General features: G+C 36.4%; 5 protein-coding genes and 2 long non-coding RNA genes across 7 annotated transcripts in view; 3 read left to right on the top strand and 4 right to left on the bottom strand.

The window, feature by feature from the left end:
- LOC142612168 (uncharacterized) overlaps positions 1–188 on the bottom strand; it is a 2,460-nt gene extending 2,272 nt beyond the window's left edge. Inside the window, exon 1 of the mRNA XM_075784284.1 lies at positions 1–188. This exon is cut by the window's left edge and continues 742 nt beyond it. Coding sequence (XP_075640399.1) covers positions 1–188 — 188 coding nt within the window.
- A 967-nt stretch (positions 189–1,155) lies between these two features.
- LOC142614167 (uncharacterized) lies at positions 1,156–2,615 on the top strand. Its single transcript, XR_012840368.1, has 2 exons — positions 1,156–1,326; positions 2,315–2,615. It is a non-coding gene; the product is annotated as an uncharacterized LOC142614167 (long non-coding RNA).
- Positions 2,616–21,924: 19,309 nt separating this feature from the next.
- Positions 21,925–22,803, top strand: LOC142612167 (uncharacterized). The gene has a single exon (XM_075784283.1). It carries the CDS (start codon positions 21,925–21,927, stop codon positions 22,801–22,803), a length of 879 nt encoding a protein of 292 aa, XP_075640398.1.
- A 217-nt stretch (positions 22,804–23,020) lies between these two features.
- LOC142613991 (uncharacterized) lies at positions 23,021–24,344 on the bottom strand. Its single transcript, XR_012840338.1, has 2 exons — positions 24,072–24,344; positions 23,021–23,171 (listed from the first exon to the last, which is right to left on the bottom strand). It is a non-coding gene; the product is annotated as an uncharacterized LOC142613991 (long non-coding RNA).
- A 2,084-nt stretch (positions 24,345–26,428) lies between these two features.
- Positions 26,429–27,347, top strand: LOC142614171 (CST complex subunit STN1). The gene has a single exon (XM_075786715.1). The coding sequence runs from the start codon at positions 26,780–26,782 to the stop codon at positions 27,275–27,277; it is 498 nt and encodes a 165-aa protein (XP_075642830.1). The 5' UTR covers positions 26,429–26,779; the 3' UTR covers positions 27,278–27,347.
- A 17,648-nt stretch (positions 27,348–44,995) lies between these two features.
- Positions 44,996–49,706, bottom strand: LOC142611805 (homocysteine S-methyltransferase 2-like). The gene is made up of 7 exons (XM_075783951.1): positions 49,429–49,706; positions 47,984–48,040; positions 47,672–47,901; positions 47,272–47,401; positions 46,746–46,949; positions 45,961–46,032; positions 44,996–45,444 (listed from the first exon to the last, which is right to left on the bottom strand). Exons 1-7 carry the CDS (start codon positions 49,621–49,623, stop codon positions 45,283–45,285), a joined length of 1,050 nt encoding a protein of 349 aa, XP_075640066.1. The 5' UTR covers positions 49,624–49,706; the 3' UTR covers positions 44,996–45,282.
- Positions 49,707–58,024: 8,318 nt separating this feature from the next.
- LOC142613549 (serine/threonine-protein kinase 52-like) lies at positions 58,025–63,672 on the bottom strand. Its single transcript, XM_075785930.1, has 6 exons — positions 62,597–63,672; positions 60,358–60,479; positions 59,899–60,107; positions 59,625–59,799; positions 59,263–59,397; positions 58,025–58,481 (listed from the first exon to the last, which is right to left on the bottom strand). The coding sequence occupies exons 1-6, from the start codon at positions 62,958–62,960 to the stop codon at positions 58,275–58,277; spliced, it is 1,212 nt and encodes a 403-aa protein (XP_075642045.1). The 5' UTR covers positions 62,961–63,672; the 3' UTR covers positions 58,025–58,274.
- Positions 63,673–72,089: the final 8,417 nt, after the last annotated feature.

The following is a 72,089-nucleotide window of genomic DNA, read 5'->3' as shown; positions in this document are numbered from 1 at the left end:
GTGATGGTCCTTCGTCGATCAGTTCTCCCATGGCTATCTCCTTCGTCTTCTTGGACTGCTCTCGATCGGTTCTCTTCCTGCTGAAGCCTTTGCCTTATCTCTTCGTTCTGTCTGGTGAGCTCTTCCACAGTGGCCACAAGGGTTTGAATTTGCTGAGCCAAAGTTGCTGGATCTTGGTTGGACTCCATCTGGATGTTGAAGTTGGTAGGAACTGCGCTTTCGGATCGTAGTGCGAGAACGTCGTTCCCACAGACGGCGCCAAACTGTTGAAGCAGAATATCGTCAGTTGATGAAGGTTCGTCCAGATGAATGCCAGCTGGTGGGAGTCCGTCCAGACGATCACTGTGTCACTCCTGCAATAAGACAGGTTTCTTTACTCGGCCACCGGTGTGGTGCCTGCCACAACACCTCCGATGCCAAAGTTAGCCAAAAAGAAAATAGAGTTTTTCTAAGGAATTAATTTGTTCTTCATGCAATTATCCCCCCTATGTGGATGGTGCTTCTCCTTTATATACCTTTTTTTTGGTGTCTAGCCGTTGCTGCATTAATTCCTGGTTTAATTGTGCTCCTGGCCGAGTAATGGTTCTTTAATATGTTTCCAACGGTCTACCAAGCTGGTGTCGTAACCGCTCGAGGTATTACTGCTGGCATTGAACCATTTTGGTGTCTTCGTCAGTGACGTGGGAATGTTCCTTTCGTCATGGAGTACAGGTCGTCTGTAGCATTATACCCGTCTGTGAGCCATTCTCGTCATTCCCATCATACCCAATGGGTCAATACATTCTTAGCCTGTTAATCTATGCAAACTTAAGTCAATTCTAATGCAAAATCACAATAACGTACAAGCAACATATGGGATTGTTAGAATCATTTTCTTGTTTTGGTAAACTAAACTACCTGAAATAGCTTCAAGACCTGCTTCAATTGTTGCAAGTTGATAATACTCAAACATGAAGCATGGAGGTATCCATCCCTCAAAAGAAATTGGGGAAATTCTTAGCTAGTCCAGGAGGACTGGGACTATAAGGTCAGCAAGCTGACCTTGTAGTCCCAGCCAATAGAGTTAAGACCACCCACCTTAAAGTCTGTTAACCCCGTCAAAATCAAATCTCAAACCTGAAAAGCAAATTCAAAATTTAGAAGTGAAATTGAGCGGGTTAGTGAAATTTTTCAGTCTCGAAACTCAAAACTCAGAGCTTTCAAATTTCATTTTCATTGTGCATCAAACTCCAAGAACCTGCTCTCTGTCTCCACTCTCCAGTCCACCTCTCATTCTTCAGCTCTTAGATAGCTCACTTCAGGCCCAAGCTTGATGAGATCTACGAGGTCAGCAAGCTAAGAATTTCCCCTCTCTCTCACTCGTGCAGCAAGAGAGTCTATGCTTAGTTGAGATTCGATCTAGCGTGTCTCATCTTCTTATTCTCTTTGGATTTGTTCTTATGCTTGTTTGGTCACTTGGGTCATTATTAATCTGTAATTTTTTTCTTTTTTCTTCTTTTTTCAATGATCAATCATTTAACTGAATGCTTTTAATGGTAGTATATTCTCATATTCACACAGAATAACAAATAAGTACAAAGATGGCTTATGGGTATGCTTTGAAATGGTCTAAGGGTGTGTGATTCTACATCTATTGCTTACTTAAAGCTTCAATTTTTGGTCCATAAGTTGTTTATATTGTGCCTTTTGATGCCTTGGTTTGTTTTAATATTGATTTTAGTCATGCAGTTCATATAGGTTTTATTGATATGATATGATATGATATGCGTGCAATTGATTGAAATGCGCTTCACTGGTTGTTAAGCCCTTCTTGATTTAATGTTTGGGAAGAAGTACAAAGAGCTTGTTGTTAAAGTATTTGTTTTAGTGGTAATGACATTAGTACATCACATTAGGCTGATAGATTTATTTAGATAAATGTGAGGCTTTAATGAACTTTGTCTGAATTTGGTGTGTAAAGGAGCTTGAGCTTGAAAATGGGTGTCAAGTCTTGATGTTAAAATTTGTAGTAAGATTAAGAATGCGAATACAAAGGCTCAGAACCAGGTTAAGTAAATCTTCAGCAAATTAGTTTCTAGTCTTTGTGCTTGCATTCTTTATGTTACTCACCACCAATACTATAGTTGAGTCTTACTCATGATTGGTTTACCTCATTCAAGATTGGGTTGAATAGATTTAGTGATTTAGACAAAGCTAAATTTGATTCATGGCACATTCGTTAAACATTTGTTAAAGGTCAATGACCATTTGTTAAAGGTCCACTGGTTTTATCTCCTCTGAATTTTGCCTCAGTTTGTTCTTTGCAATTTTACAGCAACAAAGGACTTTCATTTAGATGAGGACCATTCTCAAAGCTGGGGATGACTTGGGGGAAAAAAAGGTGGTGTGCATACAAGCTTTAAAGGGGAAGAAATGTGCAAGATTGTCAGAGACAATAGTTGCATTAGTCAAGGAAGCCCATCCAAATGAAAAAGTCAAGAAATGAAAGGTTGTATGTGGTGTAATTGTGCATGCTACCATGAGAAATTAAGCAAAGAGTTACTTATGCAACTTTTTTACAAGTGATAAGAGTTTCTTATGTAATTAGTAAATAAGATTTTGTTTTTTTTAATAAATAGCAAACAAGATTCTTGGTAGTAAACACCTCTATGATTTCCAATTTTCCATTCAAGACTTGCACAAAGAGGAAGATTTATCTTTTTATGTCATCTTTTGCTTTAGGACCATATTTTGTGACTAACTTGAGAAAAGTGGAGAAGAGATTGATAAGGCCTAATTAAAGTTTCAATTATTTGGAACTCTTGGAACAACTTTGCTGCTTTTCTTTCTTGATTTCTCCTGTAAACATGGAACATCGTATAGCATGTAGTGCTTGGTTTCTCTACGCATCATTATTTGACGAGACAAAGCTTACATGAAAAATTTTGTTTATTCAACAAATGGCCTAAAACTTGAGTCCAGTTACCTCAACAACAAAAAAAATAATAATAAAAGGGGTTAGTGAAGAAATGTTTTCACAAGCTCAACAATGAATTATTACAATCTCTATAAGAAACATAGCTTAAAAAATACCAAAAATATGTACATGACATGTCACTTGTTTCAAACGAAAAAGAACTTAATATATATCAAATCTAAAATTTCAGTGAAACTAAAAAATTAGTCTTGGTAACTTCAAGACACATGTTTTCAATCCATCATGAATGCTTCAAATCCTTTTTTGGAAATGTAGCTTAGCTGGAGCTCTATCATCAACTTTGAAAAAGAAATTTCAATTAGTACAGTAACATCCTAGAAGCCAACCCTCTATTTACTTGCAAAAATTCTATATGTTCATTTGGTTTCAAGTGAAATAGACCAACAATTTCTACCATAATTTAACAATTCATCTATTATTTACTGCAATTATAGTAGAAGTAGAAAGGTGAAAAAGTGATAAGCAATCAGTAGAGCAATAAGTATAAAATGCACAATCCTTGAAAATAGTTGCAAAGCATACACACTGCCTATGCTTGTAAATTTGCCAAAAACTAAAATTGGTAAAGTGTTCTCATACACTCTAATGTCTTTAAGCCTAAGTATTTGTAAACATGTGAAAAAAAATAATAGGGATTCTCAAGCCAATCCCTTAGAAAAAGCCAGTAGAGAATTTAAGCCAATACTAAAAGAAAAAAGGAGGGCATGGGAATTTACATCTTCATAATAAATTGATGTTATGTATCTTGTTAGTAAAAATGATAGAACTATTAACAATTAATGGGTGCCACTGATAGGAAAACTTAGAAGACAAATTGCTCAAAGAAGAACCAAGAACCCTTTTTTTTTTTGTTGGAGCTCAAGTTCATTTGACAAAATACTCAAATTATAGTGTTTTGAATAAATAAGAGCTAAAAACACCATGTTTTTCTGATCTTCTTTGGAAGAAACTATGAGAGCAACAGTTGGAAAATAAAAACTAAATTGGTACTACTTGGCTCAGTGACATCAACTATGGAAACAAGCATTTTCACAAACACCTTAAAGGAAATCTTTCAGCTCGTATGGACTAAGCCCTATAAATTTAAACTTTGATTTACAAATTTACACAAATTCAATGAATTATAAACATCAAATATGGGACCCAATTTGTACAAACCAGTTATCACACACCCTTAGACCATTTCAAAGCATACCCATAAGCCATCTTTGTACTTATTTTTTATTCCGTGTGAATATGAGAATATATTACTATCAAAAGTATTCAATTAAATAATTGATCATGGAAAAAAGAAGAAAAAAGAAAAAAAATGACAGATTTATAATGCCAAGTGACCAAACAACCATAATAACAAATCCAAAGAAAATAAGAAGGTGGGATACGATAGATCGAATCTCAACCAAGCATAGACCCTTTTGCTGCACATGAGTGAGAGAGGGGGGAAATTCTTAGCTTGCTGACCTCGTAGATCTCATCACGCTTGGGCCTGAAGCGAGCGATCTAAGAGCTGAAGGAGGAGAGGTGGACTAAAGAGTGGAGACAGAGAGCAAGTTCTTAGAGTTTGATGCACAATGAAAAATGAAATTTGAAAGCTCTGAGTGAAAATTTGCACTAACCCGCCCAATTCACTTCTAAATTTTGAATTTCCTCTTCAGGTTTGAGATTTGATTTTGATGGGGTTAACAGACCTTAAGGTGGGTGGTTTTTTTTAGTTGATGTGGCACAAAAGTCTATGTAAGCAAATTTTAGTGAGGTGTCTTAACTCTATTGGCTGGGACTACAAGGTCAGCTCTAGTTAAGAATTTCCTAAGAAATTGATGTATGACTTGTAAAGTTCACAATTGAGCTTCTAGTCATGCTTCAATTGTTCTCTATAACTTTCACCAGAAAAATTTTATCTATCAATGAAAAAAAATTAAGTGATAAGGATGCAGTATTGGGTTCTACCCCACTTTTCCCTAAGCCAGCCTTTGTGCTAGCCTCACCAACCCCATTTCCCGACCCATCTTCACTTATTAAACCATTCTCTAAGTTAGCCCCAGTCCCACTTCCTAAACCATTCTTTTAGCTAGCCCCACCAATCTTACTCATCTTTACTTCCTAAACCATCCTCTGAGCCAACCCCAGCCCTAGCCTCATTTCCTGAGTCACTCGAATCCAGCTTCTTTTGCTCCATCTCACGGAGGAAGTGTTTGATCATTTTCATCAAACTTTCGAGCCTTTTTAAGCTAATGATGGAGAAGAAACCACCTATAAAGACTATAAGGGCATAGTTCAACCACAGGGTTTTTTTTTTTTTTTTTTTTTCAAGGGGTAAAAAACCACAACCTTGATAAGCTCTATTTTCTATATATAAAGTCACTCGTTAAGAATTTAGAGAACAATATTACATATATATATATATATATATATACTATTATTTAAGGGGCTTCCCCTTATTGGATTCTTAATTTTTTAGTTAAAAAATGCCCTTACACTCTTATGTTTAAGTAAAAACAAAATTAAAGGACAATCCGATAAAAATACAACTCTAATTCTCACTAATACATTGCCCAAAATACCCTCATCATACCCACCTACAAGTTTTCAACTAATGGGGATAAATATGTAAATTAAAAATCTTACACTTTAAGACCCAAAAACTCACGTACACTGTCAGTTTCTATCTCACTTTCTATCTCTCATTCTTCTTCAGATTGAAGGCATTTAATTTAGCTCTACATCCTCCTCTATTTTTCTTTAGATTGAAGACATTTACTATCAGAGGCTCCAACAACTTTTTAGGTTTTATCTTTTCATGGTAGCTTATTATCGTGGTTGACTTCGAGATTTTAAATAGGAGGGTTTGTGTTTGAACTGGCTGCTTGAAAAAGAATATTGGTAAACTCCTTTTTTGAGTTTTTTTTTTTTTTTGAATTTACGGTATTTTATTAAGGGAATTAAGCTACTTGGATGAGAAGTAAGACTAATTGGTTTTGCATTTATGTGTGTAGGTATTGGATAAGATTCGATTCAACAAGACTCTCTCTATTTATACGTGTAGGTACTTATATATTATTCTTCTCTATCTTGGTCCAATAACTTAATATTTAATGTAATTTTAAATTGGTTACACTTTTTCTGGTTTTTGGGTTATAGATTTGGTGAACAATTTGGGTACAATTGTGAGGTCTAGGACCAAGGAATTTATGGAGGTATTGCAGGCGGAGCGAATTTGTGCATGATTGGTCAATTTGGTGTTGGGTTTTAAGGGAATTAAGCTGCTTGAAGTGGTAATTTATGCTACTTTTCTCTAATGTAATTTACGCTACTTTTTTTTAGAGGGTATTATGTAAACAAGATTTTCCATGTAATTTAAGCTATTTTTTTAAAATGTAATTTACGCCACTTTTTTTTAGAGGGTATTATTATATATTTGATGTATCATGTTAAGAGTTACCCAATCTAAACCTCACATGAAGTGGTTGTTATCTAAGAAATTGTTGTAAACAAATTTCTTTTGTAACATAAATTATATTTATCATTTGTATATTTCTATCTGAAATTGAATTTACATTTTTTTTAATTATTAATTTATTACTCCATAAAAAATGTTACATACATTTTCTTAGTTTTAAGGGTAATTGATATCTTTGAAATTAAAACTCCCATTAAATTTTGTTATGGACGAGTAGTAAGTAGCTAACCATTATTGATCATTTTACCGTAAGATAAATATATTTGAAATTTAAACTCTTTTTCACTTTTGTTATGGATGTGTAGTAAGTGGCTAACTTTTAGGATTAAAACAGCACATGTAGTTTTTAAACTTTGAATTTGAAAAAGAAAAAAAGAAAAAGAAAAAAAAAGAGTAGTCAGGTAGTTTTTAAACGAGGGATAGAAAGTGGGACTTTTTAAAATAGTACATGGATAGAACATGAGATTTTTTTAAACGTGTAGTTTTTCTTTTTTTTAATAAACTTTTAAATAAGGATAGGGCCACACCAATTCCCCACCTTAATCTTTTAAATTTCCCTAAAATTTACCCTTATATTTTCTTTCAAAATCAGATATGTTAGTGCCTAAATATAAGGATATGGATGGAGAATTTATAGTAGTGGTTTTATAGTAGGAGTTTTTTTTCCCCCAAAATATGGAAGAGATTTAAAAGAAAAAAGCAGGAAAAAAAAGAGGAAAACGTGAGATTTTTTTTTTTACAAAAGAAAATAGTTTTTAAACATGGGATAGACATTGGGATTTTTTCAAAATAGTACATGGATAGAACATGAGATTTTTTTTAATGTGTAGTTTTTCTTTTTTTGATAAACTTTCAAATAAGGATAGGGTTACACTAATTCCCCACCTTAATCTTTTAAATTTCCCTAAAATTTAGCCTTTTATTGTCTTTCAAAATTGGATTTGTTAGTGCCTAAATATAAGGATATGGATGGAGAAGTGGAAATATATATACTTTTGGATAATCAGTGAAAGGAAATAGGAAACATAGGTATTAATTATTAAAATAAATCTATATAACGTTTATCCAAAAGTATAAAAGTGTATTAGTGCCTATAAATTGATAAATGTTATTATTTTTTTAAAAAGAACAACAACACCAAAAATAACATGTATCCCTTGCCATAAAATTTTAAATTTAAGTTTTATTTACTTATGTTATGGATGTGTAGTAAATTGCTAAATTTTAGGATTAAAAAACTACATTTTAGGATTAGACAAAAAATGACAACTACCATACATAAAATTTGAAGAAAAGAACAACATCAACAACACCTAAAAGGGGGAAAAAAAACATGGATGGGTAGTTACTAAATTTTAGGATCTTTCCGGAGCATTTCCTTTAACAAAAATCTTATTAATTTAATACTCCATAAAAAATGTTTCGTACCTTATAAAATAAAATACAATATAAGTATTGATAATGATAGTCTGTCAACTTTAGACTCATTGGATACTCACTATTGTGAAAATTAGTAGAAGCATCCAAATCCCAATCCAAAAATGCAAGCCATATATCAGTATGTCCTACATAATTAAGCGTACTTTTTTTATGGATAATTTAAAACATTTACTATAATTTGGGATTACTACATTTTTCAATCACAAAAAAAAAAACCTAGGAATGTGATGAGTATTATGTGCGGCAAAATAATTTTTCATCACACCCCTAGATTTTTCTTTTTTGTGATTGGAAAATGTAGTAATCCCAAATTATAATAAATGCTCTAAATTAACCTTTACTCAAAAAATAGATCTTCTAAGCACGCACTCAGAGGCTAGTAAGTCATAATCAATGTTACAAGGTTGGGTAGTCAGTATTTTGTGCAATCAGCTAGTCCACACCATTTAAAAGTAAAAAATAAACCAAAAATACCCCAGTAAGCTTTGTGTAAAAATATCTCGATAAACAATTATTTTATAAAAGAATATGATTTTTTTTTTTTCAAAAAATTTAAACACTTACACAACCTCCGTCAAAATTAGATAATATTAAGTTAAAAGAAAAGTTTGGATTCCAAACAGGAAGTTCTAGCACTAATTAACAAAATATAAATATAAACGGTGACACCATATACTTTACCTTTTCATCAAGGTTTTACCCCACTCTTCCTTGAGCTAACTTTTGAGCTAGCCCTACTTCTTGAGCCAGCCTTTGAGCCAACCCCAACCCCACTTCCCGACCCATCTTCACTTCCTGAACCATCCCTTGAGCCAACCCCAGCCCCACTTCCTGAATCATTCTTTAAGCTATTCCCACCAGCCCCACTTCTTGAATAATTCTTTAAGCTATTCCCACCAGCCCCACTTCCTGAGCCAACCTTTGAACTAACCCTATTTTCCGACCCATCTTTACTTCCTGAGCTAACCCCAGCCTCTGAGCTATTCCCAATAGCCCTAAACCCACTTCCAAAGCCACTTGAAGAGTCTTCACTCCCTAAATTCAGCTTATTATGCTCTTTCTCACGAAGGATGTTTTTTTATTATTTTCAACAAACCTTCAAGCCTATTCTAGCTAAGGGTAGCAAAGAAGCCACCTATTCTACTGTTTCAAAAATGAAATACGTGTGTATTTTACATATACTTAATTAACACGGTTGCAAGGAGAAGGTGTTGGTACTAACACAATAATAATAAAAATAACACAATCTTCACTTCCTAAACCATTCTCTGAGCCAGCCTTAGCCCCACCTATACTACTGATTCTAACATAAAACATGTATATATATATATATATATATATACTTAATATGGTTGCAAGGGAAAGATATTGGTGCTATCATAATAATAATAAATAACACAATCTTCACTTCCTGAATTATTTTCTAAGCCAACCTCAGCCCCACCTATACTACTATTTCAAACATAAAACATGTGTATATTTTATATATAGTTAACATGTACGTCCTTAATCAGTACGTAACGCACGTAATGCTACAACCACAGGAGTCTATGCCTACTACCTAGCTAGAGCTAAGCTTTTTGTAGGTTTGCTTGTAGACGCAGATCATAGTAGCTGTTGGATGAAGTGAATGGTTGAGATTCGAGAAATTGATGAAATGAATAGTTGAGACTCTTTTAAGATCAGATCAGCCAAAAGGTAGCAAAGTCTATAAAAAAAATAAAAAAGCCAGTCAAACGCAAACATCAAATATTCCCACCCTCCTTCATTTTTTTAGCCTTGCACATTTTGAATTTGGCTTCCTCCTTCCCTCTCCTCAGCCTCAGGTAGCCTACTACCAAGTCTTCTTCTCTATTTACCCTATTTGCAAATGCAACCATCTCCAACCCATGTTTTTTTTTTCCATCTCCTCCTCCACTCATCTCCAAGGCAAGCTTTTCTTTCATCTCCTCCTCCACTCATCTCCGAGCCACATTTTCTTTCATCTCCTCCTCCTCCTCCATTCATGCTCAAGCCATGCTTTTTTTCATCTACTCCATTCCTTCCCACTATAACCTTCTGCTTCCTCCCTCTGCACCCCATTACTATAGGACATTACAAAGCCTCACCCTCACCTCATTCCTCCCTCAACTACCTTCTCCACTCTATACCTAACAAAAAATACTTCACCTAGGTTAAAAAAGCTTCACACAGCCTCCAAACCTTGCTTTATAGGCCGTGGGTTATCTTTACCATTGCCAAAATTCTTCAGAGCCTCAGCCCTACCTATACTACTATTTCAAATTATTCTTTGAGCTAACCCCAGCTTCGCCTATACTCTTCACTCCCAAAAAAAGGTTCTATAGCCGCGTTTTTAAATCGTGGCTATAGCTCAGAAAAATGTGGCTATATGATGATTTAGTCTATAGTCACGTTTGTTTAGGCCACATTTTCAACCGTGACCTAAAATACATGACTATAGGCTTGAGGGGTCTATGACTACATTTTTTCAAACGCAACTATAGGCCAAGACCAATGGCCGCGTTTCAATAATCGTGGCTATAGGACATATTGTAGCCACATTTTTAAAACGCGAATTTAGCTCACAACTATGGCTGCGTTTATAAAACGCGGCTTCAGCCCATCACTATGGCTGCGTCTTTAAAACGCGGCTTTAGCCCATAACTATAGCCGCGTTGCTATAACCCCTGAATATTTTTTTGAATTTGTCTATAGCCGCGTTTTTAGACTTTTTTTTTATATTTTCTAGGCCAGATGGCAAATGCTACTATAAGTTTTACAAACGCTACTATAAAAAACCTATCACACACACAATTCCAGCTTGTTATTCCTACAAAATTCCAATTTGTTGCATGCAACAAAATAACAAGTTGGAATTTCAAAGGAATATGAAGCTGAAATTTTCTCAAACCTATCACAATTTCAATCAAGCTTTAAGGACTACGGAAAATTATCAACCTTCAAGAAATATGCAGTTCAATACAGCAACAAAATGGAGGAAAGTTTAGGATCCATTTGACACAAAAAAGTTGCAGCAAGCATCAACATATGATTTTGAGACACCTCAACTGCAAACATTACGCAAGCATTATGCACATGCTTCTAGGGGTGCCTTCCCATCTCCAAGCTCTTGTCTACAAGTGGGCCATCGGTTTTGTACCCTTGTTTTACAAGTAGAACACAATTTATGTCCATAATGGCACTACAAAAATATAATGGCAGCAGTTAGCTATTTCGAACCAATCAGAGATCTAAGAAGAACATAAGTTACTTCATATAAAGAAAACCTTGACTTCTCCAAAATTGAATGCTATGAAATACAGTAGCTAGAGACACTCTTAAAAATAAGATTAGTGAAGTTAGACATCTTTTCAGCACTACCAAATGCGATCTTATACAGATTCTATACTTTCAATTGTAACTAACTTAGCAAACTATTTTCTTTTCTATTTTATCATTCTAATCACCTAAGAACACTAGGAAACGAACTCATCAAAAGCACCACAACCTTGTATCATTTTTTAAACTATTATTGTTTAGGTTGAGGATTTACATGAGTTGGCTGGACTAGGCTATCTTTATTCTCTACAGTATCCGTCTCTTAATCCCTCTCTCGACTTCTCTATTTTTTTTTTTTATGAATTCAGTTTGTATATAATGTGGGTTAATGAATGTTGCTGTTGCAGTTGTTCTACCTATAGACTATTTTTTATTTAAAAGGCCACGTGCCTTGTCTACTTGATTGACAAATGGATGATAATTAAAGCAGAGCTAGTTAACATAAAATGTTTTCCTTGTTCTACTTGTTTCAACTTTCAACTTGCTACTCTTCCTTATGGTCTTTGATCTATATATGTATTAAGCATTCCTAGCTACTAATTTTATGGTGGTCTTTCATCTATCAATTCATTCTTTTTATTTGTTTCTACCCTCTCTCTCTCTCTCTCTCTCTCTCTCTCTCTCTCTCTCTCTCTCTCTCTCTCTCTCTCTCTCTCTCTCTCTCTCTCTCTCTCTCTCTCTCTCTCAGTTTCAAAAATAATAATAGGCCTTTAAGCAAATAAGTTATCAAAAATTTAAGCCTATCCAAAGTAACACATGTCCAATAGATAAGACAGTTTGATTATGTATCAAGATTTGAGGAACTTTTTGTTTGTGATGTAATCTCATTTATGCAAACTGCCAACACTAGACCAAACTTTCATCCCTCAATGCAACATGAAAAAAAAAATGTTCACTATGCATTAGGTGTTCCTTATATATTATAATTATATATAGGGAACACAATAACCATTATAACCACAAGGCAACGACTCAAACATAGAACATTAACTACACATTAGCTTAGATGACAACTATCGTCGAGGTCGTTGTGACATAGAAATATACTGAAAAATCATGGCATTATAGGCACTTTCTAATACCAACTAATCAAGTAATTTAACTAAATTCACTGTGATACATCTATGGGTTTGGACACTCTGATAGCATGAATAAGATAAATTATGAAGGCATAGTTACATTGAACTTAATTATCTTTAGAAAAAATAACATTATTTTCTTCTTGAACTTAATTATCTAGACCTAAATCTCCCTGCTTCAAAATTTTGAAAAGGGTCCTATAGGTTGTCTGGGCAGGGCTAGCTAATGGGGACCAAGGTTTTGGGAGAGAGGGGCCCAACTATTAAAAACATAAAATATTCCTAGTAAAAAAAAATTGGGCTAGGGGGGGCCCAGGCCCCCTACTAGGTCCGTTCCTGACAGAAAATCATGTACTGTAACAACAAAAGACAACTAAATATCCAGAGAAAATTCAGATCTCCTAAACAAAACAAAAACCATTCCATCAGCATGCATTTAGTGACATGAAGTTGCTAAAAATTTCTCTTTGTACGGGAAATAAGCATAAATTATTCTTCAGCTTCAACCTACTAGCGAGTGTCAGTTTTTGATGCTCGGTCTGGATGAAATTTGAACATGGCTTGTTTGTAAGCTATTTGCACCTGAAATTAAGAAATAATTAATATTAAAGAACAAGAAAAGTTTTATGTAATAAGTTGTAGTTGTGGCATATATAATGAGAATTAAACCAAACTCAAACCCATACAATTTACTATAATAAAATAGAGAATGCAATGCTTAAGTTTATGGGACCACACACCTTTCAACCCTCTAATGCAAATTATAAAAGGAGGAAATGGTTTACAAAGCCAAAAAGTGTTGCTAATAGCTACAAAGTCAAATGTTTGGTTTAACCTCAGGAAATTTTTATTTATTTTAAGAACTACACCATTTTAAGGTATTCTGACTATGTTACTATGGTAATAAAATTTAAATATAAATAATAATTACAACATATTTAAAACATTGGGGAAAAGTGGAGGTTAAAGAAGTAAAACACACATAACAAAAACTGGAAGCTAAGTCTAAAAGTCGAAAATAGGATTTAGATTGCTAAACCAAGAATGAAAATCAACAAGTCAGGCTTAATCATTTACAACATCAGAGTATTCTAAACACAGCAATATTAAAATAAACATGTCAATGGGTAGGGTTTTTTTTTCCCAATTTTATAATAATAACAATGACAGCAACAAAGGCCTTGTAGCTTCTCATCTTGACTCCCTAGCCACATGATGGTTTTACTCAAATCATGGACGCCCACCTTTTCACTTTAGAAGGGGAAAAGCACTCTTTGGCGGTATTAGAAGCTCGACACTACTTAATACACAGCAACACTTGGGTTAATATAAAAATATATGCAAAAGTGAACAGAAGCAGTATAAACCATGTATTAATGATAGGCAAAAGCAACAACAATTTACTCAAGTGAGTAGTGAATAAGAACTAACCTCTGAGATAGCGGGGGCAGTTGACTTTGAGTGTGATCCACTTTCAACCTGCTTCTCGGATTTTCCAGGTGGTGCAACTATTTTATCTGCAAAAAAAGCTATATAAATTCAGACCATAAACTAACTATGTAGACTAAAGAATGAAAAAACTAAAGACCAAAAGATCTCCTAAAACCACATGCTACGTATGAATACCTCACAAGCTTCAACAGTTCAAAAAATTCGAACACTTGGCATGCAAATATAGAGATCAGGCCAAAAACCCCTTAGGCAAAATATTAATTCCTATTAATAATTCTTTGGCTAATAATAATGCAAAAGGCAACATCATTACAAATGTCAACTGTGGTGTGGTAATTGGCAATGTGTGTTAACAATAGGTTTGGCTACTACTGTATAAAATAAGGTTGCATTGTGGGCCTTTCCTTTTTAAAATTTGAGTTGTATTTAGCCCTTTCTAGAGGCCCATTGCCCATGAAGTTGGACGGATATCTGAAAAGAAATAAAATAAATAAATAATAAAAACTGGAATGTCATATTGGAGTATTGAATTGGATCCATCATCTATCTATTACTAGGATCAAGAATGGGGCTGTCTTTAAGAATGGGGGCCATAAGAAAACTCAGCTTTAGACGTGTTCTATGGCTGCATGTTTAAAACATGGCTTTTGTTATTTTCTTTAAGCTGCGTTTTTTAAAAACGCGACTTTAGTCCGTCTGTGGCCGTGTTTGAGCTTTAGACGCGTTCTATGGCCGCATGTTTAAAACGTGGCTTTTGTTATTTTCTTTAAGCCACATTTTTTAAAAATGCGACTTTAGTCCGTCTGTGGCCGCGTTTTTATAAACGCGGCCTAAGACCCATGTGTTTTGTAGTGACTGTTTCAAACATAAAACATGTGTGTATTTTACATATAGTTAATATGGTTTCTCTAAGCCAGCCCCAATCCTACCTATACTATTGTTTCAAACATAAAACATGTGTGTATTTTATATATAGTTAGCATGGTTTCTCTTAGCCAGCCCCAGCCCTACCAATACTACTTTTTCAAGTCATTCTCTAAGTTAGCCCTAGCTATACCTATACTATTATTTCAAACCATTCTCTAAGTTGGCCCCAACCCCAAGTATACTATTGTTTCAAATATAAAACATGTATGTATTTTATATATGCTTAACATGGTTGCAAGAGAAATGTTTATTTTATTTTGAAAATGGCTTATTCCTCCATCCTTCTCCTTAGGAGATTTGCTACCAACACCAAGTCTTCTTCTCTATTTCCCAACCCACGCTTTTTATCATCTTATCTTCCACTCATCTCCAAGCCAAATCCTCCACTCATCTCTAACCCAAGCTCTCCTCCACTCATCTCCAACCTAAACTTTTTTTCACCTACTCCACTCCTGCCAACCTACTGCTCCCTCCCTCTGCACTCCATTACAATAGGGCATTACAGAGCCTCCTCGCCCTCACCTTATTCCTCCTCCCTCAACTACCCTCTCCACCACCCTGTCCCTAACAAAAAGTATCACACCTAGGTTAATGGCCTCCAAACCTTGCTTAATAGGTTGTAGGTTTTTATAGCTACTGAAATGTTTTGTGGCATGCATGGTACTTTGGGTGTCAAACTAGCCGTTTTGGTACTTATAGCGCTATGCAAGCTGCTAGAGATGCTTCTTACCTTCTCTAAGGCCCCGTTTGAGAGGAGGGAATGGAATGGAATATTGGAAAGAAATGAAAAGAATAATTTTAGAATATTATTCTCTTCCCTTGTTTGAGAGTTTTAATGGAGGGAATGGAAAGTCCATTCCCTTGTTTGGGAGTTTAAGTTGGAGGGAATAGAATAGGTAGGAGGAACACTCATTCCTCTCTATTCCTTTAAAACCTCAAATTTTCATTCCTCCCAAAATTGGGAGGAATAGGAGGGAATAAAATTAGATTTAATGATTTTTTTTACTAAAACTCCCAAAATACCCATATATATTCAACCCTTTATTTTATGATAGAGGTCTAATAGTAATATTGTCATAAAATAATTCAATTCCATTCCATTCCCTCCATGTTGCTCCCAAACAAGATTACTTACATTCCATTCATTTTCATTTCTTTATTTTAAAACATCCAATCAAGGTTACTTAATTCCATTGTTTTCAATTCCTTTCCCTTACTTAAATACATTCAATTCTTTTCCATTCTCTTATGATCATTCTATTCCTGTTAAGATTAGTGCCCTTAAATCCTATTGTATGATGTTATGTATGATATATGTTTGACATTATGTATGACATGATGTATGACTTAATATTGTGTTTAATAAATTTGTTTTATTATTATCTAAAAATAATAGTAACATGAATATTGGGACATTATCATATAGTCCATGAGATGCATTGTATGTGATTTATGTGATTTAGTCACAGAAGATGTAAATCACAAGTTCCTTGTAAACTCAAAATGTAGTTCGTAGTCGGTGATGAAAATTGGACATTTCATCTGCGAAAACTATAACATATCAACTAAGATAATTTGTCTTGATCATGAAAATAGAGATTTCTAGTTGGTATGTTGATATGTTGATATGTTTTAAGAGTTAAAACATATTGAACTGGACCGTGTGAGATTTATTATTCTCTTAACGACTGTCAAATGAATAATAAACTCACGACTTATATTTGCATGAACTCTTAATCCTGAGAGAATAATGGACTTGATCATGAGGTGTAGGTTGCTTTGATATATTAAGAGTGAGATCTAGAGTAACGGTCAAAACCTCAGTATGTTGGGCAACCACATTTAGTACTGATGGAACATGTATTCTCAAGATGGAATTCATAGTCTCTTAACGGAGATACAAAATCTTCCCTTGAGATAAGTTTAATGGGATTGTTATTCAAAGAATTAAGCCTAACCACTTTAGTAAGAAGTTACTAAAGTATATATATTTAAAAAAGTATATATATTTATGGAATTGGATTTCATAAATATATAATGAATAACTTTAAAGGATTAAACCGGGTACTCAAGAAATTAAGATGTAGTAATCTACAAAATGACAGTCTTCTTTCATGACTTTGTATTACTACGAATATTTTATGAAGGGGTTGCATGTATAATAAAGTCTTGGGATATAATTTATAGATAAGGCCTAGAGTGCAACTATATTTATATAGTGGTATTAAATATAGTTAATGGTAACTTTGGACTTGTCAACAGTTGACAGAAAAGCCCAAGGCCCATTGAAGCTAGTGTCTTATTGGTCCCTTTTAGTCCCACTCCAAGCCACACACTTAAGCCCAATTGAAAAAGCCCAAAAGGTCAGCCTAATTAGATAATCGGTTAGACACAAAGGGAGAAATATACAGAATTTTTTATAGAGAATTTTGTAAGAACATTATTGCGAAGTGGTGCATGTTAGTGTTAGAAACTTTGACAATTCTCCCTTTGGAACTGATTGAGAGACCACACATCTTGGGTGTTAGTGGAATTGGAGTGAAGATTGATAGTGTTTCCAAGCGATTTTGAAATTCACCGCTTCAAGGTACATTCTCTTGTTCTCAAATTCTGAAACTTGTATAGTACATGTTAACTTTTATGAATGAAGTAGATCCGTTATTTTTCCGCTACACACATGCATATTTCCATCAATTCCATTCCCTTATGAATTCCCAAATGGAGCCTAAGGAATGGCTTAGAAATATTAGAGCTAAAGGGGAAGCTGCTGCCATCGCCGCTGTCAAGGTTGTGACTACTACTAAGAAGGAGAAGGAGAAGAAGGGGTGAGGAAGAAGAATGGATTGCCACCAAGAAGATGAGGAAGAAGAGGAAAAAAAAAGGCTTTTTTATTTATTTATATATTTAATAGTTGTTTTTGTATTTCTGTTTGACGTTTGAGTTTATATATATTGTTTTATTTTGCTAAACGAGTTTATGTGTGCATTTGGCTCCAGATCATAAAGCCAGTTTATTAAACTATATAGTTTGTTTTTACTACTATTTATAGGTCCCACTACACTTTTTGGTACTATTCATGAATCCTATTGTACTATTTAGCTAACTTTTATCTTTATCTACAGTACCTTTAAAAAAAAAATTCAGTTTCAGCAAAATAAATAGATCCCAAACAGACCTTTTTTTTATATATAATGTTGTTTGTGTTGCTCAGATTTTGCTATTAACCTCTCTATTTTAATTTGGGCATGACATATTAATGTTCGGATTAATGCCCTTAAATCCTATTGTATGATGCTACTATGTATGTTATTATGTATGACATTATGTATGACTTAATGTTGTGGTTAATAAAGTAGTTTTATTTTATCTAAAAATAATGGTAATATGAATATTGGGACATTATCATATAGTCCATGGATGCATTGTATGTGATTTATATGATTTAGTCACAGAAGATATAAATCACAAGTTTTTTGTAAACTCAGAATTATAGTTCGTAGTCGATGATGAAATTGAGCATTTCATTTGCGAAAACTATAACATATCAACTAAGATGATTTGTCTTGATCATGGAAATGGAAATTTTTAGTTGGTATGTTGATATGTTTTAAGAGTTAAGACATATTGAACTGGACCGTTGTGAGTTTTATTATTCTCCTAACAACTGTCAATTGAATAATAAACTCACGACTTATATTTACATGAACTCTTAATCTTGAGAGGTTAATGGACCTAATCATGAAGTGTAGGTTGCTTTGATATATTAGGAGTGAGATCTAGAGTAACGGTCAAAACCTCAGTATGTTGGGCAACCACATTTAGTGTTGATGGAACATATATTCTCAAGATAGCATTCATAATCTCTTAACGAAGATACAAAATATTCACTTGAGATAAGTTTAATGGGTTTATTATTCAGAGAGTTAGGCCTAACCACTTTAGTAAGGAGTTACTAAAGTATATATATTTATGGAATTGGATTTCATAAATATATAATGAATAACTTAAAGGATTAAACCGAGTACTCAAGAATAAGATGTAATTTACAAAGTAGCAGTCTACATTCATGACTTTGTATTACTACGAATATTTTATGAAGGAGTTGCATGTACAATAAAGTCTTAGGATATAATTTATAAATAAGGCCTAGAGTGCAACTATATTTATATAGTGATATTAAATATAATTAATAGTAATTTTGGACTTGTCAAGAGTTGACAGAAAAGCCCAAGGCCCATTGGAGCTAGTGTTTTATTGGTCCCTTTTAGTCCTACTACAAGCCACACAATTAAGCCCAATTGGAAAGGCCCAAAAGGTCAGCTCAATTAGATAATCAGTTAGATATAAAGGGAGAAACATACAGAATTTTCTGTAGAGAATTGGAAGAACACTATTGCGAAGTAGTGTAAGAAGTGTGAGTCACTATTTGACATTCTCCTCTAGAACTGATTGAGAGACCACACATCTTGGGCATTAGTGGAATTGGAGTGAAGATTGAAAGTGTTCCCAAGTGCTTCTGATCTTCGGTTTTGAAATTCACCACTCTAAGGTACACTCTCTTGTTCTCAAATTCTAAAACTTATATAGTACATGTTAACTTTTATGAATGAAGTAGATCCGTTATTTTTTTCGCTGCGTATATGCATATTTCCTTCAATTAAAAATGTGTTTTTTGTTTTTTAAGAAAAATATAATCAACCATGTTAACTTTTCTAATTATCAATAAAATCATTAGTTGCAACTAAGGTTATCAGGATTGAGATCCTACACGGGATTGGTGAGAGGGTTCAAGGATCGGATTGTAGCATTGGCATGAGGATTGTAAGATCCTACTTTCTAATTGAAAAGAAAAATAAAAAAAATACTCATAATTATAATTCATAACATATATTTAAAGAAACATTGAAAAAAAAGTAATTTTTGACACAAATTAGTGAAATTACTAATAAAGTACCAAGTTACAATCACTACAAGAAAAAACCTTATTGAAACAAAATTTGTTGTAACAATAAACTTCAAATTGTTGCAATAACCCCTCTATTGCAACGAAAAAATTTCATTGCCAACTGTCGCGATAAAATATGTGGCAATAGACTATTGCAACAAAAATTTCGTTGCAATAGAGTTTTGTTGCAATAAAATATTTTTATTATTATTAAAAATACTTTATTGCAACAAAAAAATTGTTGCTTTAATTTGTTGCAACAAAATTTTTGTTGCAATAGGTTACCGCAACAGTACAATTGATCATTATAAACAATATTATCGTCATTATTAGGACCCACATGACTCACATCATCCATTAGATAATCATCAAAATCTCTTAATATTACATTTGGGCATTCGTTCACTTTATTTTCATTGACATCACCAAACTCAAATTCATCACTAATAGTAGAACTTCTTTTATCATTTTCACCTAGCCAAAAAAAAAGAATGGAAGTTTATATTTAAAGTTTTATCAATTTGGGCTAAGGCCATGAGCTAATCTATTTATTACTATTTTTTATATCAATTTGGGGCATTTGGGCTTCATTTGGATGCCCAAATTTATTTTTTTTTTAAATTTTCTTTTATATCACAGGATCTTTAGTATCGCTATGGAATCGGGATCCTATAAGATCCTAAGATTCGAATCGGGATCCCACACAGATTTGATCTTAGTAAAGATCTTAGTGAAATCTAGAACAGTTTAAGGATTTGAATCAAGATATTGATAACCATGATAGCAACATCCCTCTTTTTTTCTTTTTCTTTTTTTGCCAAAAGGTGAGAAAGCCATTTAGCCCATAACAAAAATAAATGAATCTTACATTAGGAAAACTGTACACTATTCCTTACTAGGTGATTATTATCAAATGCAACAAAACTAACCTCTAATTATTGTAAACATATTGTTTGACGGTTCAGAGTGGGATATACTCTTAAAACTTATAAAATGAGTGAGCATAAGGCTAGGTGGGCTTTAAAGTTTAAACACACTTTTTATAATCTGTGTGGGTTTTTCTTTTCTTTTTTGGAACAATGTGCGCCTTGGATTTATATTTTATATCATTTATTTACCTTTTTTTTTTTAACTAATCATTTCCTTTACCTATAATAATAAATAATCACCACACACCCTTGGTGCGATGGTCACTCCACAAGTATAAATGCTTGTGAGGTGTGGGGGGTAAAAGTTAGGGTTCAAATCTCCGAGAAAGAACTTCACACACATATACTCTTAGATTAGACTAGAGTAGAATTTTTATCTTGTATAAAAAATAATAATAATAGATATGTGATTATCAAGAATATTGTTTAAGGATTGTTTAGGCATAATTTATTTGCATTTTAATTCTTGTTTTCCTTAAAAAAAACTAAAAATAAAGGGTTCAAAGTGGAAATACATTTTAATAATTTTTGTAAACATAATGTAAGATTGATCTAAAGAAGTAAATAAGGCGAGCAATTAACTAACTGATTGATGAGACATACTTGGGTTGGAAAATCTGAGAAATCTATTTTGATCATTGGATTTTGTATATGGAGGAAATCATGCTTATAGTCAAAAAACTTAAGTCCATTATAATGCTAAGTCACAAAATAACATACAAGCAACATGTGAAACATTATCCCTCAAAAGAAATTGGCATCAGATTGGATGCTATTGTAAACATTATCCTCCAATTTCCCAAGGGGCTTTGTGAACAATTGGATGCTATTGTGAGGCACTTTTGGTGAAATCCAAAATCTGATGCGGGGTTTTATTCTTCTCCTATTGCTTGGGCTTCATTATGTTGGCCTTTTAAAGAGGGTGGATTGGGATTTAGAAAGTTTTGGGAATTTAACTAAGCTCTGTTATCTAAACTCGCATGGTAGCTCCTAACAGGTAAAGACTGTCTTTGTATAAATCTCCTTCGAGCAAAATATAAAGTAAGAAACAATTGGCTTAACCATAAAGCCTCTGGTAGTATTTCTCCGGTTTGGAAAAGCTTAGAGGGTATAAAACAGCTCATCGCTCAAGGCGCGTGTATTATGATTGGAAGTGGGGAATCTGTTTGTATATGGGAAGATCCTTGGATCCCAGATCACCCTCACTTTCAGCCAAATTTGCATGAGAATGCCTCTATGGATGGAGCTATAGTTGTATCACAACACCTAAATCATAGCAAGACACAGTGGGATATATCCAAATTGAGGTCTATTTTTGATGATGCAACGGTATCCTCAATTTGCCGAATCCCTTTACCTCTTAACGTTCGTTCCGATAAATGGATATGGACCAAATCAGTGTCTGGAGAGCTATATCTGTTAAGTCAGCTTATTGGCTTAGTAGAAGCTCTAACCCTCCTCCAAACCAAGACTTGTTGAGAGGCCAAATTTGGAAGACTAGAATCCATGAAAGACTAAAGATAGTTTTATGGAGAGTGGCTGCAAATTGTCTCCCCACTGAGGATCAAAGGCTGAGGTATGATGCCAATGCAGACACCAGTTGCCACCTATGTAATACTGGGCAAGAATCAACTATCCACCTTTTTATTAATTGTCCATTAGCTAGAGCATTATGGTTTAATAGTCAATGGGGCATAAGGATTGATAACTGGGGCATAAGGATTGATAACGTCGAGCTGTCTACCCCAGCCCAATTTAACCATTTTTTGCTTAATCCTCCTTTCCAGGAGACTAGAGAGGACCTGCTTCTTTTTGGTGCCTTACTTTGTGATTTGATTTGGAGACTAAGGAATGAGGCTCTATTTGAGGGAAGAGTGGCCAGTTATGAAGATTTAAGAGTCAAAATCATTAGATTGTTTGCAAAGCATCGTAAAGCCAGACCCTCTCCTCAGATACGAGGCAGTAGAGTTCCAGCTAAACAGTTGAAACCTAGGAATGGCTCTCTCAAAATAAATGTCGACGCTGCTGCAGGCGCCCATCATTCTGTTGTTGCTGTCATAGCTAGGGACTGGAGAGGGGAGTCGGTATTTGCTTGCTCCAAAATAGTGAACACCACCCTCCCTCTCCAGACAAAAGCAGAGGCTCTTATATGGGCTTTGCAACTTGCTAAGCCATTAAAATCAGCACCAATCATATTAGAATGCGACTCTCAGGTATGCTACAAATCAATCACAGGACAAGGCATGGACATCCCGTGAACTATTAAGAATGTCATTCAAAGTTCAAAATATCTAGCCTCCAAATTCCCTTTTTTGTTTTTTAGGTGGGTCCCTAAAGAAGTTAAGAGCATCCACAATAGTGGTGCTATTTTTTTAGTTATTTGGCACTACAAAAAATTACTTTATCTATTTTTCCTACTCACTTTACAAAACATCTAGCAGTAGTAGATCTATTTTAGCTTTCAACACAATAAAATAATATAAACATCACAATAAAATAATATAAACATCACAATAAAATAATATATCCACTACAATAAACAACAATCACAACCACTGCAACCGCTACCGCCCCCATTGTCGCCGCCGCCGCCACCACCGACTATTCCACCACCACCGCTGCCAAACTAACATTTATATCAAAACTTAAAATACTTAGAAGTATAACAATAAAACATGATTATATATAAATACTTAATTTGACATGCAGCTTAATCCCACTGATAAAGAAAACAACAAATTCATTTTTGAGAATCTCAAAACCAAACTAACAATTTCTCATTAAAACTAGAATTCATGATTCAAGTTTGTTTGTAAGAATTTCGAAATCAAAAAATCAATTCCTCATAAATTAATTCCAAAGATTCACCAATCAAATATTCATCATACAGATGCTTGAATTCACGAATCAAGTTTGTTCGCCACAATTATGAATCAAAAAAACAATTCCTCATTAAAAATTAAAAAAACACTAAGAAGATTCACCAAGCAATCACTCTGACACACACTAATACTCATCAAACAGATACTTGAATTCACGAATCAAGTTTGTTCGCCACAATTGCAAATCAAACAAACAATTCGTCATTAGAAAAATAAAAAAACACTAAGAATATTTCACCAATCAATCATTCCACACACATTGATACTCAATTTGACATGCAGATTAACCTCAATTCATTACAACCAACTATTATTTGGTCACCAAGAAGCTCAATTCTAGTCCCCCCAAAAAAAAGGGAATTCTCATTCACAAAAGTTTAAAATTCTCATCCCACATTTTCCCAGTAGCCAAACACAACCCCAGATCAACCATTCCCAACACCCCCAAAACCCCAGATCTACCTAAATCAACACCCAAAACAAAAACCATTTCATCACGAACTACCTACAACACATTGCACACAGCAACAGCAGTAGCAGTAGCAATTTCCCATTGATCTCACTCAGCACAATTCAAATTCACGCAATACAAGATCAGAGTGAACAAACAAACTCCACCATTTTAATCACGAATTTAAAAATACCTAAACCACATATCTTTTCTCGTGCGTCGAAGGCGTGGATCAGCAGCGTGGATCGGAGGCGTGGGTTGGAGGCGAGGATCGGCGGCTTGGGGCTTGGGTCAGCTTGGGACTTCGACAGAGTGGGTCAGCGGTGGGCAGGTGACGATGAGGCCAGCGGCAGTGAGACAGAGAGGTGAGAGTTCAGAGGGAGTTGAGACACGGGTTGGAGAGTTCAGAGGGAGTTGAGAGTGGGAACGAGAGTGAGGCACGATTGGATAAAAAAATAAATAAAAAATCAACAAACAAATAGTATTTTAATTGGGTGGAGAATAAAAAAGTTTTTTTTTTTTTTAGCTCTAAGTTACATGCACAGGCTATATAGTTGTGCACTGTAGCAAGATAAATAAAATATAGGCGAAACTACACTGTTGGTCCTTAAAGTTTACCCTGTGTGAGCAATTGGTCTCTCAAGTTTGAAACGAGCACAATTAGTCCCTTAAGTTTTAAAACTGAGTTGTATTGGTCATTTTACTAATTGCTGTTAACGATGTTACTTATGTGACTAACAGAATAATGACTTGGCATTTTTTTAATGATGTGGCATGTTTTTAATTAAAAAAATTACAAACTAAATTTACATGTGGGAAAAAAAAATTTCTGGTTAAATTAAAAAAATTACTTTCTCTCTCTCTCTCTCAAGAAAACACCATGCCTTCTCTCTCTTTCTTCTCTCTCGGGATTTTGTTTTCCATTTCCTCTTTCAGGTACTCACTCACTCACTTACTCTTTCAATAAATTTCCAAATCACAAATCCACGAAATTTTTTCACACTTTTCCAATTCCTACTACTTCTTAGAATGTTGAAGGATTTCAAATTCTTGCGCCAGAATTCCGGCAAGAGCGAGGAGATCGAGAATGTGCCTGTAAACCTTAAGGATTCAGCGCCGATTCAAAGCGGCACCGACTCATCGAAGCCTCCGCTCAACGCAATCCAAGAACCGGTTCAAAACCCTAAGCAAGAGAGTAAGGTTGAGAGGACTCCGACGAAGGCGAACAAGGGTAGAAGCTCTGACCATTCGTTGCCGCTTCGAACTCCGGACAAGCACGGCATTGGCGTTTCAGTGAAGCAACGGTTCAAGTGGGCTTAAAAGCACGAAGCCGGTTCAGTTCACGACGATGAGGGAGGGAGTAGTTTGGTTCAAGTGAGAGGTGGAGTTGGGAATGGGGGTTTGGTGAGTATGACGCCTCGGGCGAGCCGGACGGTGGGAAGGACTAATTCGAGTTATTCAGAGAGCAATTCGACTCAGAGCACGCCGACTAAGAGTGTTAGTAAGCCTCCGAGTTCAGGGTTTCGGAGTAGGGGGCTTGATGGAAGTGTTGGTGGTGGTGCTCGTGCCAAGAACTTTGCTGCATTGTATAAAGGATTGCATTGTATAAAAACTTTTTCTGGATAAATTAAAAAAATTATTTTTTCCCACGTATAAATTTATTTTGTAATTTTTTTAATTAAAAATATGTCATGTCATTAAAAAAATGCCAAGTCATTATTCTGTTAGCCATATAAGTAACACCGTTAACAGTAGTTAGTAAAATGACCAATACAACTCAATTTTAAAACTTAAGGGACTAATTGTGCTCGCTTCAAACTTGAGGGACCAATTGCGCACACAGGGTAAACTTCAGGAACCAATAGTGTAATTTCGCCTAAAATATACTAGCTTCATCCCACGCGTAAAGCACGTGCAATTTAGTGGATAAAGTAATTTGAAAATTAATAGGAGATGAAGCTTTTTTTTAGTGGTCTTATTTTGTAGACAAAAAAATTGTGTTTTTTTTATTTTATATATATAATTTTTATTTTGAAAATCTAATTTATAACTGGATAAAGTAATTTGAAAATTTACAGGAAGTGATCTTATTTTTTAGGCAATGTTTTAGTGGGAGTTAGAGTTACATTTTTACCAAATTGTCCTGTAATTTTATCTCTACTTAAGCATAGAGGTATAGGGGCATTTTTGAACTAAAAAATGAAGAATCCAAACAAGAGAAACCTCTTAAATAATAGTATAGATACCTATACCTTCACTGTTGCAACACTCTTTTTAATATATAGTAGTGCTAAAAATACCTCTTTAGCATTTTAGCACCACTATTGCTAGTGCTTGCGGCTCACTCTCTTGCTAAATGGAGTTTGATGTATAGTTTGTTTGGTTCTTTTGACTTTGGTAACTGCCCTTCCTCTTTTGTTAAGGTTTTCAGAAGGGAGGCTGGGTGCCTTGTTGTTTAAAGGTGTTTTCTCTTTGAATAAAATTATTCATTCATAAAAAATAAAAATAAAAATGTGGGTATGGCGATAGCTTTTCAACCACGATCCTGCCATTGGAAGTGGAACAACTCATGCTTTTTCTGTTCCTACTACGGTTTAAAGACTCAAACCTCTACCAAGAACGCACTATATAACTGGTATATGATCCGAGAATTTTGACGCATAAATTTTATTCCAACCTTGAAAGGTAAAAAGATAGTACCAAAATGGCACCTGTCTTGTCTGTCTATAAAAACAAAAACAAAAAAAACCCAAACCCAAACCCAAACCCAAAAGCAGAATCCCTCCAAAACCCCTCACCTTCTTCAACAACAACCACAACCAGACCCATTAAACTTTTTAAATCCAAGCCGTTATCTAAAACCCAAAAGCAGGAAAAAAAAAAAAAAAAAGTTTCTCTCTAATGGAACAGCTTCGCCGACTCTATAATACCCATGTAAAGCTTTTGGCTTTTGACCTCCTCTCTCTCACCCAAACCCCTTCTCATTCTCCCTCAGACCCCATTTCCTTTTCTCGCAGAGGCACCTTTTTTTTCCGTGCCGAGACCGTCGGCACCATCACCTCCCGGGAACTCAAACCCAACAAATTCCTTAAATTCACTGTTGATGATGGCACCGGCTGCATTGTCTGCGTCCTCTGGCTCAACCACCTTGTGTCGCCTTACTTCTCCCGCTGCAGCCCGCCAAGTGTTCGACTAACTGCCCAAATGGCGAGTCGTTTCGCGGCAGAGGTTAGGCTTGGGGTAGTGGCAAGAGTACGTGGGAGGATCACAAGTTACCGTGGCGCGGTGCAAATCACGGTGTCGGATGTCGTGGTGGAGAGGGACCCCAATGTGGAGACATTGCATTGGTTGGAATGTATGAGTTTGGCAAGCAAGTGTTACGATGTTAGGCCCTCTTAGAAAGTAGTGGTTATTCATTTCAATGTGTTCTTGAATTTGGTGTAATGGGTTTTAATTTTTAATTTGATTTTAACATGAAAAGTTTGAGTTACATGTGTAGTTTGTTCAAAGAATTAGTTCTTAAAATTTTCCATTTGGGTTTCATTTTTAAGCCTGGTTTACGAGTCTTATTGAACCTATTGATAATTATTTACCATTTCAACTTTTAGAATGTTATCAGGTTTTAAGCATAATCCAATAGAATCTAGCTAGGAATTATGATCATTGGTATTGATGATGTATGAAAACTCACCAATTGTCACGTGGTCCTCACTTTACTCAAAACAACACCTGCACAACAACAGACAAGACCAACAAAGAGCATCGGTGTGGTGCCGGCCAAAAACCCTCCGAAGGTTAAGTTAGAACTTTTTTTCTCCTTTTCAACCCTAAAGTGTTAGAGCTGAAGTGAATTATGCGTACCTTGGTTTATGAGGGTTTTGGGGTATATATAGTAACATGGATCCGAAATAAGCGCCTTGGTGAGGAAGTACTTTCCTTGTAGGAGAGTAATTTGTGGATTTTATGTATCATCTAGAGCCCTTTTCTTTATAAGAATCTTCTTGACTAAGGCCAAACGTGTAGCGCAAGAATTTTCCTTATATGCACGTACATGGCGGACAAAACAAGCTATGGATGACGGTTGGGTTATCCCCTTCAGCTTTTACTTCCTAAGGTCGTCAGCCTACGTATGTCTTTGATAAGGTCGTCAACCTACGTATGCCACTAGCAAGGTCGTCAGCCTATGTATGCCACCAGCAAGGTCGTCAGCATAGGACCTCCAACTTTGACTCCGTCATCTTTTCTTCCTTCAGCCCAACGCCGTCAAACATGAGGTGTAGCCACAAACGTCAAAAGGAGACGTTTTATTGACAAGAGCTGATGGGCTTGCTACTCCCATCAGCCTTCTTAAGGTATTAGTAACTTGTAAAATCACCCTCATCAGGTATGAATCTCTATCTTGGGCAGTGCTAACATGAATTTCAACTTATAGTTGAAATTCTTTATTATATATGCATTATTGTGTCTGCGTCTCTTAGAGGTGGTATCCACGTTAGCACTTTGACAGGTCCCTACCAAGATGATGGTTGAGACTTTAAAGAAATCTGGATATGTGTTTCTATTTTTTTTTATAAATAAATTGAATTTGTTTATTTTGAGAAACTTTGAGTAATATTTAAAAGATACAGATGGGTATGTAAAGAAGTAAAAAACGGAAAAGAATAACTATGGACGTTGAGCTCTCTACGCCAACCCAACGCAGCAGTGAAGAAGAAGACGAACTCAACCGCAGTGTTAAGAAATTTAAGGAAAGTAATGGAGCAACAAGCTTCTCGCAACCAAGGAAAATTGTTAGTTACAAAGATAGCCTTGTGGGAGACATTCCTGGAGCTTATGAACAAGCTCTCCGATTTGACAAAGTTTGGGAGGAGTATGAATCAGACACTGAGCTGGAACCTTTGGTGGAGGGTATGGCTGAAGTGAAATTATCTATGGAAACTAAGGCTCGCATTAGGGCGCCGTGGTCCATGGCATTGATAGTGAAAGTGTACGGTAGATCAGTTGGCTTCAACTATCTCACTTTCAAAATCAATGCGTTATGGTCACCGAAGACGAAGATGGATTGTGTAAATTTGGGTCGTGATTTTTTCCTAATCAGGTTTAGTAGTAGGGAGGATTATGACCATGTACTTCGTGGAGGTCCGTGGTTCATCAGGGAGCATTTTCTAGCTATCATGCCGTGGGAATCGTATTTCAAAGCCTCTGAAGCAAAGCTTTCCTCAGTTGCAGTGTGGGTAAGGCTTCTAGAGTTGCCAATTGAATTTTACGACGCTTCGGTCTTAAAAGAGATAGGAAGCGTGATTAGACTTGTTCTACGCATAGACTCTTATACAGCCTCAGAAACCAAAGGTGGCTACGCAAGGCTTTGTGTTCAAATAAACTTGGAGAAACCCCTTATCACTTCTATCCAAGTGGGAAGGATGGTGCAACATATAATGTATGAAGGTGTGTCTTCTCTCTGCTTCAGCTGTGGTCGTCTTGGCCATAAAAAGGAAAATTGTAGCTTCCAACTAAAGCAAATAGTCAAGGAGAATACTAGACAAGAAGAGCAGAGGATTAATGAGGGGTTGGCTGCCTCAAAGCCCAATGATCCCAGTGATGGGGCTCAGTCCGAATCAAACTATGGCCCATGGATGGTTGTTACTAGGAAAAGAAGTGTGAGATAGGGACGTCCAAATGGGCAGTCTAAACCAAATCAGATGAGTCAAATTAAAACTAAGGGTAATTCCGACCTTTCACAAGAGCATCATTATGAGAGAGTAGAAGCAGGAAAAAATCTTGAGATATCACATCCCATTGACTCGGTAGACCCTATAGTTGATACCACACATTTTGCTGTAGCCCAATTTCCGCAAAAAATCCTTGAGATGGGAGCAGAGTGTATGGTGGAAGATAGCTTAAAAGCTTCGAGTAGTGGGACGCTATAGAGGATGCGATAGAGCGATGGGAACAAAAGTAAAAATTTGCAAAACATTAAATCTAAAGGCAGCAATAGGTTCGTGGTTAAAACTTCAAAAATATTGAAGGGGTCTAGGCTTCAAAAACGTCCTTTGTTCAGCTTTGGGAACAAGAGTGATCTACAACAAAACTCAAAAAATTTAGAAACGCAGGTTGGTGAGAATCAAACTGAGAATGGAGGGGCTTTTGAGCGGGTTGACCCCACGGCCTCTAATGGGCAATCTGGTATAGGGGCAGAGTAGTAAAGATTCCAAACAAGGTAATTGCCCAAATCCAAGCAGCGCCAACAGAAACTCTGGGATGGTTCGAAGAAGAGCTGGGACTAGCGTGGAAGCTTCTCTTTCCCCTAACTCTAGCAAGCATTCGAATTGGAGACCTCCCATTGGATCACAGGGCGTGGAATTTCACACCAAACCCGTGGTGGAAATTTCTCACGGACACTCCGGAGATTTCCTAGGAAGCAGCAGAGGAGTTGAGCAAGCAACGACGGCCATCAGTCGTGCCTCATTGGGACGAATCCGGATGGATTATTCAGGAAAGGAAGCTAATGGACTTCTGGGGGATGGCTACGGCCCACATGGGGAACCACCCAACATTGAAACTAATTCAACTCATGGCACCAGTGCAGAGGTGTGACGTGTTACTGTGCTGCAAGGAGGAGATTGTGAGTATTCTAAAGTACATGATAATATGGAAGCCAGAATGAGCAGCTTCCAAAAGCCTTTTGAGGAGGATGGGATGGAGTATGGTGGAGTCAGCGACAATGAGTACTAATCCACCTGAAATTGAGGTACCTCTAAGCCAATTTGTTAAAATGAATATCTTATTTTGGAATTGTAGAGGAGCTCTTAATGCTGATTTCAAAAGAAGAATTTTTGAAATGACTATAAATCACGCCCTTCTATTTTGGTTGTGATGGAGACGGGGGTTGGTGGAGGCAGAGCCAAAAAAATAATAGACGACTTGCCTTTTGACGGACACATTGCCACGGATACAATTGGCTATGCCGAGGGTTTATGGATACTCTGGAAAACAGAGGATGTGGATGTTTCGCCCCTTTCAACCACTGAGCAGGAAATTCATGCCTCTATTAAGGTGCGTTCTTCTAATCTAACCTAGCTTATGTCTGCAATTTACGCTAGTCCTAAATTAGCTGGAAGAAGAATATTATGGGATAACTTAAAAACCGTAGCACATCTCCATAATTTACCTTGGCTTTTGTTGGGAGATTTTAATGAAGTTTTGTGTGAGGAGGATAAATTTGGGGGAAATCAAGTGAACCTGAATAGAGCTCTTGAGTTCAAGGGGTGCTTAGATGAGTGTAATATGATAGACTAGGGCTTTACGGGGCTGAAATACACGTGGACAAACCATAGGCCCATCTCAAGCCTCATTTTGGAAAGAATAGATAGGTGTTTTGCTAATTCAATGTGGAGGCTCCTTTATTCAGAAGCCGTAGTAACCCATTTACCTAGAACTTTCTCAGACCATTGTCCTATGCTTATCAAGTTACGTAAATCTACGGCTAGTCAGCGAAACAAACCTTTCGGATTCCAAACAATGTGGTTGCTTCATCCGGATTTTCCAAGAGTAGTGCAACAAGCCTGGTCTAAGGATAAAACATTACAAACAGAAACGTCTGATTTTGTAGATAAAGTAAAAAAAATGGAATGTGGAAGTTTTTGGGAATCTCTTCGCAAAAAAAAAAAAAATAGCATTAGCAAGATTGAATGGTGTGCAGAAAGCCCTTGTGGATAGCCCTTGTAATTTTCTACTAGAACTTGAAAAACGGCTTGTTTCGGAATATTCACTAATTCTCATGCAAGAAGAGGAATTTTGGGTGCTTAAGTCCATACTCAACGCAGCCAAGTTTGGGGCCGTAACACGTCTTTTTTTCATGTCTCCACAGTTGTGAGGCGCCATAGAAACAAAATAAGGTGTATCAAGGACACTGTTGGGAATTGGTTGACGGAGGAAAATGAGATAAAAGAGTATATCAGGAATGGGTTTAAAACCTTGTATACCACAGAACTGAAGTTGTCAGCTAGAAACTCGGATGTCTCAAACTTCTCTTGTTGTTTCCTAACATCAGAAGATAGAGCTAAAATTGATTGTGGATTCATTGATGAGGAAATCAGAGCTGGTCTTTGGGCTCTTAAGACATTTAAGGCTCCTGGTCCTGACGGCCTTCATGCGGTGTTCTACCAACATTTTTGACTAGAGGTCAGAAGCTCTGTCTATGAGGAGATTAATGAAGTTTTTGCTCGTGGTGTGGTGCCTAGTTATCTGAATGATACTTTGATCTCATTGATTCCTAAATGTCAAAATCCGGAATCTTTGAGTAATTACAGGCCCATCAACTTATGTAACTCAATTTACAAAGTGATTTCGAAGATCATTATGGCTCGTATCAAACCTTATCTTAGCAATTTGATCTCGCCTGTACAAACTGCTTTTGTACCTGCCGAAGAGGCACTAATAATGTTCTTATAGCCCAAGAACTTTACTATGCTTTGGATAATAAAAAGGGAAGAGCAGGCTTTATGGCCATAAAGTTGGATTTAGAAAAGGCTTACGATAGATTGGAATGAAGTTTCATCCATATAGTTTTGCAAGCCTTCCAGTTTCCCCCAAAAATCCTCAAGATCATAATGAGCTGCATTACTTCTCCTAACACTGCCATTTTGGTCAATGGGGGTGCTTTAGAACATTTTGAGCCAACAAGGGGTATTAGGCAGGGAGACCCCTTATCTCCGTACATCTTTATCCTATGCATGGAGTATTTAGGTCACCTTATTGAGCATAAATGTGTGGAGGGCTCTTGGACCCCTTTGAAGGCCTCTAAGGAAAATTTGGGTTTCTCTCACCTTCTCTATGTGGATAATATCATTTTATTCAGTAAGGTTGACCCCACGGCCTGTGAAGCAATATTGGATGTGCTTGAGAAATTTTGTGTCGAATCTGGGCAAAAAATTAGCTTGGAGAAGTCCCGCATATACTTTTCTCCAAATGTCAATGAAAGTTTGAAGGAGGAAGTTTTTGATAAATTGGGCATTCGGGAGACTCGTGACGTTGGGAAGTACCTTGGCTTCCCACTAAGGCATAGAGGGGCTACGAGGAACCCATACAAATTTATAATGGAGAAGGTCATGAGCAAATTAGCGGGGTGGAAGGCTAAATACCTCTCCTTTGCTGGTCGGACGGTGTTAATTAAGTCTGTAATGTCAACCATTCCTAACTATGTGATGCAAGGGGTGGCCTTACCAGTCCATATATGTGAAAAACTAGATAAGGTCAATCGGGATTTTCCATGGGGATCCACAACCACAAGTGAAAAAAATAGAATGCACATGGTGAGTTGGAGTAAAATTGTGAGATCCAAGGAAGAAGGGGGTTTAGGGATTCAAGCGGCTAGAGCAAAAAACATAGCTTTGCTCTCAAATTTGAATTGGAGGATGTACCATGAACAAAATGCTCCGTGGGCTAAGGTGTTACTAAAGAAATATTGCTCATCATCGAGAATGCGGTCGAGGAACCCGGAAAAATTCCTTCATCACCTAATTGGAGAGCTATTAGCTTGGGTATTCCCATATTTATGAAAGGAATCTGTTGGAGAGTGGGTAATGGCCACGGGATCAAGGCTTGGTTGGATAACTGGATTAATGGTAATTCTCATCGAGGTATGATTGAAGGACCCTTAAGGCAAGAAGACCAAGAATTGACAGTGGCTGACCTATATCATGATCATGAATGGAGATGCGAAATACTTTCTTTTGAGCTGTAGAATTCAATTAAAAACATAATTAAAGCTATTCCAATTCAGCTGTGTGAAAATAGGACAGTTTCTATCATGTGGAAGTACTCCAAAGATGGGGAATTCTCCACAAATTCGGCCTATCACCTAGCTAATGAAGTTGACATGGCTGAAAATCGGTTTCAAGGACAGTGGCTTTGGAAGGTAGATGGGCTGCCAAAAATTATAAGCTTCCTTTGGTTGTGTGTCCATGGTAGTATTCCTGTGAAAGTGTGCTGGTAGCTAGGGGCATCAATTGCGATATAACTTGTCCATTGTGTAATCGGCATGAAGAAACCATTGTCCATCTTCTTCGTGATTGTGTTGTTGCTCGTGACTTGTGGTATAGGTTGGGGGTACCTGCTTCACACATAAATTCCTTCAATGAAAATTTTGAGACTTGGTTAAAAACAAATTGTCTAAGCACTGTTAGGCACAACACATTGATCCCTTAGAGCATGTTGTTTTTATTTGCGGTTTGGTGCCTATGGAAGAATATAAATAAAGTAGTGTTTGAAAACACCACTCTTAATTCCAAGTTGGACAAAGACTACATTGCTCAAGCTAGGGAATATTTTTACTATGTGAGTACTAGCCGCCAAGTTTCTTCTCGAGTTGCTATCCCTATTAGGTGGAATAAACCGCCAGGTGGGTGGCATAAACTTAACATGGATGGTGCGGCTTGTGGAAATCCAGGCAAGGCCGGGGGTAGAGGAGTTATTAGGGATTGTCATGGAGGTTGGGTTAAGGGATTTTCAAGATCAATAGGACACACAACTAGTGTCATGGCTGAATTGTGGGCTCTACGTGATGGTTTGATGCTAGCCATCCAATTGGGAATACAATAGTTAGAAGTAGAGCTTGATGCCAAGGTGATTGTGGAGATTCTTAATAGTGAAAATTATCCTAATAAAAGTTATGTTGCTTTGATGTGTGATTGCAGGTCTCTCATGGCAAGGTTCAAGCAAATTCGGGTGGGGCATGTTTTTAGAAAGGCAAATAGATGCGCTAACTTTATTGGCTAAGAGGGGTTGTTCCATGTTGGAAAATATTGTTATGTTTGATGTATCTCCCTCTGATGATTTAAATGTTTTGCTTGATGCTGATATGAATGGGTTGTATTATTATAGGCGGGTTGCCAAAACTTTGGCCTCTGTGGCCAATTTGTAATTTTTGTTTTGTTGTTTAATATATGCACCTGTTTAACCAAAAAAAAAAAAAGATACAGATGGCCAACTTGTCCTACATGCCTAGAGAGAGAGAGAGAGAGAGAGAGAGAGAGCAAAAGAAGATGGAGAAGAGAGATGATGGTTTTCCTCTAACACGAACTAATAGAGTGAAAGAAACTCCCATTATAAAATAATAATTATTTTATGCATCGAATATATATTAAGATTCTCTATTGTTTGCGTGAGTCCATCATCTGTTTGAATGTTTTGGTTTAGGGGAGGGGAAGGTTAGAGCAATATACACGATGCAAGTTGCAATGATATTTTACAGTGAATTGGAAGAAGAAAGGCATATTTTAGTACTATAATTAGTAGATGATGCGCAACAAAATCTTCTTGTTTAACATGATATTTTACAGTAAATTGGAATTTTCACTTTCCAATCTATGTAAAATGGCTGTGTTTTAAAATGTCCCATTAAAGAAAAAACTCCATTGTCATGATGTGTAGTTTAAGGGATTGTCCACAGGTCAGATTGGGTGGATTTTTTTTTTTAATACCAACTAAAACATTCATTAAACTAAAAGGAGCATTACAAAAGAAAAGCCTTATATTGGGCTCGGGTACGTGTAGCAAAATTGACCTAGACAGTTTGCAGCTCTAATAGCTAGATTAAGCACATGCGATATAACAAGTCTAGGAACAAAAATGACATGTGTAATTAGTCTTTGTTGCCGCAATTGGTATAAGTCTAATGGGAGAGTTTGATCCTGCCATGAAGGGTTGCTGGTGTGGTTACATATCTGCACTAATCTTCTGTTGTTGCACAATATTAGGATGCTACAGAATCCTAAGTCTTTGGCTTTGAGTAATGCCTCCACCAATGCTTCTTGAGTTGCCATGTAGATGGACTGCCTCCCACTATCGGCTCCACCTTTGAAAATAGTACTCCCATCCGGTTTATTGGCTTCAAAAGCAAAACCATATCTCCCAGTGTCACGACCCAAGAAAAAGCGCTAGTCACATCTGCGCTAGTCACATCTGCGCTATACCTCAAAAGGACTAATCACAATTGAGGCTCCTTGCAGTTGTTAATAAAGCCCAGTTCAACCCAGTAAATACCCGATGTGAAACTCATCACACACCCACACACATCACACAATCAATCAAATTGGGGCATCACACCCAACCTTCCTGTTTCTGTATGCTACCACCTTGATGAGAAGTTGCCAACTCTGGTGGGGGATGCTTTTGGTTTGCTTTGGATTTGAGTTGATTTTCTGCATCTGGCTGTGGTTGAAAGCTTCCTGATACCTGCAAGTAATAGATTGAGAAATGAGAACTACTTCAACAGGGTTAGGTATCTTTCCTTGATGCAAAACCATATTTTTATGATTCCAAATTGGCCAAAGGGTGGTGTAGAGAGCTTCTAAGTAATTCATTCTGTTTTACTCCAAGGATCTGCTTGTGGTTGTGAGAGACTGGAAAAATTAGGGGTGCTCTCAGAAAAGAGGTTAGGCATCAGCACCTTCCCTTTTCAGGATTACGTGTGGAGTCGCCACTTATTTTTTAATAAAAAAATAAGAAAAAATAAAATACAATTCACAAAAAATACCTCAAATTCATTAATTGATTATACAAATACAACTTGGTAGAATATCTTTACAAGGCTTTGGTCTTAGATACAACCTATGTAAAGATACAAAACTTTGGTCCTAGATACAATCTACCAAAAAAAAAAGCACTAGATCTACCTACCTAAAATTCTAAGGTTTGGGAGCTACGTTACAAGATGGAAAGGTGTTAGGCACCCACTTTGCCTAGACAGAGTCTGATCTTTTTGACTCTTAGTGACCGTTAAATACCCATATTAAAAGTATGAAATGAGATGCAACATATGCTATGTCAAATCCTAGACCTAGGGTTAAACTTCTATTCAAGAACCTTAGATTTGCCGGTTTATTTTGTGTGAAAAGTTTTGGTGAGAATAGTTAATGGAAAATTTGATTTTTAGTTCTCATAAAAGAAAAAAGAATGGATCTTAAATAAAAATTCAGATTTGGTTGGGATTTTTAAATATGAGGAAAAAATATTTTTCTTTGAAAACACATTATTTATGAAAGAAAAACAGATCTGGTTTTTAATTTAAAAACAGTTAGATTTTTATTTTAAAAAAATGCAGATCAGATTTTTTATTAAAATCAGGCCAGATTTTTATTTGGAATAATGCAGATCTAGTTTTTTATTAAAATAAGGGCAGATTTGTATATGCAAAAATGCAGATCTTGTTTTTTTATTTATTAAAAACATGGCAGGTTTTTATTTGGAAAATACAGATCTGGTTTTTTATTTAAAAACATGACAGATTTTTATTTGGAAAATACATATCAGATTTTATTAATAAAATTTAGATCAAACTTTATGATTAAAATTCAGATCTGGTTTTACTTTGAAAAGGCAACAAAGAGAAAAAAAAAAAATGTAGATCTGTTTTTTTTTTTTTTCTGAAAAAAACATGGAGAAAAATTGCAAATTTGATTTTAGTTTAATAAAAACACAATGAAAAATTGCAGATCTAAAATTCTAAGATTCAAACCAAGATCTAGACATGCTCATCAATTAATCATGTGAAATTTTTTGAAAACAAAAGAAAATATGTGATAACACATGAGACATGATTATTTAAACACAAAAGAAACCATCATATCCATGGAAACTAAAACATATATGAAAACTTGTTATGGGAACAAAGTTAAAGTAATACCTACATGAACTTAATCCTCGAGAAAAGAGTTTTTCAAAGAGAAAATTTTTTTTAAGGGTTTGAGTGAAGCCTCTTAACAAAAAAGTTCCTAAAGCAGAACTTTTTTAACATAAGAGGAGAGAGAAGTCAAAAAAAGAAGGGTCCTAATTTCTGATGTTTGTTCCCTATAGGTTGGATGCTTAAAAAATAAGCTGGATTGGATCAGATATGAATTAGGTTGCGTTCTTATCCCTAAAAATTCGAAATGGATGCATTTTATTAGAGCATTTTTGGGCCGGGCCTCGAAGCTGTGCCAATCGGCACTCTAGATTGGCTCTCTCAAGTGCCGAGCCCAATTCCCAATTTTCGTTCACTTTGGACTCTTTTTTAGGGATTTTCTGAGTCAAGAATTGAATCTGGACATATTTTTAACTCGTATTCTAAAATTAATCATTTTTATTTTGATAATCAGGTCTTGACTAATTATCTAATAGATAAATGTTCTAAAAAGACTTAATTATCAACAATTCTCTTGTTATCTGATTATCCATTTTATTCCCATGCAACCATACTTATTTCTGACAAAAACCAACAACCAATCACACAATTATTTAAGTAATTTTAATTATTTAACCAATCAAAATTAATTTCAATTAATCACATGTGATCCGTTTCACCCGTATACAATGCATGCAGATCATGAACATTTGATCTTGTGATATCTTTCAATCCAACGGTCTAATTTCGGAATCGGGCGTACTGTCGCAACCGTTAGAATCTCAAAATCATTTTTATGATATGCAATGAATGATTTAATGCATGTAATGCAACTATGATTTTTGGGCATTTGAAATGGTCATTTTAATCATCTTCCAAAATTAAATTATAGGTGCAAAATCAAGTGTCTATAGTGGTTATGCTTTGTCTCAACCACTGTTCTGCTGTATTGAATTGTACCTCAGAAGTTCTCAATTCCAAGATTGTGCCATGCCAAACAGCTCTTGCAAAAGAGCAATTTAAGAAGAGATAGGTTGTTGTTTCTTCCTCTTCATCACACATCAAGCATCTATTAGTAACATGGATACCTCTTTTGTTCAGGTATGCAAAAGTAGGTAAGCTAGTATGCAGGAATTTCCAAATAAAGAAGAGTATTTTCAAGGGTAATTTGACTTTCCAAAAGAAACTCCAAACAGATGGGGTTAAGCTAGGAGTATTTTGGGATATTATACATGAATGGCTCTGGTTTTGGTAGATTAAGTTGTAGGCCTTGTTAACTTTGTATTCACCAAAAGTGAAGTGTTTCCAAATGAGTTTGTCATCATTGCCTTGAGTTTTAGGTATTGGAATCTGCAGAATCTCCTTTGCAATGGGGAAATGATAAAGTTTCCTAACCAGGTCAAAATTCCATGATTTTGTATTATTCTCAATAAGATCTGCCATAGTGCCATTAATGAGATTGTGTTCCCTAAGGGTTTGGTTTAGGCAGTGAAACCACTTAGGATGAGAGAGTGGGATTTGGTGACCATTCCCAATCAACCAACGACCTTGATGAAGAGGAACAAATTGGATTTTAGTGATGTTTCTCTAGATCCATGAGTGGTGAGGTTTAGGTTTGTATTCTCTCAAGGGAGATCTAGGAAAATATTTGACTTCAAAAGTCCTTGCCATCAGAGAGTTAGGATTGTTCTAGATTCTCCAATATTATTTTGACACCATTGCTTGGTTGATAGAGGTAAATTTTTTTATCCCAAGGCCTCTCATTCTCTTTGGTTTACATATTGTTTCCCAATTCACCAAGTGTAACTTCCTAGTTCCAAGATCATACCCCCACCAAAAAGCTCTTATTATGGCATCCAATTTGTTGCACACAGATTCAGGTACTCTGAAGCAGAAGAAGGTATAAAGGGGCATAAATTGACGAACAGATGAGATTAAAGTTGCTCTTCCTACTTGTGACAAGAGTTTGGCTTTCCATCCTTTTAATTTTGCTTGGACTCTATTTACTAGGTCCTGAAAATCAATCACTCTCCTACCCCGAAGTTTGAAGTTAATGCCTGGGTACCTACTAGGATTCCAAACAAGGTTGACCTGTAAGGAGCTTGCTATGTTTTCTTGGTTATGTAGGGGAATGTTAGGAGAGCAGAACAGGTCGGATTTAGTGAAGTTTATATATTGACTAGAAATAGAGCAGTACCACAAAATTATCTTCCTTATGTTGGCAAGGAAAGTCATGTCATTTTGGAAGAAGAAAAGGGAGTCATTTGCAAAAAAATGTGTGAAAGAGACACACTGTCTTCCGATTGTAATACCCTTGATTTGCCTTTTGTTTTCAGCTTAAGTAAGTTTTATTGAAAGAATGTCAGCACAAAGAAGAAAAAGGTAAAGGGATATGGGATCACCTTGTCTAATACCCCTAGTTGGGTGGATGGCTTGCGTGGGGATACCATTGATAAGCAAGGTATACTGGATAGTAGTGACACATTCCATGATCCAATTCAGCCATGTGTCACTAAAATTCATGGATAGCATGACAATTTTGAGGAAATTCCAATTAACTCTATCGTATTGTTTGCACATGTCAATCTTCAAGGCCCCAAACCCTCATTTCCTTCCTTTTTTCTTTTTTAGGGTATCAAAGATTTCATGTGCAAGAAGAATATTGTCAATAATACTCCTTCCTTGGATAAAAGCATTTTGAAATGGTGAGATTAGTTTATCCATGAGTGGTTTTAACTTGATCACCAGTATTTTGGAGATGATTTTGTATGTGACATTGCACAGACTAAAGTCAGTTACCTCCTCAAGGATACTAACCTTGGGTATAAGAGTAAGGAAAGTTTGGTTCAAGGATTTGAGAAGGGAACCAGAATGAAAGAAGGCCTGGATTGAATTGAGGATGTCCTACTTCACTATGTCCCAGTATTCACGGTAGAAGAAAGCAGGTATCCCATCTAGTCCAGGAACTTTATGAGGACCCAATTGGAAGACTGCCCTTTTAATTTCATCATCTGTTATAGGCATGTCTAAGGTAGCTTGCTGATGTTGATCAATTTTAGGGATAGGAAGTGTTTCTAGTTCCTTTCTCAAGGTGTGAAAGGAGATTGTTTCTGTTTCAATATACCGATTCTTGAAGTGATTGACTAAAGTGCTTTCAATAACCTCATAGTCCTAAGTGATAGTTCCTTCATCTGTTTTGAGGTGTAAGATTTTACTTCGAGCTCTTCTTTGCTTCACCAGTGTTTGAAAATATTTAATGTTTCTATCACCTTGAAAATATTTAAACATTCCAAGCACTTGAATCACAGCTCAATGTGTGTCATCCACATCCTCTCAAATCTAAAGATAGGGTGATTACTGCATTTCAAAATCCAACAAAATAGACCCATGATCTGATCTTAAGATAGGGTGATTACAAAGTGCATAATGTGGATATGTATTTATCCAATCGACGGAAGCAAAGGCTTTGTCTAGTCTCTCCATTACCAAAGCTTCATCCTCCCTTCTATTCATCCAGGTAAACCTTTGACCTTTAGCCTCAAGTTCACACAATTCAAGCTCATTAAGGGTATTTAGGAATAAATCAGCTCCTACAATGTTCCTATTGTTAAAAGAAAATTTTTCCTCATGTGACAAAATCTGGTTAAAATCCCCAATGCATAACTAGACTGGTTTAGCTATATGCTTCAATTGTTTCAGTTCCAACCAAAATTCTTCCCTTTTGGTATGATTAGGTTAGCCATAAATAAACGTTATGGAGAGAGGGGTACCTTTGTGGTCAAGAAGATCAACATGAATTAAGTGCTTTGAGCCATACTAAATGCTGAGATTCTAATTTGGTTGCCATCCAAGGAGTAGTCCACCACTGAGTCATTCTCTTGGACATTCTCATCCCTTGCAGAATCCACATTTCTCCAAAACATCTAGGCCCTTATCCTGTACAAGCTTAGTCTCCATTAGAAATAAGATGTCTGGTTTATGCTCCTATGCCTTTTTTTGGCATTATAGAACTGTAGAGGGGGTGCCTAGCCCTCTACAATTCCAACTCAAGATCCTCATGGCTAATTGGAAGTTGTTGAAGGCCAGCTTCCTGAAGCCCTATGTTAGACTCAGCATGGAACAAATGGGTGAAAGTGTTTGTTGAGATTTCTAGAGCTATCAATGTTCTCACCTGAAAAACTTCCTCATCAAATAGAGCACATCATTACCTTTGTTTCATGTTTTTGCCAAACCTCCTAATTTCCTTTCTAATTCTTTTCCTGGAGCTCACCCTAATGGTTTCAATTTCTATTTTTAAGTCCCAAGCTTCACTACAACTGAGGTATGTGCTCTATGGAGATGAGATTATAGAGCTTATAGGTGATGGGGGTCCTGGTCCTAGGTTGAGGAGCTCAAATGAGTTTAAGTCCCCTACTATGGGCTCAAAATTAATGGGTTGCTTTTCAAGAGTTGGGATTGCATGTTGGTTTTGCTGATGGGTTTCATTGACAAGGGTCGGGTAATTGTTGTTGTTGATGGTTCTTGGATCAACTCTATTATGGGCCCCATTAGTTTGTGGAGTAAACTCGGCCCATGACTTGAACCACCTAGTTTAAATCTGAATCTCCCACGATAGACCCTTTGAACTAGAGACTCATTGAAAGAATCAAGGGATTCCAGAATGCATCCTTTTGCCCAACCTTGTCCTTGCTTGGCTTTTGGTCTCTTCTCATTCAGTTTGTCCAAGTTAAACATAACTACAATGGTATCACTTTCAGTGTTAAAGTCCTCAAATTGGGGATGAAGGCTTAGTCCATTTGTTATATATGGACCAATTCCTTCTATCCAAGTCCATTTGAGGTTTGATTCACCATGTGGTAACCAGGGGGTGATACGAACCTCAATCGATACGCTTTGAGACCCAACAAACAATATTGGACTATTTGCCTAGGAAAGAAAAAATTCAGATTTTGATAGAACCCTAACCCAACGTTTATAAGTGAAATGCGAACCAAAAGTATAAGTAATAAACATTGACCCAATGATTATAATTGAATCATAAACCGAAGGTATAAAGTTTGAACACTACAAGAAAGAATCCTTGATAAGTTCACAGTTCCTGAAGCACCAAAAGAAGAGCAAAGCCTCACCTTTTCTGATTTCTATTCAATAATCCTCTATTACAATGAGTGCATGCTATTTATAAGACATGTCTGAAAAATAGAAAATATAAAAAATGTACTAAATAATAAAAGTTGATTTGGTCTGAAATTAGCATATCCAAAATAGGAAAAAATCTCCATTAACTGATATAGAGCTGGAAAGTCAATCAGTCATTAATCCACATCATAAATCACTCCCAATTAAGCCAGATCATCCCTCAATAGCTTGGATTAAATTTATTACGCCTTCATTTTCCTTTGGGCCAAGCTTGGAATGTCCTACATTAGAATCAGCCCAAATCTCTTGAATCAACCCATTAAGTGTTTTTTTGATCTTCTTGGATCATGCTCTTGTGATAAGCCCAACTGGAACATGCAATGAATCCTTGAATGCTTGTTAATTCTCATCAAGGGGCCTCATAGAAAAACTTGCATTGTTTGTGCTAGAATTGGGATGGTTTAGTGGGGGTTTGTGATTGTGTGCAACAGGGCTAACTCCAGGCCATGTGTTGTAAAAATCCTCTGGCTCTCCTTCTTCAGTATTGGGAATGGTTGAGTTGAGAGAGTTTGCTGGGGTGGGTGGGACTATCTGCTGGGGTGGGCAGATTGAGATTGAAAAGTTTAACCAAATTGCCTTTGGGCTTTGGCAAGTTGGAGTGGACTGGACCGATTAGCTGATCAAGAGTTTTTTATTTTTATTTTTGGTAAATTACAAAGTTAATCTCTATCCTTTACATTAGATGACAATTTAGTCCTTAACCTTTCTATTGTGCCAATTTGGTCCCTAACTTTTTCAATGTTGTGTCAATTTAGTCCATGTAGTTATTCTTGGATGGAAAATGCTGATGTGTCAAACGGAATAGTAAAAAATGATTTTCATGCCACATTATTTGCCAACTGTACATTCATGTCAGATTAAAAAAAAATGCTCAAGTGAGATTGGATTTATCTCACTAAATGGTTCTAAAATTAAAATCCCTAAAAGTTTCTCTCTCTCGTCAATATCATCTCCATAGCTGTCGTTATACAAATTTCTCAAAAGTTAAGTGTTGGTTAATAGTTTGTTTAATTTTCTCCTACATGCTTGCTTCAGGAGCTTGGGCTATAAACGAATGCAAAGCACCTTATGAAACCACTGTTTGCAACTCATAAAAAATGGATTCCTTTTTCTTTTTATTTGAGAAAGGTTGCCCACCATTCTATAAAACTCTACGGGTTATCAGGTTGGTTTGAATTTGAAATGATGGTAGATTTGTTGACAGGTCTACATGATGATTCTATAAATTCTGGAAAGTAAAAAAGAGTAGTAGCAAATCACTCGTTTGCAAAGGGATCTGTGGCACTAGGTAGTGCAGGTTTGATCCTATTGGACTAATTCAGATTTTTTGAGCTGTTTTCTAGACTAGCTTTCTTAAACAGGATTGTTTCTTTTAAACGAGAGAGAGAGAGAGAGAGAGAGAGAGAGAAACTTTTAGGGATTTTAGAACTATCTAGTGAGAAAAATCAGATTTGTGTGTAGATTTTAATTTGGGGTTTTTTTAATTTTAATTTGACTTGTCCGGTTGGTAGTTGACTTCGCATTAAAAATAATTTTTTCATCCAAGGGATAATAGCAAGAATTAAATTAACACAATACTACAAATGTTAGAAACCAAATTGGTGTAAAGGATAGGGACTAACTTTGTAATTTACCTTTTTTTTTTTTCATATCGCTGTTTAAAGCATTCAGCACCCCCTCCCCCAACCCAAAAAAAAAAAGCAATAAGAATTAATCACGTGTAAAGCCTTTTCTGTAAAATGTGAAACACCCTTTCATTGTCTCTTTCATGTGTAACTAAAATGTGAAGCAATTGAGGGAAAATATGGATGGCAAATTCAGCCAAATTGTTATCGAAATCCAAAGATACGTAAGCACCTATTTCCTATCTCTCTCTCTCTCTCTCTCTCTCTCTCTCACACACACACACACACACACACACAAAACACCCAATCCTTGTGTTGTAAGTTTATTTTTTAATAAACCAATAACATGAGTAAGCTCTTCATATACACTAAAATCATGAATGTCCTCAACACGTAATCATGTAATGGAATTTCGATTTAATAAATTAATATGCTATTCATTTGAGTACTAAGTACTAACATTAGAATCAAGTCATTGATTCGTGCATTTGTAGTGTATATGCATAGCAATGTGACGATTTTATTTTTCCTCTCTCAATTTCATGTTTTAGCTTACATATTTCAGATCACATTACTTTTGGCTCAAAGAATGTGGGGGGGCGGGGGGATAAGCAACATCTAAAAACTGATGAATGTCTCCAAAGTCCAAAACGGTTCATATAGTTAATTAAACTTTATGTTTGGCTCAAAGAATTAAAAGAGGTGAAGTACTGATGACACATTAAGATGTTCTTTCTATTTTGGCTCTAAGATTCAAATATACAAGCTCTATGAGGAAACTGCCTCATCCTCTAACGGCTTGTACAAGGCCCAACTTCCCAAAACAAGCAGAAACCCTTTTTTTTATTGGAAATAGAGCAAGCCTTTCCACCATCTGCATTAGAGAGATTATGTTTCGCTCTCTTCAAGTGGAGCAGTACCTATGGCAGAAGAGCAGGAGCAGATCTATTGGAAAGAGTCCTGTATATGGCTTTAATGGTATTTGGAGTTGTTCTGCAACAACCTCCCACAAGGGAAGCCCCAACCTCACACCATCTGTTTACATACGAGACAAAATCTTCATCTGAAACGCCAGTATTTTGCTGCAATGAAAAAACAAGGTCTAAGGCAGTGTGGGTGTGATAGTATACAAGAATAAAGTCAAGAATGTATTTATAAGCTTTCATTGCATTTGGTTTGAAAAACATAAAAACAACCAGGAAGCAGATCATGATGTGATCAATCATTGTTATGCTTTTATTCATTAGGATAAAAAAATAAATTGTTGTGCTAATCTAGTCAATTTGGATTTTGCCTTCATTACAATACAAAATTAAATAAGTGAGAATTGAAGTTTTTCCAATAAAGTAGTGAACAGGAATTTGAAATTGATATTTGAAAGTTTCCTGCCATTTGGAAAGAACACAAAGTTGCATCAAACATAGGCACAGCCTATATTTCTGAAAATTGGTAAAGAGTAAATACAACTTTAACCCTCTTCTCAAGTAAGATTATATTTTGTTGAGAAAGATTTTCACACTCAAAACTTCATTAAAAAACAAGAGTTGTAAATGTAGAAGTAATATTTGTACAAGCGAAGTGAAAGAAAGCGAACGTACCACCCATTGTTTTTGCTCGGCATCATATCTTTCACCACTATTTGGATATATAACTATTGGTTTTTTTGATACCTGAAGGAATTGTTCAAAATAATAAGGTTTAAAAATCCACTAGGCAGAGTGACTTGTAGGAATGTAATCATGTAGAGATAAAAGATTCAATTGGAAATTAAATAAAGTATTTATATATGTCATATGATTCTTCACAAAAAGCATTGATTCTTCACATATGGACCCAGTAGTGATTTGTTTTTTTAATCAGAAAAAGTAAGTAATTCATTGAAAGATGAAGAATGAGAGCTGCAGTACACAGGAAGTATACTACATTACAGATCAGAAAAAGAAAAAGAAAATAAAAGTCAGCAGACAGTGATACTATCTATCAAGGACAATAAATCTATCCCAGTATGTGATTTGTTCTGGTAGTAATCTATTATATGTTGGCCTCACAGGTCCAAATTAACTGCCCATATAACTAAATGATGTTTTTGCCAACTCAAATGATTGCGTTAACCTCCATCTCTACAGAGAGTCAATAAACCAAGAAATAATGGTATAATCTAACTTATCAAATAAATAAATAAATAATGGTATAATCTAGAAAAACTACATTGTTTTATGCAAGATTTTATATTAAAAGAACGAGCAAAAAGGTCAATAGGTGAAATGGCTCTCAAGAACAGAAAAAAGTTAGTCTCATGCTCAGCTAAAAAAAAAATAGAGATAAATAAAATCAAAGCAAAATAAGAAAATAAACAAAATATACAGCACCATAAAGATGATACCTTCTTAATAGATAATATAAGTTCACGAATTAATCGAGGAGGGGTACAGTTGATTCCCACTGAAACAACTTTCTTGCATGATTCAGCAATGGATGCACATTCAAGAATGGAATCGCCATTAACCACATTGACACCATTTTTAGAATTGAAACAAAACCATGCTGGAATCTTTATGTCTTCTTCCTCCAAAATCTCTGCATAAGCCTGCATGAACACCAAGGTTTCCGAACAAAAGCAAGAAGTGAAACACCATAGTTACGCCTAAATCCATTGTTCTCAATAAAGAACAGCTATCTTCGATAGCTATTAAGAATTAATCCTTCTCTACCGCCACAAGCTTTGAGCGTCCATCAAGAATTTGATTGATGACCCAACCCAAATATAGGGCACACCATTTCAAGATATCAGTGGGTCATGACAAGTATCAGTAGTATGAAGCCAACAATAAAAAAAATATAGGCCTTTATTAAATATTTGCCATGAAGAGATTATAATGTTACTGAAACCAACAAGCATAGGAAAATACCTGAGCTTCTAATTTATTAGGAATTGTCTCAAATGCAATTAGGTCAGGACCTGATTCTGCTAGGACTTGAACCCTTCTCAGATGAAAATCTTTCAAAGTTTCTAGTGTAATTGCATCACCATAATCCCCACTGTTAAGAGTACATAAGAAGAAAAAAAAGACATGATCACTGAATTGTCAATTTGGACAACAATTCTGAACTCACAGAAAGAACAAGTCTGGCAAACTTCGATATAGAAGCATGTGAGACAAGAATAACGAAAAGGGTACAATATTATGCCAATAATACACATAAAGGAGGTTGTTAAAGTTTAACCAGGGACTGCTAGATATAGGAAATATCAAAGCCAAAGAAAATTGCAGCCCATGCAATTACTTTAAGCAGCACTTGTTGACTCACCTGTACTCAGAACCATCAGCCAAATAAGCCCCATAACTCCCCACAGATGCCGCAACTAAGATTGGGCGACGTTGGAGAATTCTTCCAGCTCCAGTGTCATTAGATGAACATTCAGCACATCTGTTATAATAACTATCTCGTGCCTCAATGGCAATTTCAACACTTCTTCTAAGCAAGTTTTCACCTTCTTCTCTAGAAAAGCCTTTAGCCTGAAAGCCCTGAATTGTGGCCTGTGCACGTATGGATAAACTTGAAATTCATTTTGGGTAAAGAAAAGTAATAGTGAGATTATCATTATTTAATGGAACCTACCTGATAAGATGCTGTTATTATAACATCTGCACCAGCTTCTAGGTAGTCAAGGTGTACCTGCACCATCAAGAAACTCAAATGAATTAAGCAAATAAATGAAAAGAGAAATTTTAAACATAAATCAATTTCCACTTAGGATTTATGTTCTAAAGTGACCCCTTTCCTTATATCATACTTTATATTTTTTGATAGGTTATATCATACTTTATATAATTACAAGCCAACAAAAAGCTGAGATCATAGTACTTTGTCCAATTATGAAATTTTGAAACCAACATTTAATGTAAAGTATTTTTCATCTGAAGAAACATCTCCAAATTAACCCTTTACTCATAAAATGTTATTCATTAGATGTTTTAATTACTTTAAAATTTTTGACTGATCATTTTTCACCTTATAACAATGGGTAGATTGGTCTGATTAGTTGCTCAAGTGCAATAAATAAGAAAAGAAAAAAAAAATTATATTGCATGAGTTTTAACTTTCAAATATTTTTACACCCCCCAAAAATTTTCATCAAAACAGATATTTCATAAAACATTTACGCAAACTTTATCAGATGGTGGATTTGCATCTCAGAATAAGATTCAATACTTACATGGAAAGCCGCTAATGGTTCATACAAGTCACAAGACTGACTTAAGAGAGAAAAGACAAGCACAGTTCTTGAAACTGATTTTCTACACCACATGGTGGTCCTATCATATGTTTAATGCTACATCTATAGCAATGAAAGTCTGCTACAAACAAACCTAAAAAGCTAACTGATTCAACAAACAGAATCTCTAAGTGTCAAAGCCGCGCCCATTTAACAGTCCAAGTTCATAATTAACAGTCCATATTCATAAGTTCCAATGTTCCTTTCCTTTCACCACAAACTTTACAAACCATGTCCACATTGTATCCCAAATCTTCACACATACTGCAAAACCTAAGATCCAAGCAACCTCATCACCATACCAATAACATAACCCCCCCCCCTTCCCCCCCCAAAAAAAAAAAAAAAAAAAACTTTTAAATTTGTAAAATTTCACACAACCATAAAGTTGGGTTTTTTTTTTTTAATATAAATAATTTTCCTTTAAAATTTACATTCTCAATTTCTCTCTTACTCTTTTGGACCCCCCAACTAATCAATATTATCAAATTCAACCTTTCCCATTCATTACATTCTCCCATCTTAATAATAATAATTTGATTAGTCTCTTTTGGCCCCAACTAATATATATCTAAAAATTCAAGAATTCCAATTGCATTATATTCTCCTATATTTTCATCAACCAAATTAAGGAGAAAATTAACTATTTTTCAATTTGAATATGTTATATGTCTCTCTTGGATTACATTACACTCAACGCAAATTGAGATAAGAACAAATACGAATACAGAAGCCAGAAGCCAGAAGCCAGTAAGTACACATAAGTATACGGAGAGAGAGAGAGGACCTGGCGAATGAGATGAGGAGAAGAGAGGAGGCATTTGGCACTCCAGAGTAAATCGTTGAGGTCGGCACCGTGTCGCTCCAGCTCCGTCGCCAAGCCGCCGTCCACCACCGCCGCCGCTCTTCCCTCTCTCTCTACAAACTCCCTCATCAAATCCCACTGCGATTGTGACGACGTCGTTTCGATGCCGAGTCCCATCACTATATATATCTAAGTCGCTCGCTCGAGTCTGACTCAGTTTCACTTTCAGCATACTTTGAAGTTGTTATGAAAGTTGGTTTGGTTTAAATACGCATACAGGCTACAGCTTTGTATAATCATAATCTTAATCCATTCTATAAACAGTAACACTCTATTTAAGTAATACCCAAAAATAAAAATTGAAAGTGATATTATTTTTTTTAATAAACTAATTGAAATTTTGACATATCTATATAGCGAGTTGTGAATAGTGACTTTTCCATTTTCATCACTTACAACTAGTCACTTAAATCAATTGCGAAAAAAAATTGTGTAATATATATTGATATCAATTTAGCTTATAACAACAATTAAAATAAGTAAGATATTAAGAGAATTTGCTTTGATTGTGTCAAATCATTTATAGAAAGGATAAGATTTAGTTTTAAGGAAATGTGGAAGAGTGCTTGGTGTGGCCCCGAACAAAGTTCTTTCCAAACTAATTTGAAAATCTAATTGTTGAATTTTATTTTTGTGTATGAATTTTGAAAATCTAATCATTGAATTTCATATTCCTTATGTTCTTAATATCCATATCAAATTTCATTTATATTGGATGTTATTTACTATTCGATTAATAAACTTATTTTTTATATACAAGTGTAGATCACAGAAACTGGAAGTTTTTACATTTGTTTGAAAGCATAGCAATTGTTCATTGATTTTCTTGAAATTTTGCAAGCATTAAGGATATAATAAGAACATGCAATCCAATGGTTAAAATTTTAAAATCTACATTCAATATAAAGATATATGAGGAGTTTGAAGGGTCATAATCACTCTCATGTTTTATCTAAATTTTTAATCATAATCAACCTGTTGGAGCATTTTAATATTAATTAATTAAAATAGATTTATATTACAACATAATTGTAAAGATGTGAGAGTTAATATGAAAGATGAGAAATTAGTGAAAATGTTTAATCTCGCATTAAAAATGAGAGAGAGACTATTTTTCTTTTTAATTGTAGTAATTAATGGGTCAATACGTATTAATTCAGATATTAGACTAGATGCGTGCGCAAGGGAAAGTGAATGAAAGGGTCCAAACAGATAGTCCATTAAAGAGAGCAAGTGTCGCGCTTCAGTCCAAATAGTATTGTGTAATTTTTCTCTTCAAATTAATTATATTCAAAAATATTATTCAGTTTCTCTTTGTGTTATTTCCATTATTATTGTGTTTACACCTACAATTTTAAGGAGATTTAACACATAGAGCCTACACAAGAGAAACCAAATGAGATTGTTGGAAATCTTAACAAGCCCTTCACTTTAAGGGAGCCCACTTCAAGAGGTGGAAAGGAAATATCCTCTTCTATTTGAGTTTTCTTAAAGTCGCCTACATCCTCACTAACAAGAATCCTCCAAAGGCTTCTACCAATGAGATGAGTGAGGAAGAATTTCATCTCCATCAAGAAAAAATAGATAAGTACATAAAAGATGAATACAATTGTTACTCTTATCTTTTGAATTGTCTTGCCGATCATTTTTATGATTATTATGATACAACTTATAATTCTGCCAAGAAAATATGGAAAGCTTTACACAGCAAGTATGATACCGAAGAGGCTGGTGCAAAGAAGTATGGTGCAAAGAAGTATGCTGCTAATAGATTTTTTTCGTTACCAAATGGTGGATGGGAAATTGGTGGTGAATCAAGTACAAGACTTCCATATGATCGTGGCAGAATTGAGATCCAAAGGCATAAAGATTGGAGATAATCTAGTGGTAACTTGCATAGTTAATAAACTACCACAATTGATGAGAATCAACAAGCATTCAAGGATTCATTGCATGTTCCAGTTGGGCCTATTACAAGAGCAAGATCCAAGAAGATCAAAGAAGCACTTAATGGGCTGATTCAAGAGATTTGGGTTGATTCTAACGCAGGACATTCAACGCTTGACCCAAAGGAAGATGAAAGCGTAATAAATTTAATTCAAGCTATTTAGGGCTGATCTGGCTTAATTGGGAGTGATTTATTGCGTGAATTAATGGCTGATTGACTTTCCAGCTCTCTATCAGTTAAGACAGATTTTTTCCTATTTTGGATCTGCTAATTTCAGACCAAATCAACTTTTATTTAGGGTTTTATTATTTAGTACGTTTTTTAGGTATTTTCCTTGTTTTTAGGTGCAATTAATGCTTTTTAGGTCAAATTTGATTCCTGATGTGGTAAGGTATCAATTATGAGTTATTTTAGAATATATTTTCTTGTCTGTCAAGTTTTATGGAGCCCTTAAATAGGCTCTGAAGTTTGTAAACGTTTTTCATAATATTATTGAATAGAAATCAGAAAATGTGAGGCTTTGCTCTCTTTTGATTCTTCAAGAACTGTGAACTTATCAAGGATTCTTCCTTGTGGCGTTCAACTTTATACATTTGGTTCGTGATTCTTTATAATCATTGGGTCAAGGTCAACTTATACCTTTGGTTCGCGTTTCAATTATAAACGTTGGGTCAGGGTTTCTATCAAAAATCTGAATTTTAGCTTTCTTGGGCAAGTATTCCAATATTTTTGTTGGGTCTCAAAGCGTGTCGATTGAGGTTCGCATCAACAATCTTGGAGAAAGTTCCAAAAGACTTTGTTGTACAAATAAAAGGAGACATCCTTAGAGACTTTGATCACACACAACCGTGTGGAGAAGGAGGATAGAAGACAAGATGCACTCATGACACAAGAGAGCAATAGTAATTCCACCACAAAGGTAAACCTTATTTCAGCCAATAATAATATGTCAAAAAATCATTTTCCTAGAAATGGTCAATTAAAGCCTAAAAAGAGAGTTTTCAAAAATAATAATAGACCTCAAGGAAGGGGAAACCTTAATAAAAATAACAAAAAGAATCAAGAACCCCCTTCAAAAGATCAATTTAGTAGATCTTGTTTTGTCTGTGGTAAGAGTGGGCATATTGCTTGTGATGGTGAGCAAAAATAGACAAACTCCAACTTGTCCATAGGGGTCGTCTAGAGCAAGAAGGCAAGGATGCCTTCCTTTGTCAGGACAGTCGTCCATAGGGATGTAGCTCGTCCATAAGGAAAACCCCTGGACGAGCCTTGACACTTGGAATAATTTCTAGAAATTAATGTATAAGAACTAAATCGGACCACGTATCAGAATTTGGGTTCACCATTATAATTTCTTTCGCAGGACTTAACTTCCGAAACAGTTATAGGAGATAAAATGTTCTAAGTCCTATAGCGGTTGTGGAAGTTAACCTTGAATCCCCTGACCTCCTCATTCGTAGGAAAAGTTATGAGACAAGTAACCGCTCCAAGACCACACTATATAAACGTTCATTCACATCAAGTGAAGGTGAGTTCTGAACAACTCCTAAAAAGTTGGAATTCTAGAATAAAAGAAAGAAACTAACTTTGGCATCGAAAGGTCCTTGGCCGGTCTACCCCAGTCACCTTTGATCGCGTTTTCTTTTTTTAGACCTTCCAATCAATTGTTAGCCCTTTGAAGCCCGAAACATCCAGCCTACTGATTTTCCTGCATCATTAGCTTAATTTTGCAAATTTCAAACACGTGAATATGTTCCACTGGAAGGAGCCTTTAGTGACTATGATTACAAATCAATATGGTGCAATATGTTGAAGGGTGGTGGGCAAATTCTGATGCTAATAGGCACGTCTGCTATGACAACGATTGGTTCGAGGTGTACACTCCTTGTGAAGAAGAATAAATTGTTATGCTTGGTGACTTCAGCAAAACCAAGGTTCTTGGGAGTGGTGAGGTCGATTTGAAATTCACTCCTGAACATGTGCTAACATTGAAAGATTGTTTTACACTTTGTCCATAAGGAAGAATTTGATGTCAAGCTTTTTGCTTAACAAGGCTAGCTTCAAGTAAACTATGGAATCTGATAATTATGTAATTACTAAAAAGGGATTATTTGTGGGCAAAGGTTGTGCTTGTGATGGAATGTTTAAATTAAATGTTGAGAATAATAAAGGATCTACCAATTCAGTTTATATGTTTGCTTCTATTAATTTTTGTCATGCTTGTTTGTGTCATATAAATAATAGATATGTGGGAATCATGAGTAGTTTAGGATTAATTCCAAGGCTGTCAAAAGATTTTGAAAAATGTGAAAATTGTAGTCAAGCTAAGATAACAAAAAGGCCTCATAAAAGTGTTATAAGAAATACCAAATTGCTTGAGTTAATTCACTCTGATTTTTGTGAATTTGGGGGAATTTGAACTCGTGGAGGAAATAAATATATTATCACTTTTATTGATGATTTCTCAAAATATACAACTGTTTATTTGTTGAAAAATAAAAGTGATGCATTTGAAAATTTTCAAGATTTTTAAAAAGAAGTTGAAAATCAATTCGGTAGAAAAATAAAAAGAATAATAAGTGATAGAGGCCATGAGTATGAATCAAGTGCATTCAACTCATTTGTTTAGTCTTTGGGAATTATCTATGAAACTACTGTACCACATTCACATGCTTCTAATGGTGTGGCTGAAAGAAAAAATAGAACTCTAATTGAGTTAACAAATTGCCCTGCTAACTGAATCTGGTGCACCTTTGCATTTTTGGGATGAAACTATTTGAACTGCATATCATGTTTTGAATAGGATGCCACATAAAAAATCACATACCACACCTTTCGAGATGTAGAAAGGACATAGACCAAATTTGAAATATTTGAGAGTATAAGATTGTCTTGCTTATGTAAGGCTTACTGACCCTAAAATACCTAAATTTGGTATAAAAGCTACTACCTGTGCTTTTCTTGGTATGCGATTAATAGTGCAGCCTATAGATTTTTTGAACTTGAAAACAAAATAATTTTTGAATCTAGTGATGCAATTTTTCATGAAGAAAATTTTCCTTTTAAATTAAAAAATTGTGGGGGTGAAGAAAATTTTTTGTCACAACCTAATTCTTCTACTTCTCACTTACATATTCAAGAAAATTTTGAAATAGAACCTAGAAGAAGTAAAAGAGCTAGATGTGAAAAGGATTTTGGTCTTGATTATTATGTTTTTAACATTGAGGAAAATCTCCAAAATTTAAAAGAAGCTTTAATATTACCTAATGCTATATTTTAAAAAGAGATTGTAAATGATGAGATGAAATTTCTGATTTCTAATAGAACTTGGAAATTAGTAGATCTTCCATCGAGTTGTAAGACCATAAGTTGTAAATGGGTCCTTAGAAAAAAGTTAAAACTGGATGGATCAATAGATAAATTTAAAGCTAGACTTGTTGCAAAAGGTTTTAAACAAAAAACTGATTTTAATTTCTTTGATACATTTTCTCCGGTAACAAGAATTACATCTATTAGATTGTTAATTGCTATTGTTGCAATTTTTCATTTGAAAATTCATCAAATGGTTGTAAAAACTGCTTTTGTAAATGGGGACCTAGAGGAAGAGATTTATATGGATCAACCCAGAGAGCCTAGACAAGAAAGCAAGGTATGTAAGCTAACTAAATCCATATATGGCTTAAAACATGCACCAAAACAGTAGCATGAAAAGTTTGATTCCTGCATGATTAAAAATGGTTGTAAATCAAATGAATGTGATAAGTGTATTTACTCTAAATCATAGAATAATTTACATGTTATTATTAGCCTCTACGTGGATGATATGTTGATTTTTGGCTCAAATATGCATGTTATAAATGTGACAAAAAAATATGCTTAAAAGCCATTTTGATATGAAAGATCTTGGTGAGGCTAATTTTATTTTGGGCATAAAAATTACAAAAACATGTGATAGAGCATTTCTAAATCAATCACATTAAGTTGAGAAAATTTTGAGAAAAAATAATTTTCATGATCACAAAAGTGTAGCTACTCCTTTTGATTCTAGTGTTCATTTATTTCCTGTGAATAATGATGAAGAGATTTTTAATCAAAAGGATTATTCTAGCATCATTGGTAGTTTGCGTTATGCTACTAATTGTACTATACCTAACATTGCATATGTAGTAGAAGTATTTAGTAGATTTACTAGTAAGCCTAGTAGAGATCATTGGCTAGCTATTAATCGAGTCATGAGATATTTAATTGGTACCAAAAGTTATGGTTTATTTGATAAAAAGTACCCTGTTGTGATTGAAACTTTTAGTGATGTCAATTGGAATACTTTATCAAGTGATTCTCTCTCTACCACTAGTTATATTTTTTCCTTAGGTAGTGATGCTATTTATTGGAAATCTAAAAAGCAAACAATAATTGCTAATTCAACAGTGGAAGCTAAATTAATAGCGCTCAATTAGTGAAAAGGAAAATTGGCTTAAAGATTTGTTATATGAAATTCTACTTTGGGAAAAGCCAATTCCACCTATATTATTCATTGTGATAGCACTGCCGTAATTGGTAAAGTTAAAAACCGTTATTACAACGGTAAATCCAAACCTATAAGAAGAAAGCACAATACCGTGTGATCTTATTTAAGTAGTAGCATCATAACTGTGGATTATATTAAATCTAATAATAATCTTGCAGATCCATTTACCAAGGCCTTGGCAAAAGATATGGTCTGGAATACATCAAGGGAGATGAGACTAAAGTTCATAGAATCATGAGTCATGCATGAAGATACCCAACCCAAGAACTAGAGATCCTGAGAATTTAGTTCAATGTGAAAAACAAACCATACAATGGTTGTAAGAAATGCACTATTTATTTCTTTAATTATTTATTTTGTAAATAATTTTTTAATTGTTCATCACTATGATGTAAGTGCATCTATCTAGTAATGTGGAGAGGTTAAGTAAAAAAACTCTTAATGAAATTTGTAGTTCGTCTAAGTGGGGTGTTAGAATTACAAGAACACCCTTGACAAAATTTCACCTATGTGAGAGTGGGAGTGGAGCCACTCCCTATGAGATTTGGACTTAATCTCAAATACACTCATGAAACTGAGATCGATAGACGGTCGTAAAACATTAGCTATAAAAGCTCATGTCAACACCTAGGTTGTTATGTGTAAGCAGTGACGCCTCATTTCCCCAAAGCAGTCCTAGTACAAGTCTGAGACCACTATGACTTTAAAGTTGAGATCATTGTTTTACTAAGTGAAGGTTCAATGCAGAGCACACCTTCATAATGCATAGTGAGGGGGGAATTGTTGGAGCATTTTAATATTAATTAATTAAAATGAATTTTTATTACAACATAATTGTAAAAATGTGGGAGTTAACATGGAAGATGGAGAGTTAGTGAAAATGTTTAATGTGACATTGAAAATAAGATAAACTATGTTATTCTTTTTAATTGTGGTGATTAATGGACTAATATGTATTGATTTAGATATTGGGCTAGATACGTGTGCAAAGGGAAGGTGAATGAAGGGTCTTTTTATTCTTCGGAAACTCCTTATCTCATTCATTAATTGTGTAACTCTATTTGTTTGGCAAGGAAGGATGTTGGGCTTTGGGCTTTGGGCTTGAACACTTTGTGTAGAGGTTATTCAGTCATAATAGTGTTGTTTCCATTATTATTGAGTTTGCACCTACACAACCTCTCACAAAAAGAGAGAGAGGTAATTACTAATTAGTAACACATTTCCATGATCTGCCTATCTATAATCGGGGCTAATTATAAGTCCACCATCTCATTTTTTTTCAAATTGGACTTTGTGATAAGGACAATTCTTTTGTGCAACACATGCAGATTCCCACTCACAACATTGAACATGTTCATCCCAATAATATGCCAAACACGCAATGGGCAGAGAATAGTCTTTCATGGTTATTCATAAGAATCATAACCCCCTCAAATTGCAATCTTGCACACTGTAGATTCGAGATTCATGTTCTAGTGGAAACGCGTAATTTCATGGCATGATAGGTCATAAACTCACTATCTCAACCTCTACCTTATTTTTATAAAAAGAGGTCTCACAATAGTTTAACAATGAAATTAAATTCACAAATACTCCTGAAGTTACTTCATGAAGCTTGAAGGCAATGTTTAAATTGTACGTCAGACCAAACCCAAAAAAAGATGTCCATAATAAGCCTAATCCAACTCATTACCAAAGGTTATGTCGCATTGCCAAAGAGTTGCATCTCTTGACTATTTATCCTATGATTATCTATAAGCTTCTCTCTTGCTTTTCTCACCAAATTCATTTGAACATTTAGCTTATGCATGTTGTGTTTTATTCTTGTAACAAAACTCCAACAAACTAGTCTCAATAATATTCATTTCGTGAGAGGCATTATAGAACACTTAATAGATCCTGCATATTGTAAGATTAATCATAGAGAAGGTATGCGTAGAAACAAATGGTTTTTTTTTTTTTTTTTGTTCATCGTTTCTGCTTTTTAACAGACAGATTATTGTATTTCTTGGGATTTGCTTAGTTATCTAACAAATACAAAGTTGCAGGAAACCACAAACCATGCTACTAATATTATGCAACAAAAGTGTTTACAGTGATAAATTGTTGCCCCACCAATCTCTATACAGTGAATTGTGTAAGATCTCATAGGAACCACAAATTCTAAAATGTCAATTGTATTTCTTTTTATCCACTACAGAAAATTGTGAACTACTTATTTTAAGACCATTTGCAAGTCAAGCAAACTAGTTCTGCAAGACTAACTTCATTTGCACTTGTAATATGATACTACTATGGGCCACGAGCTGTGCTGAAACAGAAACAACCATTAACCTGGTCATCAGGAATCATGCCACCACCCTTGCTAGTGTCTAATGCTTCTAACATTCTCACCACCTCATCCATGTCTGGACGTTTCTCTGGGTGTGCATCCCAACATTTTCGCATGATGCTCGCCAATGAACTTGGACAACATCTTGGGATTTCTGGGCGTAAGTTCTGTCAAAAACAATTTCAAACACATTTCATCAACATAGCATCACTTTTTATGGTAGGCAAGTGTGTGCGTTTGCCAAAATCTTTTTTCTTTTAACTTTCTAGTTTATTTGCTTATACACAACTTTTTAAAATCTTGTTTTTTTGTAAACAAACTTTCAGCAAAAAGTCAGATTCTATGATCTAGAGCACCTAGATAAAACACCTAAAGATATAAGCCATCTAGGGATCAGGGCTGAATATATTCCAACCTTAAACACGGCCCCTAGGCCAAAAGCACGCATGAAAAGATAGACATTTGCTACATGGTGCAATGAATAAAGTACCATTTTGAATTAGGAAAAAACATGCATATGGTTTTCCATTTGGAGATAAGCGAATTATAGGTCAAAGGAAAATAAACTAGTCAAAATTTCTTATGGCCAACTATTGACCTTTCACAGGTTTGGAAGTAAACTAAGCAGTACCTAAGATAGCAGAAAATTTTTGGTGGTCAAAATGATTCAAAGACCCCAGAGAAATAGTTTTAAGGCCAGTTAAGCTAGAACATAGATATTAAGCGCATAATTTATATCACTAGGCGCTGGAGTAAAAAGATTTGAATTTTATAAATCAGTGAAGTTTTCTTTTTAAATAAAATAAAATAAAAGGCAATGCCAAAGGATGTTTCCAAGTAGACTAGTTGATAATTGCAGCGTTGAATTTCTGTACTTTATATACATATGTATAGTGACACTTGATAAAGAACCTAATCTTGTAGTGTTGTTATAAACAAAAAACGAACCTGTCGCACAACTGCAGATGAAACTTCAGCAAAACTAAGATTAGGATAAGGCATGTCACAGCAATAGATCTCCCACAAGCATATTCCAAAACTATAGACATCACATTTTCTATTGTAGGGCTTACCATCAAGGACCTGCAAAAATTATCTTCTTAAAGTTGTCTCTAGCTTTAAGCAAAGGGAAATTATAGCCAGAGATAGGGAGTATAACAACTTGCTTCAAATCTTTAGAGACTCATTTTTGCTTCTAAGGACTCAAAATGAAACACACCACTAAAAGGATTTTGTGGAATTGAACATTATATGGTTATGATACTCCCAATTGTAGACATGACTGAATTCTGTAAAAAAGGAGTGGGTACCTCTGGGGCCATGTACCCGAGGGTACCAGTTTCTCCAGTCATGTCCTTTGGGTTTTGGGCTTCAACACGAGCAACCCCAAAATCAGCAATTTTCAAAGTTCTCTGAGAATCTAGCAGCATATTTTCCGTTTTGACATCACGATGTACAATCTTTTTTGAGTGAAGATAACCCAACCTGCAAGGTTGGATTAAAGAATACATAGTCATGATCCAATAATTTAAATCCAACAGCATACTGTAATAAACTCCGGCCTTATATAATTAATATACTTACCCTCTAGAGAGATCCAAAGCAATTTGAATGACAACCTTAAAGGCAAGTTTCTTTCTCACATTCCTAATTAAAAACTTCTTTAAAGTCCCACCCGGAAGGTACTCAACAACAACACAACATGCCCTGGATGGAAGAGGATTATGACCTTCACCTGATTCATTCTTCAAGGGGAATTTGAGATTCGAAGTTCCCATTGAAGCTCCAATAAACTGTTGAAAAGATTTTTTTGAATTTAAAACTTAACATAAATAAACTATTGAAGTTAATACAACTTAACTCAATTGGGCCTCAGTTCTATTGTTATCACTTGACAAAAAGACAAAAGTTTTTCTCTTCTTATCAAATATAACCAGTCAATGATTATTTTTTTAACCTCTTTGTGTGCGTGTGCACGCATGTGTGGACTGGCTGTAAAAATGCATGGCATCATAGTATCTGTCAAAGATGCATATATTCTACCTTTGTAACATTTGGATGGTCAAGCTTGTGCCAAACAGCAACTTCCTGCCGAAACGACGCCCTAAGAGCAGCAGTTTCAGCAGCTGTGGCAATACCATCCTCTCCCCAGTCCAATAGCTTCACTATAAATATTAAGAATAACAGTGGGCAGTCAGTCCTTTCAAAAATTTTATCTATATACAGAAATGAGATAATTTAATACTATTGGACCGTTCAGCAATGTTTCAGGGGTTATTTCACAGAAATGAAAGCACACTGCTTTTTACAATTATTAAGGCTGATATTTGGCACATCATCTTACTTACAAAGCACTCACAGACATGTACATATTTATGTATATATGGAAACACGCATAAATGTATTGCTTTCTGATATAGTATAGTAAACGTCATAGTCCAAATTCAGAAGAAAAATACTACATCAACTTAATATTTAGCACAAAACACGTCAATGAGCTCTAGGTCAACTGTCACCTCCTGCACTACATGCAGTTAAAAGAAATGGAGCAATCAAGTCCTCAGTTTGACTGATGCTTAATGAATTGAAGCTGATATAATGTCACTATTACGTAAATTTAATCATTTAACATTATTCTATTAGGTATCAGAATACTATTTGATTATCAAGTTTCTAGCACAGTATGTCATCCATTGGAAGCAAATGTTGACAGACACCCAGCACTTTCTATGGGAGTCCCAACAAAAATAAATCACATGAATCTTTGGACTTAGCATATAGTTTACACCTTGGGAGCAGGAATGGAGATAATCTAGGAAATGAAGTGGACAGAGAACCAAAAACCTAATACAGCTATAAAAGGTTACAAATATGATAACATAAAAATAATAACTTAAAAGACTGTTACCTTCTATATGACATCCAATTTTAAGAACTGTAACCAAAATGTTAATAAGTATTAATATTATGGAAATTTGTTTAAAATGTTCCAAGAGGTTGAGGAGACATTACATCATACAAGCATCCTCAATTTTGGGGAAATATCATAGAAAACAGATTTCTCTAAAGTTTTAATCAGATTTTAGTTGTTAACAGAAACAGGATTCTGTAAAGGCAATCACAGAGAATAAATTTAGCTGATTTTTCAAAGATAAAAAAGTCAAATCTGAACCAAGATTACTTTAAAACTCCCAAGAAAGGAATGTCTCTCTGGTTTCAATAGAAAACATTTTCTACTAACAGTAAAATTTCAACAAATAACACTAAGTTACAGACAAATACAGCAGGGCACTTCTCTATATAAAAATTGGTATGCTAGACACTTGACAACATGGCACCTACATTGAATACTTAGATATTTTACAAATTTTCTTCTTATTAACTTAACATATATGCAGAACTTAATAGTGTATTGCATGTGTTTATTGTTGTACTATCTATCCTTCTTCAGAATATATTAGTGCACACTTGAAATTGCACAAAATACGTACCCAATCCCCTAAGCAAAGGTTTCTTTTAAAACCATAAAAGATATGATATACAACATACTGTCGAAGGTACGTTGGGCTTGGCCTTCAAGGGATATTCAAAAGCTTGAAGATGCAGCCTCTAAATACAAATTGAGGAAGGATCATGCCTCAAAATGAGTGGCTCTTATACATGATGAAAGCCACACCTTGTAAAACTCATCATATATCACATGTGTGCTGCTTATTCTGCCAAACTACGGATTGTCAGCACAAGAACTTGATTGAAATAATTACTTTATACACACAGCTGGTGGGTTTTGAACCCATGAGCCATGGCCACACCCCCACCTTATTCTTAGAGGGGGAGGAGGTGAGTTAAAAGCACAGAATCAGAAATTGAATTCCACGATTCAGGATTTAAAGGTCTGAAAAATCGTTTAGCAATGTGCCTAGCAATATACTTCACAAGTTACTTTTTTTATATATTTTTTGATACGTAACACAAGGTACTTTTTCTTCACTCCAGTTTAACTAATAGTTTGAATTCATTATAAAGCATGCACCCAATTTTTAAACAATGGAACACTAAGAATAAGAAAGCCAAAAACATAAATCTAACAAAGTAAGTATATCATTAAGCGAGATATATGATTTACTTATCGATAAGCTATACTCACACTTAGTGGTTCTTGAACCCATGGCCTCACCCTTCATCTCATTATTATGGGAGAAGGAAGTGCCTGTTGAGCTATACCTCATTGGCAGGATAATGAATTCTTAAACAAGGAAAGCGGGATGACTGATCAAATTACCTGCAACATCTTGGCCATCATAGACACCTCGGTATACTGTCCCATAAGTCCCATGAGCTATAACATTTCTTAGATCCAATTTAGCCAATTCAATCTCCCACTCTTCCTTGTGAGTCTTCACCTCCCTGTCTTTTGACCAAACCCGGCTCAAGTGCTTTTCCAGCTGTATATCCAAGCTTTTGAAGTCAATCATATCAGCCCTGAAAAACATATCCTTGCTACTAATACTTTTCACATCATTCACGTTTGAGCTCAAGGCCTCCTCTTTGGAATTAGACACTTTCAAAGCAATTTCTACTTCATGATTTTTGGACTTGTCAGCTGCCATGACAGCTCCAAATCCCTCACCGTTGCTCAAATCCATTTTAAATCAGAAATTTCAGAAAAAGAAAAAAACAAAGGAAACCCAAAAATACCCAACAAGTTTTTTTAAAAAAAAACAGGACTAATTGTAGTAAAAAAATGGACTGTATTTCATAGATAACATTTATTTGCTTTCCAGTTTAAACCAAAACTACCAAAAATTTTTTGAAATAATCGAAATGGGCAATGAAAAAAGTTATACTTATTCTTACTCGGTTGACAATAATAGATTTCAAAATTAAAATTAAAAAAAAATAATAATCCAACCCCACAAAACTAGGAGCTCAAAACCCTGAGTTTATCATAAATATTCAAATTTGGCAATTCTCTGGAAGAACCAAAAAACCCAATGCAACAAATACAGAAAAATAACTAGAATAATATTATAAATTAACTAAATTAAACTAAAACACTAAATTTAAATAAAAGAAATCACCCCCACAGAAAAGAAAAAGAAAGAGGGAAAAAAACCCAAAAACAAAAAGGCAGTGGGGGTGAAGAATAGGTGGATTCGAAAGGAAAGTAAAGAGCTTTGTGTACAAGATTTGAGGAATGAAAGAGGAAGGAAACAATAAAAATAATAATAATAATTTAAAAGTACAGAACAAGAAGGGAAAAAATAAATAAATAAATAAAGAAAAGGGGAATCTAAAGTGAAGCAAATCTGAGAGAGAGAAGAAAGGAGAGGCGCGGAGTTGTGGCCTAGATTAGCTGCGTGACTGTTTCAAAATCAAACATATATTCTTTTTTTTCTTTTTTTTTTTTCTTTTTTTATAAGAATCAAACGTATATTCTATGCAGTTGTTGTACTTGGACACGCTGTTATTTAACGGATTTACCAGCCATTTGAGTTGCTCTTTCTTTTCTTTTGTTTTTTCATCGCAGCTTTCTGCATTTGGATTGACGTAATTGCCCTTTCTTTTTTTGACAGGACTCTACCTAAACTTAGATTAGGTTTAGGTATAGTTATTTAGAGCATCCACATGAGTGGATGAAAAAAATTTGTAAATTTACATATCTAAAATATACTTTTTTTTTATTTTACACATTCATTTTTACAAAACAGTCACATTAGTTTATCTATTCTACATATTTATTCAATAAATATTCATTCTTTTACATTTTTTATTATTTTCTCACTCATGGCCTCTCTCTCCCTCTCAAACCCAACCACTGTCATCATCACCCAGCCACTATTAAGCCAAAACCCAGATCTGTTTACTTGCTTTGTGCTTTTTTTGTTCCTTATTCTCATGGTTTTTGATTTTTTAAAAGAGAGGCCAATTGCTTCAATCTAGGTATTCAGACCCATTCAACCCAAAACCCAAGGCTGCAGCTGTGAAAGTTGATCGGAGCCTCCTCCGACTCTCGCCAAAGTCGACGCCAACAAAGAAGACCCCATGTTCTCCGTTTACCAAATGGTTGAGAGAGAAAGAAAGAGTGATGGCTAAGCTTCTAAATCTAACATCTGCAACAGCACAAAGAGAATCGATGAAAAGGTGATGAAGCTGAGAAAGCTAAACAACAATGTAGAAAAAAAAAACTTGAAGAAAGAAGAGCATACAGATGAGTGGTTGAAGCAGAGAGTGAATGAGGAGTGAGAGAGAGAGAGAAGGAAAAAGAAGCAAAGACGAGAGAAAAAAATGAGAAAAACGAAGACCAACCAGAGACAAGAGAGAGAAAAAAATTAATAAAATAATAAATGGACGAGTTACAATAATCGTGTATCTATGCACGGTTACTATAACCAATGTGTATATTTACACATTTTTACACCCACTGATGTGAGTGTTTTTTTTTTTTCAAAATGTGTAAAATTGGTACTTCTTTCTATTTTAGAAGACTATACACATGTTAATGTGGTTACTCTTAGGTTCACTAATTGTATCCAAAGACATAACTGTATTGAATATAATTGTGGTTAGAAAATAATATTGTTTATATTACCATGTATTTGACTTTAGCAAACATAATGCACTGCAATTAAAGAACTATATTTTAGTTTTACAGTTTTTAATAGTGTGGGGAGTAAAAAGACCCTGATGGGGGTGTGGGCCTTTGGGCCGTGCTAAGGAAGGCCGACCTGCTCTTGGGTTTAGAACTTGTTAGTACTACGGGTCAGCCCATACGCCGAGGATCCGAGGATCTAGCCGAGGGTGAATTTCCCTTTGGACGGACACCGGAGAACCCAGGACTTCATGGTAAAGGTTAGGGAATGACACGGTCAAGACCAATGGTTAAAGGGGGTGAACCCTTGAATGTCCTAGAAGCACCGATATTAGAGAAATACCAAAGATAAAGGCTGCCACCTCCACATTAAAGACCCTGCACCTACCACCCTGGCCGCATTAATGGGGAAGTGACACCTGAACAGTGGAAGGGAAACTTCTGGTTACTATTCAAAGGCACTGAGAAAAGAAATATCTAGGCTAAGGGGGAGTGGGGGCAACACGTGTACAAAGTATCAAAAAGAGGAGTATTTAAGAAGCAACCTAGAACAGGAATGGGGGGTTCCCTTTTTTTGTAATCAAAAAGAAAAAGAAAAAAGAGAAAGAGATAATATAAGAACAGCTCTTGGCTTACGTCCGAGCAGGTTGATTACAATATTCCTTGTTGTTTTCAAGTGTTTGCAATCTTTGGCTTGTCATTTAATCCTCAGACACTTCTAACCTGGGTTTCAAGCCCACACTTTACAAATTCATATTGTTTAAGGCTCATTGGGCCTGAGCCCGTAACTGTTCTTGGGGCCAGGTGCAATTGTGCACTTACAATTGGCGCCATCTGTGGGAAATCTAGTCTAGAAGAGGTAGGGATATTATGGCAGGCTTAGGCTCTTACCATGCAAAGTCACAGGGATCACAACCGGAGGACCATTTCGAGCGTCTTGAACATCGAAGGGATCATGAGGGAAGTGTCCATACAGAGTACCCAGGCGCCAGCCATACTCATGGTGGGGGTAGCGCCCCCCAGGAGGACGGTTCTAAAGCCATGCAGAACGAGATCAACCGTTTAAAGAGAAAGCTACGCCGCGCCAGACGTAGGCCTTCATTATCTTCACCTAATCCTTCCTCGGAAGAGGATAGGCGAGCTGGCTACAGTTCGAGATCGTGCTCATCTGCCAGCTCAGTGTCCTCCGGTGAGGAGGACGACCGGCCAGCTCGCAGACGCAAGAATCTTCCTTCTAGGGGCTTAGGCAACGACGCTATGAGTAAGGCGTTACACCAACTCTCCAAATCTCCGTTTTCACGGAGGATTGAGAGGGGGAGGCTTCCCAGGAGGTTCACCCAGCCCACCTTTACCATCTACAATGGCCGGACTGATCCGGTGGAGCACGTGAGTCACTTCAACCAGAGGATGGCAGTGCACTCTCACAACGAGACTCTGATGTGTAAAGTTTTTCCTTCCAGCTTGGGACCTATGGCTATGAGATGGTTTAACGGTCTCAAATCGGGGTCTGTAGGCTCATTCGGGGAGCTAACTAGGGCATTCGATTCGCGGTTCATTACGTGTAGCAGAGTCCCTCGGCCATTGGACTCGCTGCTATCCATGGCCATGAAGGAAGGGGAGACGCTGAAAGCATACTCCGACCGATACTGGGAAATGTTTAATGAAATAGATGGTGATTTTGATGAGGTGGCGCTTAATACCTTTAAGGTAGGTCTTCCTACTGACCACGACCTAAGAAAGTCTTTGACGAAAAAGCCCGTCCGCAGCGTACGCCGCCTTATGGATCGTATTGATGAGTACAAAAGGGTAGAGGAAGACCAGCAGCAGGGGAAGGGAAATGAGAAGGTTATCCCGCAAGAGAGAAGGGATTTCAGGTCGGACAGATATCACAACAACAAGCCGAGGAGGGATTACTTCGGGCAATCCGGCTCGGCAGCACCTCAGGCTGTAAATACTGTGTTCCGAGAACCAGTGCATCAGTTACTAGAGAAAGTTCGTAAAGAGCCCTTCTTCAGATGGCCCAGCAAGATGGCAGGGGACCCTGCGAAAAGAAATCAAAACCTCTTTTGTCAGTACCATCAAGATTTGGGCCACACTACCGAGAACTGTCGGACCCTGTGGAACCATCTGGAGCAGCTCGTCAGTGAGGGCAAGTTGAAGCAGTACTTGTGTCAGCCCACTGGGCAGGTCAGTCAAGTTGGCTCAAACAACCAAAGGAACAATTCATCTCGGCCAGCATTGGGAACAATTAATGTTATCTTCGCTGCACCTGGTAGGACCGGCTCAGGTCCCACTAGGGTGATGGCGGTTTCCCATCCTCAGGCCGAGGATGTGGGTAGCAGGCCGAAGAGGTTGAAGGGCACTTTGCCCGTCTTAGGTTTCTCCGAGGAGGATAAGGTAGGGACTATCCAGCCCCATGACGATGCTCTTGTGGTCACCCTCAGGATAGGGAACTATGATGTGAGAAGGGTGATGATAGATCAGGGCAGCGGTGCAGATATCATGTACCCTGATTTATTTAAGGGGCTAAGGTTGGAGTTGGAAGATCTAACTCCTTACGACTCGCCGCTTATAAGCTTCGAAGGGAGAGCCGTTGTGCCGAAGGGACAGATCCGTTTACCCGTTCAATCCGGCTCAGAAACGGTTGAGGTGGATTTCATTGTGGTTGACGCGTACTCTCCATATACAGCCATCCTCGCCAGGCCCTGGCTGCACGCGCTTGGGGCTGTCTCCTCTACCTTGCACGTTAAAGTCAAATTCCCCTCGGGGGAATGTGTTGAGGAAATCCTCGGCAGCCAATCGGTAGCCAGGCAGTGCATATCGGCTGCGGTACTACATCAGACAGAAGCCAAGTCTTCGGCTTTAATCACCAAAGACTTATAGCAGTTAACGGCTCCTGATTCATCTGGAATGGTGACAGGAGATGAGACACATTGCGAGGAGTTAGAGAAGTTTCCAGTAGCCGATGACCCAGAGAGATTCTTCCAAGTCGGTGTACTTTTGCCACACCAAGAGAAGATGGAATTGTTAGAATTCTTGAAGGACAATGTTGATGTTTTTGCGTGGGATCCTTATAAAGCTCCAGGTGTGGATCCGGGCTTCATTTGTCATCACTTAAATGTCAACCCAGCTATTGTTCCGAGGAGGCAGCCACCTCGGCGATCTTCCAGAGAACATTCTGAGGCTGTGAAGGAAGAGGTTCTTAAACTCAAAAGGGCGGGGGCTATCAAAGAAGTTTTTTACCCCGAATGGTTGGCTCATACTGTTGTTGTTAGAAAGAAAAATGGAACGTGGAGGGTATGTGTGGACTTTATTGATCTGAACAAGGCCTGTCCTAAAGATTCGTTCCCAATGCCACGTATTGATCAACTGGTGGATGCCACTGTCGGACATCCTCGGATGAGTTTTTTGGACACCTTCCAGGGTTACCACCAGATTCCCTTGGCCTTAGAGGATTAGGAGAAGACTGCCTTCATTACACCGACAGGAAATTATTATTATAAGGTCATGCCATTCGGCTTGAAGAATGCTGGGGCTACCTATCAAAGGATGATGACCAGAATGTTCGAACAGCAAATGGGGAAAACCATTGAAGTATATGTAGACGATATGGTGGTGAAAAGCAAAATAATACCCTCACACGTGAAAGATTTGGCCGACACTTTTCAGATACTGAGAAAGTACAAGTTGCGCCTCAACGCCATAAAGTGCTCTTTCGGTGTGGGGTCTGGAAAGTTCTTGGGATACATGATTACTCATAGAGGCATAGAGGTAAATCCGGTGCAGGTCAAGGCTATTCAGGACTTGCAGCCTCCTCGGAACCCAAAAGAAATTCAAAAGTTAACGGGAATGATTGCCGCCTTGAATAGATTCATATCTCGGTCAGCTGACCGGTGTTGTCCTTTCTTCCAACTGTTGAATAAGTGGAAAGGGTTTCAATGGATCGAGGACTGCGAGTTAGCTTTTCAACAGCTCAAGCAATATCTTTCTCGGCCACCCATTCTGTCTCGTCCGGAGGCACATGAGATTTTGTTTGCTTATCTGGCAGTGGCCGTCCACGCGGTCAGCCTGATCCTGATAAGAGATGATAACGGGGTGCAAAGACCGGTATATTACGTTAGTAAGTCTTTAGGTGATGCCGAGGTGCATTATCAACCCTTGGAGAAAGTGCTCCTGGCCGTGGTTCATGCCACGCGAAAGCTTCCCCATTACTTTCAGTCCCACACGGTGGTTGTTCTGACCCAATTGCCCCTCAAGGCAGTGCTGCGTAGCGCCGACTACTCAGGAAGGATAGCAAAGTGGGGGACCATCCTGGGGGCTTTTGATGTTAAATACAAGCCTCGCACCTCGGTGAAGGGCCAGGTCCTCGCTGACTTGGTGGCGGAATTTGCCGAGCCATTGCTGGAAGAAACTCTAAAAGAGGCCCACATGGGTGAAAAATCAGTTGGTGTGATCACAGCTGCGGTATCTCCGATTTGGGAAGTGTATGTGGATGGGGCAGCCAATCAGAGAGGGTCAGGTGTTGGACTTATCCTGACGTCCCCCGAGGGAATTGTTTTCGAAAAGTCTTTGAGATTGGCATTCTCGGCCACTAATAATGAGGCCGAATACGAAGCAGTCTTGGTAGGCATGAAAATGGTGCATAGAATGGGTGGAAAGGAAGTCCATGTCTTCTCGGACTCTCAACTGGTGGTCGGCCAGGTCACGGGGACCATGGAGGCTAGAGATCCAAGGATGCAGGAATATTTGGCCCAAATCAAGCGCCAGCAAACTGAATTTGACTCCTTCGCCTTAACTCATATCTCTCGGAGCGGAAACACCCATGCAGACTCCTTGGCCACGCTGGCAACGTCCTCGGCTCAAGGTTTACCTAGGGTTATCCTCGTTGAGGATTTACTAGAACCCTCTCTTGTCATTGCCAACGCGCCTCGCATGCATTTAATAAGGCCTGGACCTAGTTGGATCGACCCGGTCATATCTTTTCTTAGGAATGATGTCCTTCCTGAGGACAAATCTGAAGCAGATAAGATACGCCGAAAGGCGCCACGCTTCTGGTTGTCCGAGGACCAGAAACTGTACAAACGATCATTTTCAGGACCGTACTTGTTGTGTGTACACCCTGACTCAACGGAAGGGCTTCTAGAAGAACTGCATGAAGGGATTTGTGGCAGCCACACTGGGGGAAGGTCCTTGGCCCACAGAGCTCTAACTCAGGGTTATTGGTGGCCCAATATGCAAAGGGAGGCTCAAGACTACGCCAGGAAATGTGATCAATGCCAGAGGTTCGCCCCTAATATCCATTAACCTGGAGGAGTTCTTAACCCCCTCTCCAGTCCTTGGCCCTTCGCACAGTGGGGATTGGACATAGTGGGGCCGTTTCCGAGGGCAGCAGGTAACAAAAGATGGCTGCTTGTAGGAACGGATTACTTTACTAAATGGGTCGAGGCGGAGCCTTTGGCAAACATTAGAGATGTTGATTCCAAGAAGTTTGTGTGGAAGAACATCGTCACTAGATTTGGAATACCACATACACTTATATCAGATAATGGAGTTCAATTTGACAGCAAAGCTTTCAGGAAGTATTGCGGTGACATGGGTATCATAAATTGGTTCTCCACCCCATATTATCCTCAGGGAAATGGGCAAGCTGAGGCCGTTAACAAGATCATATTCAATGGGCTTAAGAAAAGGTTGGACGATGCGAAAGGCCGATGGGTAGAAGAGCTCCCTCATGTTCTGTGGACGTATCGGACCATACCGCGCAGGTCCACTGGAGAAACGCCATTCTCTATGACTTATGGGGCCGAGGCGGTGATACCTTTGGAATCTGGTTTCCCCACCCTAAAGACAAGTTCTTTTAGCCCGGAGAATAACAAGGGACTCCTGGAGAAAGGTTTTGATTTACTTGAGGAACGGCGCGAGGCAGCTATGGTCCAAATGGCTTATTATCAACAGAAGCTAAAACGGGGATATGATGCCCACGTGAAGCTAAGGCCACTTGCACCTGGTGATCTCGTACTAAGAAAAGTTGTGGGCACCTCTAAGAACCCAGCTTGGGGTAAGCTAGGACCCAACTGGGAGGACCCCTATCGCATTGTTTCAGTAGCCGGCATAGGGTCATATCGGCTAGCTGACCTAGATGAAAAAATTGTACCACGCCCATGGAATGTAAACAATCTTAGAAGGTATTATTATTAATAAATTGTGCTTTTGTCAGTGAACATTTTAAAATTATGAGTATCTCTGACATTTGAAGCTATTGTTCTTAAGAATCAAACAGAAACTTGGTTAAGTGTAGTCCTCGGACCACAAACCTTGTGAAAATTGATGTCTTGTCATTTGTTAAACAGAACCTTAGTTATGTTGGGTCCTCGGACCTCCTACTTTGGGAAAATTAACATTTAAAGTTATTGTTCTTAAGAATCAAACAGAAACTTGGTTAAGTGTAGTCCTCGGACCACAAACCTTGTGGAAATTGATGTCTTGTCATTTGTTAAACAGAACCTTAGTTATGTCGGGTCCTCGGACCTCCTACTTTGGGAAAATTAACATTTAAAGTTATTGTTCTTAAGAATCAAACAGAAACTTGGTTAAGTGTAGTCCTCGGACCACAAACCTTGTGGAAATTGATGTCTTGTCATTTGTTAAACAGAACCTTAGTTATGTCGGGTCCTCGGACCTCCTACTTTGAGAAAATTAACATTTGAAGCTATTGTTCTTAAGAATCAAACAGAAACTTGGTTAAATGTAATCCTCGGACCACAAACCTTGTGAAAATTGATGTCTTGTCATTTGTTAAAAAGAACCTTAGTTATGTCGGGTCCTCGGACCTCCTACTTTGGGAAAATTAACATTTGAAGCTATTGTTCTTAAGAATCAAACAGAAACTTGGTTAAGTGTAGTCCTCGGACCACAAACCTTGTGGAAATTGATGTCTTGTCATTTGTTAAACAGAACCTTAGTTATGTCGGGTCCTCGGACCTCCTACTTTGGAAAAATTAACATTTAAAGCTATTGTTCTCAAGAATCAAACAGAAACTTGGTTAAGTGTAGTCCTCGGACCACAAACCTTGTGGAAATTGATGTCTTGTCATTTGTTAAACAGAACCTTAGTTATGTCGGGTCCTCGGACCTCCTACTTTGGGAAAATTAACATTTAAAGCTATTGTTCTTAAGAATCAAA

The sequence above is a fragment of the Castanea sativa genome, chromosome 10 (assembly GCF_040712315.1).
Source record: "Castanea sativa cultivar Marrone di Chiusa Pesio chromosome 10, ASM4071231v1".
In the NCBI taxonomy this organism is placed as follows: domain Eukaryota; kingdom Viridiplantae; phylum Streptophyta; class Magnoliopsida; order Fagales; family Fagaceae; genus Castanea; species Castanea sativa.
The sequence above is the reverse complement of the archived record's forward strand: the minus strand, read 5'-3'. Positions and strand labels throughout refer to the sequence as shown.

What these genes read in the sequence shown, in the direction of transcription:
- LOC142614171 (XM_075786715.1), top strand. Translation starts at nt 26,780, where the DNA reads ATGGAACAGCTTCGCCGACTCTATAATACCCATGTAAAGCTTTTGGCT.
- LOC142612167 (XM_075784283.1), top strand. Translation starts at nt 21,925, where the DNA reads ATGGATATGGACCAAATCAGTGTCTGGAGAGCTATATCTGTTAAGTCA.
- LOC142611805 (XM_075783951.1), bottom strand. Translation starts at nt 49,623, where the DNA reads ATGGGACTCGGCATCGAAACGACGTCGTCACAATCGCAGTGGGATTTG. An exon ending in CTCCTCATCTCATTCGCCAG is followed by an intron (nt 48,041 to 49,428) that starts GTCCTCTCTCTC and finishes TTGATGGTGCAG; the next exon opens with GTACACCTTGACTACCTAGA. An exon ending in TAATAACAGCATCTTATCAG is followed by an intron (nt 47,902 to 47,983) that starts GTAGGTTCCATT and finishes ATACGTGCACAG; the next exon opens with GCCACAATTCAGGGCTTTCA.
- LOC142613549 (XM_075785930.1), bottom strand. Translation starts at nt 62,960, where the DNA reads ATGGATTTGAGCAACGGTGAGGGATTTGGAGCTGTCATGGCAGCTGAC. An exon ending in TGATGGCCAAGATGTTGCAG is followed by an intron (nt 60,480 to 62,596) that starts GTAATTTGATCA and finishes TAATATTTATAG; the next exon opens with TGAAGCTATTGGACTGGGGA. An exon ending in ACCATCCAAATGTTACAAAG is followed by an intron (nt 60,108 to 60,357) that starts GTAGAATATATG and finishes TCTTTTCAACAG; the next exon opens with TTTATTGGAGCTTCAATGGG.